Raw genomic sequence first — 72089 nt, 5'->3', positions numbered from 1 at the left:
TTCATCAGCTAAAAGACCAGATCCACTCTGATCATCGAGTGAGAGCTATGCTGGATGTGCCGCGTTCCAGGCAACCCGTAACCCGTGTTTTTCCAACCTTCTACCCGTGAAAGTGCACTGGAACAGCAGTCAAACCCGTGACTTCCCACCCGTGAACTCGTACTAGATAGATGTACTCCGGGTTGCGAACTCTGACGTCACATAGCCTGCGAAACAACAATGGCAGCCTCTACGGATAATATTGCCTATGGATGCAGTGTTTACGCAAGTGGTGCACATTAAAAAAAAGATTTTAGGACAATATAACATTGCAATAAAATTAATAATCTAGCTACAATTGCTTGCGCTCGGCGTGACTTGCCTGGAATGCTATAAAGTCGTGAGTCGTGGTTTGAAATCGTGACTTACGGGCTCAAAAACCTGCCTGGAATGCAGTAAGGTCCTTTCTTTACTGTAGTTGCCTTTATTGATTTCCTAATAATTATCAAATTCATAATCGTGCGGTCTATGTGAACTCATCAAGCTGGTGTGTTTGTGTGATTTGATGCTTGCAGAGGTACATGGAAGTGAGCGCAAACCTCAGAGACTTGAATGAAGACAAAGATGGGTAAGACATTCTCAAGGACATCTGAAATCTATCAGCCGTGTTTGTTTTGGTCTCACGGCTGTGTTGTGTGTCTGTTCATCAGTATGAGGAAGGATGAGCTGAACGCGATCTCAGGACCGAACGAGTTCGCCGAGTTCTACAACCGACTCAAACTGATCAAGGAGTTCCACAGGAAGCACCCGAATGAGGTGATGTGTCCCTCTGTAAGCTCGTCCTGAACGACACGCTGCTGTCTCAGACTGAAATATTCACTCTGCTTGCTCTGTGTGTTGATTCAGATCTGTGTGCCCATGTCAGTGGAGTTTGAGGAGCTCATGAAAGCCAAAGACAACCCCAGCGAGGAGGCACAGAGTAAGTCACATTAGTCTGTTTGATGAGGCGATGTGATGTGAATGGAGCGTGACTCACTAAATGCTGATCACAGATCTGGTGGAGTTCACTGATAAAGAGGGATACGGACGCTACCTGGATCTCCACGACTGCTACCTGAAGTACACGAATCTCAAAGGAGTCGAGGTACCGTCTGACGACTTATTTGATATCCATGCCTTTGAATAATAGAAGAAAAGACTCTTATACTTCTGTCTGTTGCTCTCTTCTAGAAACTGGAGTATGTCACTTATCTGTCAACGTTCGATCAGCTCTTTGACAGCTCTAAAGACAGGAAGAACGCAGAGTATAAGAAATAGGTGAAAGGTGGTCATTTTAAATACAACATGACGTGAGTTTTTGAGCAGTCCTTGAACAAGCTCAAAAAACCAATCGCAATTTGTGTCAGTAAAATCTTTTCTTTTTTTCTTTTTTTCAAATTCTTCAGTCCTAGAACTGTGTGTGTGTAATTGGTAGTTGAAGTTTCTTGTTGTTGTTGTTGTAGAATGCTCTTTGATACGGATGCATGTTGTTTCTGGCCTGTGCTCTCGCAGGTATCTGGAGATGTTGCTGGAGTACCTGCAGGAATACACAGATCGGGTCAAGCCTCTGCTGGATCAGAATGAGCTCTACGGAAAGATCTTGGCAGAGTTTGAGAAGAAGTGGGAGAGTGGGATGTTTCCAGGCTGGCCGGTGGGTTTGTGTTTAAGAGACAACATTAATGAGTTCTACAGATATTATTATCACGTGTTTGAGAGTTTTGTTTCTTCCAAACATGTCAATATATTACCATTCATTGAGGTTAATGTTCATCAGTGCAAGTTAGCATAGAAGTATTAGAAGATGCTTCTTTCATTTATTACATCTTCATTGTCCTGCTGTATTCTGTTAAAGCATGTTGGCACATGAGGAATGAATCGAGGTGTTTTATAAATGTGTGTGTATTACAGAAAGAGATGAGTAGTGCTCTGACTCACGCTGGAGCCCATCTGGATCTGTCTGCCTTCTCGTCCTGGGAGGTTAGTTTGACTTGCTCTTGTCTGTTAAAAGTGTGACTCGCATGTTTTCATTAGTCACACACACACGTTTCTGTTGGCAGATCAGTAATGTTGTGTGTGATCTCTGCAGGAGCTGGCGTGTCTGGGTCTGGACAGATTGAAGTCTGCTCTCATGGCCTTGGGTCTCAAATGCGGAGGGTGAGTGTGAACGCAGTCCTGCTCGTGTTTCACTGTAGTTTCACATTTAACTGGTTCACAAATAAAGCATTCATAGCACTGGCAGTCCCTGATTCTCGAGTCTGTTCGTGATTTCCAAATGTGTTGTTTTTGTGTGTTTTGTTTGCAGCACACTAGAAGAGAGAGCCCAGCGTCTGTTCAGCACTAAAGGCAAATCTCTGGAGTCTCTGGACCCCTCACTGTTTGCCAAAAACCCAAAATCCAAAGGACCAAAGAAGTAAGCCTATTTTAAATTGATAAACAGTATAATACAATCCATTCGGTTTTAAATTAGGTCTGAACCAAGTGACTTGTTTACAAAATATTTGTGTTGAAGTGATGGAGCCCTACTATGTAACTTAGACAAGACCAATAAAATGAAAAAATAAATCTAAGTTTATATTTGAAGAGGTCCTTTTGACTGAGTGGCGTGCATAATCTTCTACATGTTGCACGATATGAACCCTAAACACAATTTGTCAAAAAAAGCTGGTATTGTCAAGGCACTTGCAGTTCATGTTTTACAGAAGAAACCAACAAGCTTCCTTGATGTTTGTGAACAGAAGCAATAAGTCCATTTTAGCGTCAGTGCGCTGTATTCAGGTCAGACGACAAGGCTGCCGTTCAAGGGTTAGTTCACCCAAAAATTTAAATTAGCCTGTGTTTTACTCGCCTCGAGGCATCCAGATGAATCGAGTCATATCCAGTTATATTAAAAATTGTCCTGGCCCCTCCAAGCCTTTCAAGGGGGTGAGAGGGTGTTTTTTGTCAACAGATGAGAAGACATGAAATAAAGCATGCGCGTAACAAGACAAAAAAAAAAAAAAAACGAGAACAAAACGCCGGTTATGAATTAGAAATGCAAAACAAGGATTTGTAAAGAAAAATGTCGGAGGATTTTGATTAAGCCAAGAGGAGACTGGTTTTCCTTTGCTAGAGTTGCTTTGATCCTGTAAACAAACTCGCGAGACTAAAATATTTTAGATGCATATCAACCTACGTCATCCGCCGCAATGACTACACAGTCACAGAGAAAAGTGTTTATTACTTTTGAAATGTGGATATTTTTCTTAAAAAAAATACACGTAGATTCGCTACAGGGGGTCTTTATTCCCCCCCCTGGAGCCGTTTGAGGCAAGTTTTATTACAGATGTGTGCACTTTATTTCATGTCTTCTGGACTGTTGACAACAAACACCCGCTTACCCCATTGAAAGGCTTGGAAGAGCAAGGACAAATTTTAATATCCTATTAGAATCGTCTGAAAGGAGAAAGTCACATACACCTAGGATGCCTCGAGGATGAGTAAAACACAGGCTAATGTTAATTTTTGGGTGAAGTCTTTCACTTTGAAAAGACGCACTAGCTGAGAGAAGTTTAGTCAAAGCTGACTAAAAGTGATCCAGGAGGGATAATTTAGATGAACTTGATGAACCCGTGTTCTTCAGGGCATAAAAGGAAAATAAAAGATTTTTTTTTTCTGGAAACTTACAAAAGCAGCTCGTTACAGTGGTGAGGGAAAAGCTCTGTATTGTGTGTGAACACATCCACAAACAAACTCTTCATTTGTTCTTTTGTCTCGTCTTGTGTCTGCAGATACTCGGAGCGCAACAAGGAATCTGCTTTTCTTGAAGCTCAGATTTATGAATATGTGGAGATTTTGGGGGTAAGCCGTCTGCCTGCTGTAGTTTTACATTTAGTCTCCTCTCATTTTATATACTATAATATTTAGCAAAATATTTCCACTGAATATATACACCACCACAACATTAAAGAGGTTATATGATGCGATTTACAATTTCTCCTTTCTCTTTGGAGTGTTACAAGCTCTTGCTTTCCAAAAGAGGACATGACTAGAAATCAGTTGAGTTGAATTTCAACACTGTTCCAGAACTTTGGACAGTGGATCACGATGCTGCCGCAACATCCTGAGGTCTATCAGCCATCGGCGATGGCATCGGTTATCAGCCCAACCCTATTACACTCCCTCTAACGCAAGACAAACCAATATCTCAAGTTATTCAGTTACTCCTAACAGAACATTGACTGAACTGCTAGAAGATAACTGATGATGGGATGTGGTCGAGCAGAGCAGCTGGACTGAGTCTCGTGCTGCTGGGACACACATCACAGTATGGTGAGGGGCGTAACATTTCCGTCACACGCTTCAGGCATCCGGCCAATCCCAATGCTCTGGATAGCTGGCCAATCAGAGCACACCACGCTTTTCAGACCGATGAGCTTTGTAAAATCAACGCGTTTCAGAAAGGCAGGGCTCAGAGGAGACACAATAATGCATAAACAACATAAACACATTACATTTAACCAAATACATAAAAGGATATTTTTAGCAACATCATATGACCCCTTTAAAACCACTGAGAGATGAAGTGAATAATAACATTGATTATATCTTTTATAATGGCATCTGTAAAGGACTGTGATATATCAGGCAGCAAGTATATAAATAATTTTTAATCCACATTTACATATGTCCTATAAAATATTTACTATGCAAGAGATGTTGAACATTAATGTCAGGTGATAAATCATAAACATTGTTTATTTGTTCCAATAGAAATACAAAATTCAAGCACATTGAATTGTGGGAAACTGTATCTCAGGAACAGTATTTTCAGATGTAGTGCACTTTTTGTTATTTTTAAGTAAATCCTCTTCAGTATGTATTTTAGTGTTTTTCCTCTACTAATTGTCTTTTTTAACGAGTGTTTTTGGCTTGGTGCCGCGTGTGTGAATAGTCTGCAGTGATGCTGAAGCGTGTGTGTTTCGTTGTGTGCTGCAGGAGCAAAGGCAGCTGACGCATGAGAACGTCCAGAGGAAGCAGGAGAGGAGCGAGACGAGGAGGATGAAGAGCAGCCGAGTGAGAGCGAGAGTGAAGATGAAGATAATGAGATCATATACAACCCCAAAAACCTGCCGCTCGGCTGGGACAGAAAGGTGCATTTAGATCTGTTGTAGTTATTTACAGTGTTCTTCAGAGATTGAATCAGAAAACTGTTTTTTAAATTCAAATTAGACATTGAGATAATACCAGACCCTCCAAAAAACATAATAAACCGTAGTGATCATTAAGACTGGGTCTTTGTACATAACATTTCTAGTATTTTAACTCTTCACTATTTCACACCTCACACAGCTCTAGTGTTAAAACACTTCTAGTGTGTCATTAACCTTGTCTTTTGTTTGTCTTTAGCCGATTCCATACTGGCTGTACAAGCTGCACGGCCTGAACATCAATTACAACTGTGAGATCTGTGGGAATTACACGTAAAGAGGACCTTATCTTATCATCTAATCCACCACGGGACTCCGGTAAGAAGTGTGACAGGAGACAGGGCACTGTTCAACTCTTTATCTGAAGTATTTTAGGGTTCACAGCAGATGGCACAACATTACTCCAATTAGGGACTCACATCAACTAGCGGCACACATTCATAATAATAGTCCTTCCACTATGAACATGCAAAGGGAATTTAGAACAGCTAGTGTCTTACAGAGTAGAGTATAGAAAGAAATGTAAATGAACAAGTATGTGTAACTGGTTTGGTGTATTGAAAAGCCTATAACAGTTGTGATGTTCCTGGTTTTCTGTGTTGCAGGAGTGGCGTCACGCTCATGGCATGCGCTGTTTGGGCATTCCTAACACAGCCCACTTCGCCAACATCACCCAGATTGAGGACGCAGTGTCCCGTGAGTACAGTAATTCATCACAGATATACACAAACCACCCAGTTCATGCAGTGTATAGTAGGGCTGTGCGATATGGACAAAACAAAACCTATCACGATTTTTTTATCAATTTTTCGATTTCAAAGATGACATGCTTTACAGTCATAAATGCATTCAGTATAAATTTGAAACATATTTCCAAAAGAAAACCAATGAGAGCTTTATCAAAAAGTTGTAACATGTCTCTAGAACATACATAAGTCAAAATAATCACCAAGTAAAGATGTCACACAAAATGTCTAGAAATATGGCAAAAAATAATAATAAAAAAATAAAATAAAACCCGTGTTCAGGGATTTATTTATTTACTGTAGCGGTGCCTCAGGTGTTATATGTTTTGCCCAATATATTTATTGCCCAAGGTTCACACGTACTCCGTCTGCAGTGCGTATACAGTAAGTTATGTTAACTAGAACTAGTTAATTATAGACCAATCTCGAATCTCCCTTTTCTGTCCAAGATACTAGAAAAGGTGGTATCCTCACAATTATATTCCTTCTTAGAGAAAAATGGTATATGTGAGGATTTCCAGTCAGGATTTAGACCGTATCATAGTACTGAGACTGCTCTCCTTAGAGTTACAAATGATCTGCTCTTATCATCTGATCGTGGGTGTATCTCTCCATTAGTTTTATTGGATCTTAGTGCTGCGTTTGACACAATTGACCACAACATTCTTTTGCATAGACTAGAACACTTTGTTGGCATCAATGGAAGTGCATTAGCATGGTTTAAATCATACTTATATGACTGCCATCAGTTCGTAGCAGTGAATGAAGATGTATCATATCGATCACAAGTGCAGTATGGAGTACCTCAAGGCTCAGTACTAGGGCCGCTACTCTTCACGCTTTATATGTTACCCTTGGGAGATATCATCGGGAAACATGGTGTTAGCTTTCACTGTTATGCTGATGATACTCAGCTCTATATTTCTTCACGGCCCGGTGAAACACACCAATTTGAAAAACTAATGGAATGCATAGTCGATATAAAAAACTGGATGACGAGTAATTTCTTACTGCTAAATTCTGAAAAAACAGAGGTGTTAATTATAGGACCTAAAAACTCTGCTTGTAATAACCTAGAACACTGTCTAAGACTTGATGGTTGCTCTGTCAATTCTTCGTCATCAGTTAGGAACCTAGGTGTGCTATTTGATCTCAATATTTCCTTAGAAAGCCACGTTTCTAGCATTTGTAAAACTGCATTTTTCCATCTCAAAAATATATCAAAATTACGGCCTATGCTCTCAGTCAAATGCAGAAATGCTAATCCATGCATTTATGACCTCAAAGTTAGATTATTGTAATGCTTTATTGGGTGGTTGTTCTGCACGCTTAGTAAACAAACTACAGCTAGTCCAAAATGCAGCAGCAAGAGTTCTTACTAGAACCAGGAAGTATGACCATATTAGCCCGGTCCTGTCATCACTGCACTGGCTCCCTATCAAACATTGTATAGATTTTAAAATATTGCTTATTACTTATAAAGCCCTGAATGGTTTAGCACCTCAGTATTTGAATGAGCTCCTTTTACATTATAATCCTCTACGTCCGCTACGTTCTCAAAACTCAGGCAATTTGATAATACCTAGAATATCAAAATCAACTGCGGGCGGCAGATCCTTTTCCTATTTGGCGCCTAAACTCTGGAATAACCTACCTAACATTGTTCGGGAGGCATACACACTCTTGCAGTTTAAATCTAGATTAAAGACCCATCTCTTCAACCTGGCTTATACATAACATACTAATATGCTTTTAATATCCAAATCCGTTAAAGGATTTTTAGGCTGCATTAATTAGGTAAACCGGAACCGGAAACACTTCCCATAACACCCTATGTACTTGCTACATCATTAGAAGAATGGCATCTACGCTAATATTTGTCTGTTTCTCTCTTATTCCGACGTCACCGTAGCCACCAGGTCCAGACAGAGTGTGTGAACCTGGAGTTAGGCACATGCCCACTCTGTTCTCGCACTCCACTTAGGTGCGCTGCATCCTGATTGGTTCAGATAACATACTGCGGGAGGCTGGGGCCAAGGAAAATCGTTCTATAAACCGATTTAGAAATCGTGCACACTCAAATCGCGATTTTAATTTTAATTTAGATTAATCGCACAGCCCTAGTGTATAGTATGAGTTACTGTTAATAAATGATCACACAGCATTCTTTCAGCTCCAGTCATGCTGTTATTTAACTGCTAACAGAATTAACACTTTTGTTGTAGTTGGACATTACTATCCTTCTGCTCAAATTCATGACAGTATTAGCTATTTGTTGGTACAAATACAGATACTATTTTTTATTTTTTTTGACAATATCTATTTTCAGTAATTGTTTAATAAAAAATGAATAATAGATAACAGGTTTATAAATGTACCCGACAAATTTTAATCATCTATGATATGAGAACACATTTTAATAAATGGGGGAAAAAAGACAAGATTGTTGCATGGAGCACAACATAATATCATTGAGCTTTACACAATTTATTGAAAATATATTTAAATGAACATTGATGTCTCTTAATAAAGACACAAAAAGATCTCTAAAAATGGTCCTAATGGTATCTGTTGTTGAACTTAAATGTGTTTTTCTCTGTTCTCTGTATAGTCTGGTCAAAGCTGAAGTCACAGAAAGCATTAGAGCGCTGGCAGCCAGACACAGAGGTGAGTTCTTCTCAAACACATTCAATAGTCTGACATTACACTGAGTGAAGTCACATTCAGCTCTGCTCCGACTGAAGCATCTGCTTTAACCAACGTTCATCAGCTGTTAAAACTCTTGATTTGATCTGTTTGGAGAGAGATTAGTGATTAGTGAAGATTTCAAGCTGAAACATCTTCAGACTGGATGTTTATGAATTCAGAGGGAAAGAAAATATCTATAAATTTCATCTTGCAGGAGGAATATGAAGACTCCAGCGGAAACGTGGTCAACAAGAAGACTTTTGAGGATCTGAATCGACAGGGGCTTCTGTAGCTCAACAAACAAGAGTCTGAACACACAAAACACTCACAGCGTGAATACTGAAGCAGAAATGAGAAAGAGTTTAGTCCTCTTGTGTTTCCCACAGTTTGGGAGGAATTTGATTTGTCTTTTTGATAATGAGCCGTTTGTACATTTGTATTACTCTTTCATTATTCCTTATTTTTGCATTTACTGTCTTAAATGTGAAACAGAGACTTTCATTAATCAATCAAGTTTAGTACGTTTTGTGAACAATGTTTTCTTGTGGAGCCTGCTGTTTTTAACCAGTCTGGAGACTTTAAACCTGCTGTAGAATAAAATCAAACCGTGAGATGGTTTTACTTCAGCAGCATCTGTCACTAAAATATATTCAGACCCCTTCATTTTATGTTGCAGTCTAATGTTAAAATCCTTTATTTTTCATTCACATCAATCTAAAATTGCAACCATTCAGCCGTCAGCTACAGTATCGCATCAGACAGTGCACTATAAACCCCCTGAGGAACAGTTCCACTCATTCTCTACTATAGGAGAGGAAGAATTGTATAAACTTGTTAAATCATCTAAACCAACAACATGTATGTTAGACCCTATACCATCTAAGCTCCTAAAAGAGGTGCTTCCAGAAGTCATAGATCCTCTTCTGACTATTATTAATTCCTCATTGTCATTAGGATATGTCCCCAAAGCCTTCAAACTGGCTGTTATTAAGCCTCTCATCAAAAAACCACAACTTGACCCCAAAGAACTAGTTAATTATAGACCAATCTCGAATCTCCCTTTTCTGTCCAAGATACTAGAAAAGGTGGTATCCTCACAATTATATTCCTTCTTAGAGAAAAATGGTATATGTGAGGATTTCCAGTCAGGATTTAGACCGTATCATAGTATTGAGACTGCCCTCCTTAGAGTTACAAATTATCTGCTCTTATCATCTGATCGTGGGTGTATCTCTCTATTAGTTTTATTGGATCTTACTTGCTATATCACTAGAAGAATGGCATCTATGCTAATATTTGTCTGTTTGTCTCTTATTCCGAGGTCACCGTAGCCACCAGATCCAGTCTGTGTCCAGATCAGAGGGTCACTGCAGTCACCCGGATCCAGTACGTATCCAGACCAGATGGTGGATCAGCACCTAGAACGGACCTCTACTGCCCTGAAAGACAGCGGAGACCAGGACAACTAGAGCCCCAGATACAGATCCCCTGTAAAGAGGACCACCAGGACAAGACCACAGGAAACAGATGATTCTTCTGCACAATCTGACTTTGCTGCAGCCTGGAATTGAACTACTGGTTTAGTTTGGTCAGAGGAGAACTGGCCCCCCAACTGAGCCTGGTTTCTCCCAAGGTTTTTTTCTCCATTCTGTCACCGATGGAGTTTCTGTTCGTTGCCGCTGTCGCCTCTGACTTGCTTAGTTGGGGTCACTTCATCTACAGCGATATCGTTGACTTGATTGCAAATAAATGAACAGACACTATTTAAACTGAACAGAGATGACATCACTGAATTCAATGATGAACTGCTTTTAACTGTCATTTTGCATTATTGACACACTGTTTTGCTAATGAATGTTGTTCAGTTGCTTTGACGCAATGTATTTTGTTTAAAGCGCTATATAAATAAAGGTGACTTGACTTGACACTTCCCATGCCAAAATATTAGCGAGACAACAATGGGACAAACACAGAGACTGGTATGACCCCCAGCTGCTGCCGGTTCTGATACAGGCCTGTAGGGATTGGAAAGGAGAGTTAAAATTCCTGCCAAGGATCACGTTCCCCCAAGCATGCGTACCTCCTGCCATGGATGAGAGAAGAATAACTCATGAGATACATGTGTTCTCTGATGCTTCGGAACAATCCTATGGAGCTTTCGGTTACCTGAGGACAGTTAATTCTCAGCGTTCAGCCCTATCTCTTCTTCATTGTAGCCTGTTCAAGAATTGCACCAAAATGACTGCACTCAATGCCCAGACTGGAGCTCTGTGCTGCCCTAACAGGAGCCCAACTCAGTCGGTTGTTAGAACGAGAGCTTACCCTGCCAATCAGCCGAACTACCCTCTGGACCGACTCAACCACGGTCTTTTTCTGGTTACACTCTGAGTCATGTCGATTTAAGGTTTTCGTTGGCACTCGAGTGGCAGAAATTAAGGAGCTCACTGATCGACTTTCTTGGAGATATGTTGACTCAGCGAAAAACCCCGCTGATGACCTCACCAGAGGTAAGACCTCACCATGGAGCCATGGGCCACCCTTTCTTCTTCAATGCCCAGTCAAATGGCCGACCTCACCAACAACAGTAATAGACAAGTGTCACACAGAATTTCGCAAGTCTATATTCTGTGGAGTCACTACGACCATACCTGACAAGGAGCCTTATCTACCAGATGTGCATCAGTACACCACTTGGAGGGAACTTTTAGAGGCAACTGTACAGAAGCTTCAAGGGGCGGCAATTAACAGCAGAGCTCTTAGCGCTGATGACTACAGTACAGCCGAGATTCTTATCCTAAGAAGTGCACAACTGCTTCTCCATGGCCTCTAGCTCAAGATGCATTCGATGGTGCAACATGTCCTCACCTGCAATCAAAGGTAGACATACATGTGCAATTAAAGCAGGTAACAGTGAGTAAAGAAATGTTAATGTATGTGAATAGAGTATTATCAATGCAAGCGGGATTTGAGGTGACCATGCTGGCAATGTGAAAGGGTTATAAGCTAATTCACAAGCAAGGACCATGCCACAAACAAGCAAAGAAATTGGGGAAGAGTAGAAAGAGGATGAAGGGGTCGAGGGAATGGGATGATGGTCAGGTGGATCAGGGCATCTTGAATTGATGGCTCAGAGTGGGGGTACCGTCTCTAGTTTATATTTAGGCCAGACAATGAGGACCCCCAAAGTTGGGAAGAGCTGAGTTAAGCGTGAGCTCAGAATGCCTGATCATACAGAGAGGATGCAGAGGCTGATTAGTTCAGGCGTTTGATGGTTAACACAGGTTCTTGTTTTCGTAAGCCTTTAGAAGTACGAATGTGTGAGAATGAGAGAAGCTGGGCAATCATATCCAGTGTATGTTAGTAGGAATAGTTGGTCTTTTTGCAATTAGGTTTAAAATGCGCATGGGGATCTGAGGAAGGAATGAGCATAAGATGTTAAGTTGTAGATGGACAGCGGGTCGGTCGATTGGAAAGAAAGCTTTGAGACAGTGCTTGGAACAAGGCAATTAAGAATGGATTCTTGGGAAACCTGTTTGGTGTTTGGTCTGTGGTATGACCGGCGAGGGATGCATGTTTATTCCGGAGCCAAGTCTAAATTTTGAAATTCTGAAATAAATGGGAAATGAGACGAAGAGTCGGTTACGAGATTGAGGAGTCTTGGTATAGGAGTTACTCAGAGGAGGAACTGTTGTTGAGTAGATTAAGTAGGCCTATGCATGAATTGCATAACTGCCAAATATAATTGTCTCTTGTTTATGGTTTCAACTTGAGTAGATTCGGACTATTCAAACCCCCAAGGATGGCTGTTAAGTCTACTCTTGACTGTTGATTGTAGGAACTGAATTCCGGAGTAAGAATCCTTTGTAGCTTCGGAAAGCGAGACCAACGTCCTAGGGCTGCTTCTGCAAATGAATGAGGCTCACGATGAATTAATGGCACCTTCCCAGAAGCCTCACCAGATTCTTGATGGATAGGCAAGACTTGGAATTTAGTGGTATCGGCTTTGGCCGGCCAAGCTCTGTGGCTTGCTAAGTGAATTATTATTCTGTGATTGTTATGATATGGTTAATGGTTGGAAAGATAGTGCCATGGAGAGATGATAAGTTGATTTAATTCAGCCTCTTCTGCTTGTGGCCTGTCGAGTATGTCAGGTTCAGGTGTGTTGAAAGACGCAGGAAGGGAGGGAGGGAGGGAGGGAGGGAGGGAGGGAGGGGGAGAATGGAAAGAGGTTTGGAAATAGAATTGGAGGTTGAAGGAGACTGGCTGGTCTGTGTGAGCAAATACTATAGAATGTGCTGTTGTAGCTGTATGATCATCCACTTGAGGCCCTGCCATGGTGGTGCTGTTGTAGCTGTATGATTGTCCAACTGAGGCACTGCCATGGTGGTGCTGTTGTTAGCTGAATGATGGTCCACCCGAGGCCCTGTCATGGTGGTGCTGTTGTTAGCTGAATGAGGGCCACCTGAGATGCTGCTGTGGTGGTGGTGTTGTTAGCTGAATGATGGTCCACCTGAGGCCCTGCCATGGTGTTGCTGTTGTTAGCTGAATGAGGGCCACCTGAGATGCTGCTGTGGTGGTGGTGTTGTTAGCTGAATGATGGTACAGCTGAGGCGCTGCTGTGCCTGTTGTAGCTGTATGATCATCCACTTGAGGCACTGCCATGGTGGTGCTGTTGTAGCTGTATGATTGTCCACCTGAGGCACTGCCATGGTGATGCTGTTGTTAGCTGAATGATGGTCCACCTGAGGCACTGCCATGGTGGTGCTGTTGTTAGCTGAATAATGGTCCACCTGAGGCACAGCCATGGTGGTGCTGTTGTTAGCTGAATGATGGTCCACCTGAGGCCCTGCCATGGTGTTGCTGTTGTTTGCTGATGGATCATCCACCTGAGGCGCTGCCATGGTGGTGCTGTTGTTAGCTGAATGATGGCCACCTGAGACGCCGCTGTGGTGGTGGTGTTGTTAGCTGAATGATGGTACAACTGAGGCGCTGCCGTGGTGGTGCTGTTGTTAGCTGAATGATGGTCCACCGGAGGCGCTGCCATGGTGGTGCTGTTGTTAGCTGGATGATGGTCCATCTGAGGCGCTGCCGTGGTGGTGCTGTTGTTAGCTGAATAATGGTCCACCTGAGGCACTGCCATAGTGGTGCTGTTGTTAGCTGAATGATGGTCCACCTGAGGCGCTGCCATGGTGGTGCTGTTGTTAGCTGAGGAATCGTCCACCTGAGGGAGGTTGGAAGAGAGAGAATGAAAAGAAGATTTGAAAAAAGAATTTGAGGTTGAAGGCAGACCGGCTGGTCTACATGAGCAAAGACTAGAGAATACCCAAGATTTGTCACTCCTTTAGTTTGAATGGCGTGAGGGACAGTGAATGGGCATTTGGAATTTAGAAGTAGCTATAGAGAATTATTAGAAAACATGGAGCCGTATTGATGATTGTTTGTTTATTTACTTATTAAGCCATACCAGCATATGTGGCTATATTTCATGGCAAAAATCAGTAAATATGTAAATCAATCTGTACACAAGTCTGTAATATAGTGTTGTCACAGTACCAAAATTTCAGTATTCGGTACCGATACCAGTGAAAATCCACGGTTCTCGGTACCAATTTCGGTACCAAAGCAAAACACAAAAATATGCTAATTAAAAAAAAAACTACTTTTTAGCACGAAAAATAAAACCAATGCCATTCTTTATACTTATTTACAATTGTGTTTAAAGTTTTTCTACAAGTTATATAATTATGAAAAACAGTAAACAAGTTTCACCCAAATTTAATTTGTCTTTTAATTAATGAAATTTAAACAATTTATTTTTGGTAAATAAAGGGGATTTGCTATCAAAATTAAAACATGGAAGACATATTGTGATTTATTTCTTTAAAAAATAAAGTATCAAATAAACAGTAGTATCAGTATCACATACATTTTACTAAATAATAGTAATATTTCTAGCACAATGACTTATTGTAAAAATTTACTGTAAAAATTTACTGTAAAAATTTACTGTAAAAATTTACTGTAAAAATTAACTTTTAGGCCTAATGAATGCATATTTGTCATTTTAACTGAACTTAAGACTGGTGGTGATGCTTAAGATATTTTTGGTCATTGAGGGTTTCTGTAAAAAAAATAGTAATAGATTATATTAATTACTATTAAAAGATAATACTACTACTAATTCTACTATCATACTAATGTATATACAATGCACTATGAATTGATGAGCTGCTGGAATGAATGCTGCATGAATATTAATCAAATATTCGGTCAAACTGATGGGACGGTACTAGATCAGCGCCAGCCAATGAAATTGCCATTTCGGCATTAGCTCCGCCCACTACCAGAGAAACCGGTATGTCTCCTGCTTGTTCGAAAATGATTATGAATAATTCTAAATGAACTCTATTATTTTGACAGGAGAAGACTACAAAGAATAGTTTACATAAAGCGTGTCGATTCAGCATGGTAAGACTCTCTCTCTCTCTCTCTCTCTCTCTCTCTCTCTTTGCATGTGTGAGAAACACCTCTATCAGTAAAGCGAAGGTGAGTCATGCGCCTTCACAAAGAGTTTAAAGAGCATCAAAAACAGGTGCGCTGTGTGTCCATTGTGATGAACTGAAAAGTTTAGATCGCTTGATGGAGAGAGAACTCTGAAGCTCAGATGCTGAAATTAATGCAAGCGTCATGTGCTTCGGTCTATGTAGTAAACAAACCCGCACGTCTCTGCCATTCATTAATTCACACAGAGACGCGAAGAACACGGATTCATATTTCAAACAACTTTTGCGGCTTAACATTTACAGATACTGGTCCATATGGAGATTTGATTTGATTAATGTATGCTAACTTTGACAAATTCCATGACTGTCCATATTAAAATGTAAGTTTCATTTTCATGACTGGATTTTGAGATTCCGTCCTCGTTTTCTGCTTCGCGGAAATCATAGTGCTGAACCGGGTTTGAACGGGACCTCGGTACTACCGGTACTTAAAGAAACCTGGTACCGTCACATTTACATTTTTTTAGTACCGACTTGGTACCGAAGTACCGGGTCTTTTGACAACACTACTGTAATACATACGATTCAAGGGGAACCATTTAGAATGTTCAATTTAACAAGCCTGCGTGTTTTTGGGCTGTGAGCCGTATTTGCTGTAATCAGCTGAAATGAAGGTTATAGGAATATGTTGGGATGAAAGGATGTTTGTGAGTGGAGTTTTATGAGCAAACTGTGAGCATAGAGAAGAGAGATCAGGTTGAGCGAATGCAAGTGGAATTATGTCTTGCCTGCCGCTAAGGGGCGCTGCGGTTTGATGGAAAAGACTGCGATCGGGACGATGAGAGGTGAACCTCGAGTATCGCCAGTGATATTGAATCGAACAGAGCGCCATCCAGACCAGACCAGGCCAGTCCAACTGTCCTTCGAGAGAAGGAGACTAGATGTGCGGTGTGACATGGCCCAGTATACAGTATATGGGTATTTTTTAGAAGTCAGGTGATTGTTTGGGGCGTGCCCCTGCTCCGAACTTTTGTTAATAACAATTAACTCCATTCAGCAGACCCAGGAAATCAAAATAAAACTAGTGATAACAAGGTGCTCTGATTGCTTTTTGTTGTAGAATACGATAGAGGATATATTCACACGTTATAGGATCAAAAATTATGGTGTATAAAATAGATTTTTAAGATAGTCAAAAAATTGTTGAATAGTTTTTAAATAGTCGGAAAAAAAATTATGCGGCAGCAACAAACAGGAAGTCAACATTTCACATATTGTTCAAACCCTGCCAAGGAAAGTTCAAGCTTGCAGAGATTGAAATCACTTAAAATGAATAGAGGTGCCTCTGGTGTAAGTTGTAGTTGTTGGTGGACACAATCCGTGATACAGGCTGCTGCTCTTGCTGCATTGCCGCTACGAGGGACATAAGCAGCACAAACAACCATGCAGACAAACTCCCTCAGGAGATAAAAAGGCCTCATTCTTAAACATAAAATTTCAACATCAGGGCATCACATTGTCTCTTTAATTGTGTACTGTTTGCACCAGGCATTACTCACGTACACAAACAGTCCACCCGCTCTGCTTTTTACCATCTTGCGCATTCCTGTTCATCCGTACAAGCGAGAAACCATTCAACTCCACCGCAGCGTCAGGAATATCCTTTTGCAGCCATGTCTCCATAAGTACCATCAGACTGGTGTGCGGTACTCAAATCATGCTTTAGAGTTAACTCGACGTTTCTCCATTTTGCTCTGAAGAGATCTCAAATTGCACAATATAATCGACGGCAGGGGTGGCCTATTTCCCCACCGCTTAAGATGCTGCTGTATCCTGCCTCGCTGACCTCTTTTCCTCAGTCTCCTCTTGTGTTCAGGTTACAACCTCACAAGATCTGGCAGGTCCAAAGGATAAGGTTGAACATAGTAAAGCTCAAGCAGTGCATCTCTGGTGGAACTAATAGGCATCCATGCTCCCACTCCAACATTGGCTGTTTGGCACCTTATAAGAAATCATGACACAATACCTGCCAGGCAAACAAGTTGGACATTCATCGCCATGATATCCGCACAAAAAAAAAAGTCACAAATAGAATCACAGACACAAATTGACAAACAACTGATGCAGTAGAGAAGCACCACTGGAAGAGACCTTTCTTTTCAAGCCCTGTAGAGTTACATCTTTGTTGGTTGGCAAGGCATATACAGAGGCAGGTCAGAACCATGGGGTGCAAGACTGGACCATGGTGAGAGATTAGATTCAGAGACGGATCTCAACCTCTGCGCAAACAAACAAATGGCTCATGCTATCAGTCATGCAATGGCTGTCCTCTTTGTTACAGAGAGGCATCTGTGACTCACAGAAATCAAGGAAAGGGCAAAGCCTTTTTTTTTGGTCGCCACTATTTCACCTCTTGGCTTATTCAGCAACACACTTAATACTGTCATTGATAGCTTCTACGAGGCTGAGAACAATCATTAGCTTTCAAATAACTGATCCTGGTATAGAGAAAAGTCTTCTCTTCTTTGCATAAATTACTTGAATCAAAGAGCTCCGGATGCCAAAATTAGACTTTATTGGTGAAAACAACAAAGCTTGAGTAGTGTTACTTTGATTTGAAAATGGCTGGCGCATGTTGGCTGCCGCCTCTCCGCTCGGCTCTGTTTTAATGTCTTAATGCTTAATGTTTATTTATTTTAATTCTTCTTAATCAGTATTAATTTTATTATTACAAGTTCATTCATCCTCTCAGTCATCTCATACTGAATTCACAACGGATAACGCATGAATGAATAATCAAAGTGGATATCTGTCCTGGGAATCTCACGTAGGACAAACACCAGAACAAACAACAAGTGCCCGACTCAACCGTGGCCTTCGAGCAGATCAACAACTCTGATCGCGAAGAAATCTTAGAACTTAACGTTACATACTTGCTGAACTTGGACTAGAATTGAGACGCCCGGATTCTGGGATCAAGTTAGCGCTAGCTTGTGCTGGATTATGCCACTGTTATGCTCCGCTGTCGACTCCCGCTCACTCAACAACCACCTCCGTCCTGACAACATCAACATCCTTCAAGAATCTGGACTACCTCGTCGTCCTTCGCATAGAGGCTCTGGTCGTATGTTCAATTACAACTTTTCAACTTCAAACTCCATTCCATCCATCTGGTCTTATTCGTGCATTCCAACTTCCTCACTACGTCATCACAACAAACGACACGCGCTCCTATCGAATCTCCGCCCCTTTCCTATGTCCTCTCAATCCATCACAAAGCGACGTCACCTGAAACTGGCTTTGCTTAACACTCGCTCGCTCAACAATAAAAGACTCATTTTAAACGAATTCATAACTGACAATAACCTGGATTTCCTCTGTATCACTGAAACCTGGCATAAACCCCTGGACTATTTCTCACTCAACGAAACCACACTCACAGGATACACATACATGGACAAACCCCGACCTGAGGGGCGGGGAGGTGGTGTCGCTGCAGTGTACAGAAAGGACATTAAAACATCCATCATCTCCTTCCCTGCTGTTCAGTCCTTTGAACACATCACTTTCAAACTCTCTGGTCCCACTCCTCTGGTCACTGCCATAATCTATCGCCCCCCCAAACCAAATCCTTCCTTTCTCGCTGACTTATCTGATTTTTTGGCTCAGCTATCTGCCATTTCACCTTCTGTTCTGCTTTTGGGAGATTTTAATTTTCACATCAATACTAACTGCAAATCTGCCATTGAATTCCTGGAAATGCTACACTGCTTCAACTTCACCCAACATGTTAACTTTCCTACTCATAGCCGGGGCCACATCCTGGATCTGGTTTTCTCTACTGGTCTCACCATATCTCACCTCTCCAGCCTCAACCTCAACATCTCCGATCATCTGGTAATCACCATGAACATCGATCTCCCCATTATGACCACTAAGAATAAACGGTCAATCTCCTTCAGAAATCTTAAATCCATTTCTACTCCTGTTCTTTTAGCCTCTCTTGTTAGCAAAATATCCTCCATCCCCCCACTGCAGACTGATAACCCCTCCGATCTCACTGACTACTACAATGAAACACTCTCCATCTGTCTCGATCAGCTGGCTCCTATTAAAATCAAAACTGTTTCATTCACTCACTCTGCTCCCTGGTACACCCCGGATCTGCGCAAAATGAAATCGCGAAAGCGTCAGCTTGAAAGGCTTCATAGGAAAACCAATTTATCTGTTCATCTACAAGCATATACAGATTACCTCGAGCAGTATAAAGTAGCTCTCAAGACTGCCCGATCCACTTACTACTCACACCTCATACACTCTGGTTCCACCAACCCCAAGGCTCTTTTCTCAACGGTAAATAAACTTCTCAAACCAAGTGATAATACCACCAACTCTTTCACAACTGAAAAATGCAACTCTTTTCTTTCATTTTTTCAGACCAAAATTGACACCATTTATAACAACCTGTCCTCTTCCTCTGTCAATACTGTCTGTACTCCCATCCTATCACTTGCTCCTGCCCCCTTCACTTCTCTGTCCCTGTCCCAGTTCTCACCTGTGTCGGCAGGGGAGCTGTCCAAAATCATAACTGGAATGAAAACATCTACATGTGTCCTGGACCCCATCCCATCATATCTTATCAAGAACTGTCTACCAGCTATTTCCTCACTCATCACTGGAATCATTAACTCCTCTCTCAGCACTGGCTCAATTCCCCCTTCACTCAAACTGGCTGCTGTCACTCCCATCCTTAAAAAACCTGGGCTCAACCCCGACATCATGTCAAACTTTCGGCCCATCTCCAATCTCCCTTTTCTGTCAAAGATACTGGAACGCACTGTTGCCAAACAACTCAAAACCCACCTCTGCTCAAATGACCTGTTCGAACCTTTTCAATCTGGCTTCCGTTCGCAACACAGCACTGAAACAGCCCTCCTTAACGTCACCAATGACATCCTCCTCTCTGCTGATGCTGGTCATCTCACCATTCTCATCCTCCTGGATCTCACAGCAGCTTTTGACACTATAAGCCACTCCATTCTTCTTTCCCGCCTCGAATCTTCCCTCAACATCACTGGCACCGCCCTTTCCTGGCTCAAATCGTATCTCACCGACAGACAACAGTTAATTCACATTAACAACTGTACCTCCTCCACTGCTCCGCTGTCCCAAGGTGTCCCCCAGGGTTCGGTGCGTGGCCCTCTTCTTTTCATATTATATCTGCTTCCCCTTGGCAACATCATTCGCCACCATGGTCTAAACTTTCACTGTTACGCCGATGATGTTCAGCTTTACATCTCCACTAAATCCATTACCTCCGTTACCCACTCCACTATCTCAAACTGCCTCATTGACATTAAATCCTGGATGCACACTAATTTCCTTCAACTTAACTGTGAAAAAACAGACATGATCATCATCGGTCCCAAATCCATCAACAAGACTAACCTGGTGCCACAACGAATTCAATTCAAAATCCTTCTCCTCACTCATAAAGCCCTCTATAACCAGGCCCCTTCCTACCTCACTGACCTGCTCCACCGCCACAACCCATCTCGTTGCCTCCGCTCTTCCAATGCAAACTTCTTGACTCTACCTCCCAGGACCAAGCACCGAACCTGGGGGGATAGAGCCTTCTCTGTCGCTGCCCCCACCCTCTGGAACTCTCTAACCCAAAAAATCTGTGACTGCACTAACCTGCCAAAATTCAAAATCTTGACAAAAACTCATCTTTTTAAAATTGCTTTTAATGTTTAATTTAATAGTGTGTTTTATTTTCTATTTTGCTACATCTGCTTTACAATTTTTCTATATTGCTACATCTGTTTTACAATTTTCTGTAAAGTGTCTTTGAGTACTTAGAAAAGCGCTTACAAATTAAATGTATTATTATTATTATTATTATTACTTGAATCAAAGAGCTCCGGATGCCAAAATTAGACTTTATTGGTGAAAACAACAAAGCTGAGATACCAGCTGAATATCTGACCATCCTTTCAAGTTTCTCTGTTTTTATACAGTATCTTTAAAACTTTGAATCTTAAAACACATTCAAAGATGATATATGCTGAAGATACTGAATAAACTTTGGTTAAAGACAAAAGTGCTAAGTTATTTCTATTAAGTGACACTTTTATTCACCGGAGATGTGAATAAAACAGTGTGACAGTTTACATGAAACTGCATTAAACAGAACATTTTCCATTACACAAAGACAATATTTCCTCATATATTAACAAACAATAAATTAAATCATTTGTTGCATATAGAAAATGTTCTGAATAATATTTTTTGTTAATATGTTCCAACAGAGTAATACATAAGGATTAGCTACTTTTTATATATTGAAAAAATATGTGACAATGTTTACTTATATACTGAAATATATGCAATTTTATATTCAATAATATCGTTCATAAAATACGGTAGAACGGTTCAACATTTTCATGGTTTGGTTTGTTTCACGGTTTTAGAGTCACGGTTTCGGTATGGTTGCTATGGTTGTGCTATGTTTATGGAGAAACTATATATCTATCTAACTACAAGCAACAACACAAATAAATACTATACAGTAAATATACAAATAAAATAAACAGTGATTTTCAGTTTTTTTATTTATTTAGGGAGGTCTAGAATTAGTTTTTAGGTACAGAAATTGAATAAAGTAATCAAATGTAAAACAGCATCACATATTTGATTGTATAAATTAAAGATTGTTCTTTAACTTTACAAAAGCTTTTTAATCAACAGCAGTGAGTGATTTCTTTGATGCATGTATTTGTATTTATTCATAGTACATAAAGCACACAATTACGTTAGAAATGTCAAATCCCTTTTTTTTTTACCCACCATGTTGCCATGACTTTAACAAGGCCTCCAATTATCGAAAATTACAAAACTTCTAATATTTGTTTTAGTAAAACTTTTAGTTATTTTTTCTTATAAATCATTATACATGTTTTCATATACAAAATGTGTATCTATGCAAACAGTAAGATATGTTCCTGGATCAACATTATTGTCCAAAAATATAGACTTAACCAGGGGCGTAGCCATCTTTTCAGAAGTGAGGGGGACAGAAATTAAACACACACACACACACATATATATACATTATATATATATATATATATATATATATATATATATATATATTATATATATATATATATATATATATATGTATGTATTTATGTATAATATTACAATATAATATAAATATTACAAGTCAACAGTTTTTGAACAGTAAGATTTTTAAAGAAGTCTCTGCTCCCCAAGCCTGCATTTATTTGATCCAAAGTACAGCAAAATAAGTAATATTGTGAAATATTTTTACTATTTAAAATAACTGTTTTCTATTTGAATTTATTCTAAAATGTAATTTATTCCTGTGATCAAAGGTGACTTTTCAGCATCATTACTCCAGTCTTCAGTGTCACATCCTTCAGAAATCATTCTAATATGATGATTTGATGATTATCAATATTTAAAACAGACGAGTACATTTTTTTCTCAGTATTCTTCGATTGAATAGAAAGATCCAAAAATCTGCATTTATGTGAAATAAAAAGCTTTTGCAAAATTATACACGATATCATTCAAAAGCTTAGAGTCAGTATAATTTTTTGATTTGTTGGTAAAGAAATTATAGAAATTAATTTAGCAAGGATTCTTTAAATTGACCAAAAGTGATCATAAAAACATCATTTTACAAAAGTTTATGTTTCGGATAAATGCTGCTCTTCTGATCCTTCTATTCATCAAAGAAACCTGAAAAAAAAAAAGATATATATATATATGATGGGACTTGGTGTCCGGTGCTCGGGTGGCGGGCTGGTCGCTCAGCAGCTTTCTGGCGGGACAAGAGACACAACATTAGTTTCTGTCGTCTGGAGATCCTCTCTCCCTGTGTCATCTGCAAGCGCAGCTTTTATAGTCCTCTCCTCATCCGCTTCAGCTGGGACCGATCAGCCCGCGGTGATTGCGTGCAGGTGAATCTCCCTCGTTGCCAGTGCGACGCTGATAGGTGCCCGGCACACGGCTCACAATATATATATATATATACTCAGCTGTTTTCAACATAATAATAAGTGTTTCTTTTTTGTTTAGTTTTTTTGGTTTGAGCATCAAATCAGAATTTCAGAATTATTTCTGAAAGATTGTGTGACTGGAGTAATGATGCTAAAAATTCAGCTTTAAAATCTCAATAAATTACACTTTGAAATCTATTCAAATAGAAAACAGTTATTTTAAATAAGCTAGTGAAAATATTTCAAAATTTTACTGTTTTGCTGTAATTTGGATCTAATAAATTCAGGCTTGGTGAACAGAACTTCTTTAATAAACATTAACAAGCTTCAGTTCAAAAACTGTTGACTGGTAGTGGATACTATAGGCAACTTTAATTTTTCTCACATTTGTAGCTTTTAATAGGCTTAGAAATCTACTACAAACACTTTTTATCACATAATAAGGCAGAATAGTTTATATACTGTAATAAATACTATGTCAATTAGCACTGCATTGTTATATACTTAATTTATCACCTGCTGGAGATGACTTAAAAAAACATATATTGTCGCAATCGTATGTTTAATATCTTCGTGTTTCCAAAAGTTTCAGTTATGGCGCGTTTCCACCGAGTGGTACGGTACGGTACGGTACGGGTCGGGTCTGTTAACCATGATTTGGCTAGCGTTTCCACCGCCAACAGTACCCTTACTTGATAGGCGTGGTGTATGACGGAAAGTATCTTGACGTCATTCGATCGCGCGGGAAGAGGAAATGGCGCCTCGTGTGTTGTGTCTTTCCCCTTGCGGCACGCGCAAATGACGATTCTCTGTCAACCAATCAACGTTCTGCAGTGAGTCTAGCTCCACCCTTTAGTACCGTTCCACTGTGCTAGGTACCCCAACGGAAGGGTACCCAAAAAGTGGTACGGTACGGTTCGGCTTTTTGGTACCATTCTCAACTTTTGGCAGTGGAAACGCAAATAAAAGGGTACCGACCCGACCCGTACCGTACCGTACCACTCGGTGGAAACGCGCCATTATTCTGTGTAAACAACCGTTTTCTTACAGCTATACATACAGTCGGCATCTAGTCATAGCTGGGGGCGTGGCGAGGGCGGAGTCGGAGTCGGCGTGGGGGAAAACACTTCGAACATCGTGTGTATCTGAATGACAAAAATGTACATATTGAGCGCTCATTCCCAGAGATGCGTAGAACAATTTTAAACCAACCGTCTGTATCTATAGCTGGACGCTGTTGCCCATATTAGGAGTTTCCTGTTATGACTTTCTGCGCGAGAGAAATACACACTGCAGGAGAGTTTAGCTCTCCGTGAGTCCGTGATGTTCATCTCGCCTTCTGGGTCCGAATAAAACATCAAATCATGCGCTGACTTTCCAGTCTCTTTGAGTTTAAATCTATATTTATTCACACCAGCTCTTGAAAACCTCTATGCGAACACACTTGCCCGAAAAAGTGCGGGGGGCGAATTTCAATGATGATAAAAGTGGGGGGGACACGTCCCCCGCGTCATCTACACCCCTGGACCCAGTCCCTACCCCTAAACATAACCCTACCAATAATTACTTCTAAAATCAGTTGGAAATGACAGCTGACTAACGTAAGGCTGCGCCGAGCACAATCGGCCGATCGTTGTGCACATCTCCTCAGTAAAGCCGGTTCTCTTAATCAGCGGTAAATTCCATCAGGTGCGTGATTTCACATAGAGCAGCTACTACACAGAGCCATTGTTAACTGAGAAGATGCGCAAATCCACATTCATTTTCAGTGTTTATTTGCGCATCTTCTCAGTTAACAACGGCTCTGTGTAGTAACAGCTGCTCTATGTGAAATCACGCACCTGATGGAATTTAATGTTGATTAGAGAACTGGCTTTACTGACGAGATGTGCACAAGGATCGGCCGATTGTGATCGGAGCAGCCCTATTAATAAGGGTATTTCTAAAACAGGTATTTCCTGAAAAGTTAAATCTCAATTCTGATTGGTTGATTTGAATTTTGATCCAGGAACATGTTGTACTTGGTGAAATCACGCTCGCCATTCAGTTTTATGTAAAATCAAGTATTAACTCTTTGATTATTTAATTAATTGTTGAGAAATTAATTGAGTGTTTCATTAAAGCTATTACATGTAAACATTTTATTCATTGCTATATGTGTTTTTTTAAGTTTCCCATATATTGGAATGTATTAATATATTGAATTATATTTTCCAGTATATTTCCATCTGTCTGTGTAAATAAACTAAACCATCTAGGTGTTAAAACATTCCAAAAATATATTTTTTTTTAATTAAAATCACTGGACTAAAAAAAGCTTAAAAAGCTTTTTCGGTGTTTATCCAAACACCATTATCAGTTGTAAAAACAGGAAGTAACTCTGGCAAATATATCCACAAAAGTCACATGACCAATAGACCTCTAGAGTGAGCAATCATATTATTATGAGATTAGATGTGTAACACATGCCAGAGTAGATGGTGTTACTGCTCCCCCTGTGTCACATTAAGTGGCCGATCACTACATGTAGGAAGTGGAACAAAAAGTTTTGGCCACGTATAGTGGGGCGAATCCAAGCCACTGGTTCAGATTTGTGGACGATACATGGGTGAAGATTAAGAGAAGGGAGATTGATTAAGTGTCCTGATGGCACTGCACATGGCAGCAGAGGTGCTTTGTTCTCCAGTTGTTTTAGTGTTTTTGTCATTTTTTCCTGGTTTTTGTTTTTCATACTCAAGGATGAAGTGCTGAACATTCGGCACAACACGCCACAAAGTCTCCTATCAGTTTTCATTTATTCTGATGTTTTGCTGAACGTTGTAGTTGGTGGAGCAGTAGTGCTGATCAAATGCTTCAGCAAGCGCAGACGGGGGAAGACAGCTGGTGCACTCATCAAGCTCAGGAAGCCTGGATTTTGAACGCTTCCTAGCATTGCCTAGCATCCATCTGGCAAATCACTGCTCTCTACCCAACAAAATGGACAAACTTCTTCTGCTCTCGTGGACAAATGAGGATTTCTCACTTCTGTTGCTCTGTCTTTCACGGAAACCTGGCTGAATGAAGCCATTCCAGACAGTGTGCTACATCTGCCTGGCTTTCAGCTGTTTAGAGCAGATCGCGACAAAGAATCAATAGGGAAATTGTGTGGTGGTGGGACATGCTTTTACATCAATGAAAGGTGGTGTATAGATGTGTAACTGTTTTAAAAAAGATGTGCTGTCCTGATCTACAGTCGTTGCCAAAATTTTTGAGAATTACATAAATATTAGTTTTCAAAAAGTTTGCTGCTAAACTGCTTTTAGATCTTTGTTTCAGTAGTTTCTGTCATGTACTGAAATATAATTACAAGCACTTCATACGTTTCAAAGGCTTTTATCGACAATTACATGACATTTATGCAAAGAGTCAGTATTTGCAGTGTTGGCCCTTCTTTTTCAGGACCTCTGCAATTTGACTGGGCATGCTCTCAATCAACTTCTGGGCCAAATCCTGACTGATAGCAACCCATTCATTCATAATAACTTCTTGGATTTGTCAGAATTAGTGGGTTTTTGTTTGTCCACCCACCTCTTGAGGATTGACCACAAGTTCTCAATGGGATTAAGATCTGGGGAGTTTCCAGGCCATGGACCCAAAATTTCAACATTCTGGTCCCCGAGCCACTTAGTTATCACTTTTGCCTTATGGCACGGTGCTCCCTCGTGATGGAAAATGCATTGTTCTTCACCAAACTGTTGTTGGATTGTTGAAAGAAGTTGCTGTTGGAGGGTGTTTTGGTACCATTCTTTATTCATGGCTGTGTTTTTGGGCAGAATTGTGAGTGAGGCCACTCCCTTGGATGAGAAGCAACCCCACACATGAATGGTGTCAGGATGCTTTACTGTTGGCATGACACAGGACTGATGGTAGCGCTCACCTTTTCTTCTCCGGACAAGCCTTTTTCCAGATGCCCCAAACAATCGGAAAGGGGCTTCATCTGAGCATATGACTTTGCCCCAGTCCTCAGCAGTCCATTCACTATACTTTCTGCAGAAGATCAATCTGTCCCTGATGCTTTTTTTTGGAGAGAAGTGGCTTCTTTGCTGCCCTTCTAGACACCAGGTCATCTTCCAAAAGTCTTGGCCTCACTGTCAAAGTCACCTTTATTTATATAGCGCTTTAAACAAAATACATTGCGTCAAAGCAACTGAACAACATTCATTAGGAAAACAGTATGTCAATAATGCAAAATTATAGTTAAAGGCAGTTCATCATTGGATTCAGTTATGTCATTTCTGTTCAGTTAAATAGTGTCTGTGCATTTATTTGCAATCAAGTCAACGATATCGCTGTAGATGAAGTTACTGCGCTCACACCTGCCTGCTGCCATTCCTGAGCAACTGGTGGTACTCTGATCCCGCAGCTGAATCCTCTTTAGGAGATGATCCTGGCACTTGCTGGACTTTCTTGGACGCCCTGAAGCCTTCTTTACAAGAATTGAACCTCTTTCCTTGAAATTCTTGATGATCCTATAAATTCTTGATTTAGGGTGCTATCTTAGTAGCCACAATATCCTTTGCCTGTGAAGCCATTTTTATGCAATGCAATGATGGCTGCACGCGTTTCTTTGCAGGTCACCATGGTTAACAATGGAAGAACAATGATTTCAAGCATCACCCTCCTTTTAACATGTCAAGTCTGCCATTCTAACCCAGTCAGCCTGACATAATGATCTCCAGCCTTGTACTCGTCAACATTCTCACCTGAGTTAACAAGACGATTACTGAAATGATCTCAGCAGGTCCTTTAATGACAGCAATGAAATGCAGTGGAAAGGTTTTTTTGGGATTAAGTTAATTTTCATGGCAAAGAAGGACTATGCAATTCATCTGATCACTCTTCATAACATTCTGGAGTATATTCAAATTGCTATTATAAAAACTTAAGCAGCAACTTTTCCAATTTCCAATATTTATGTAATTCTCAGAACTTTTGGCCATGACTGTAGAAGCACAAGCTGTTCTATTCGTTGCAGGAGTTTCACTCAATCATTCTTGTGAGTGTTTACATTCCTCCGCAAGCGCATGTGAGCTCAGCTTTACAGAAACATGCTGATCAGATCACAAAGACAAAACATCTGGACTCAGTTTTAAGCATTCTCTGGGAATTTAATAAAGCAAATCTTTCCCATTAACTGCCAAAATACAGACAGTATGTTACATCTCCCACCAGAGACAGCAATATACTCGATCACTGTTACATAGCAATAAAATATGCATATCACTCTGTTCCACAAGCAGTTTTGGGGCTCTATGATCACTGCCTGGTTCATCTTATACAAACCTACAGGCAAAAACTTGAATCTGCTAAACCTGTAGTAAAGACTGTAAATAAATGGACAAATGAAACAGAGTGGACTTTAAAATCCTGTTTCAACCTCAACTGATTGGAGTGTTTTTGAAGTGGCTTACCACCGATCTGGACAAACTAATCCTATATCAGTTTCTGTGAGGATATATTAATTCCTAACAGGACTTATTTAACATTCTACAATGATAAGCCATGGTTTACGGCAAAACTCAGACATCTTTGTCAGTCTATTTTATGCCTATAAAATATGGGGACAAAGTCATGTACAATCAGGCCCTGAACACACTGAATAAGGATATTAAACAACCGTTAAAACCACTGTAACAGTCCCTGTCTGTCACATGATTTACTTGTCCTTATTGTCAGTGCTATGTTCATCCCATCCACAAGGGGCCACCAGTAGCACCTATACCTTATATATAAAAGAGGAAGTAGCAGAGTAAGAGGGGCTTCAGTTTGAGTAACCACATGGCTGTTCTCTTAAATAATCCTGGCTTGAGAAACATTTGTTTTCTGCTCAGTTGTGAGTTTGTAGTTATTTCATCTTTTGTGTATGCTTTAAGAATTTGTCAAAATGTGAATGAGTTGTTTTCTGTTTACAGATAAGACTATCCATTGCCAAGACTGTTCACTTTATTAACTCTATTATTCGTCAACATCTTTATGGGACATTTCACATTCATCCACTCACACCATTACGGTACTTTTGGGTGATTTATTTAATGTTTAGTTTGTTTGTCTGGTGCTTGATGAATTGTTTATAAAAAATTCAATATATGCGGTGAAAAGATTTTTCTTTCTTGTCTTTTGTTGATTCATCCCTTATGAAAATTAACCATGGTTTTACTACAAATAAAACCAAAAAACCATGGTTACTATAGTTAAACCATGGTAACCACAAATTAACCATGGTTTTGCTAAATTAACCATAGTTTAACCATGGTATTTGTAGTAAATCTGTGGTTATACAAATGATAGTCAACACGCCAAAAAACCATGGGTTACTACAGTTTTACTATAATAAAACGTACTCGGTTACTAACGTAACCTCGGTTCCCTGAGATGAGGGAACGAGTACGGCGTAAGCTAGCTTACGCTATGGGAAAAGGTCCCCTTTTCTCGAGAATATGAAGCCAAAAATTATCCTTAATTTTTAAATAATGTAAAACGCAGTGCTGCAGCACAGCAGACCCAAGCGAAGCGGCTCGCGCACTTATTGGGAGAATCCCAGTCCCAACAGCCAACCTTAGTGAGCTTTATATAGGGAACGAAAAAAGGGGGACGTGATAAGGCTTAGCACGTCTATATAGAAAGTACCCTGGCCTGCAGGGCAGGGACTTGCAGATTATAGAATCTAATAAATGTGGACGGAGAGGCCCAGCCTGCCGCCGCACAGATATCATCCAGTGGTATCCCGCAGGACCACGCCCATGACGAGGCCATACCTCGGGTGGAATGGGCTCTGATGCCGAACGGGCAGTGAAGGCCCTTAGATTTGTAAGCCAGAGGTCGACCTCTGCCCTGCCGAAGATGCTCCACATCAACTGAACCGTCTGTGGGTGAAGAGACCACTCCCCAGGGGGAACATTCGCCCTGGAAAGCATGTCCGGGCCCCGGTTCAGGATGCCAGGTACATGCGCTGCCTTTAGCGAGCGCAGATTGCAATGTGCCCATGTCAGAAGACGCTCGGTCAGGGTGTGCAAGGTTTCTGACCTGACACCACCCTAGCGATTTATGTAGGCCACCACTGACATGCTGTCTGTTCTGACCAGAACGTGATGGCCCTTTAAAAATGGGAGGAAAGCTTTCAGGGATAGTTCGACCGCTATCATCTCCAGACAGTTTATGTGTAACAGTCGCTCCGGGCTCGACCAGAGGCCGGAGGCAGACCTGCCCTCGTACAGGGCGCCCCAACCGAGGTTGGATGCATCTGTCGAGACTACTTTCCATTTCGAGACAGCGCCCGTACTTACGCCTAACTGATACCAGTTGGCTATTTTCCAAGGGGCCAGAGCTGCGATGCAGCCGTGGGTGACCCTGATGCGCGCGCGGCCGGAAATCCAGGCGCGCGCTGGAACACGGTCTCTCAGCCAGCGCTGTAGTGGGCGCATGCGCAGCAGGCCCAGTTTGAGAACCGCAGAGGCTGATGCCATCAGACCTAGCATTTCCTGAAATCGTTTGAGCGGGTAAAGAGACCCGGCTTTGAACGACACGGCTAAATGCTGAATAGTGAGAGCGCGCTGTGACGTCAGACGCGCTGTACATGTCACAGAGTCTATGTCTATCCCCAAAAAGGAAACCCTCTGGCTGGGAGACAGAGCGCTCTTGACAGTGTTGATCGTGAGACCCAGGCATTCTAAATGGCTGAGGATCCAGGATCTGTGTGTCGTCAGTAGTTCCTCGGAATGGGCTAAAACTAGCCAGTCGTCGAGGTAGTTCAATACTCGCACTCCCCGCATTCTCAGGGGTGCGAGAGCGGCATCCATGCACCGCGTAAACGTAAGGGGCGCTACGGAGAGGCCGAATGGAAGAACCATGTACTGATAAGTCTGCCCCTCGAAGGCGAATCTCAAGAATGGCCTGTTATGGGGTGCTATTTGAATGTGAAAGTAAGCGTCTTTCAGATCCACTGAGAAAAACCAATCCCTCGGGCGAATTTGCGCGAGTATTTGTTTGGTAGTTAACATTTTGAACGATCGCGTCATAAGCGCTTTGTTCAAACGTCTGAGATCTAGGATGGGTCTGAGACCGCCATCCTTTTTTGGTACGAGGAAGTAGCGGCTGTAAAAGCCTGACTCGCGCTGCGCAGGGGGGACAGTTTCTATCGCCCCTTTTGCAAGAAGGTTTATCAGTTCGGCGCGAAGGACGTGTGTCATTTCGCTTTTCACTTTCGTTTCGACCACGGCGCGAAAGCGAGGCGGTCTGCGAGCGAACTGGAGCGAGTAACCTCGTTTTATTATATTCAAAACCCAATCTGATATGCCGGGGATGGCCTGCCATGCAGCGGCTCGTGCGGCTATGGGTTGAATGTGCTTCGGGCACTGGCCGCCTGTTATGAGGGGACCAGTAGCTCGAGTATGCTGTGCTTGTGACACTGTGGTGACAGCGCTTATTTGTAGGGTTGCGCACTGAGAAGTGGGCACGCGCGCTACATTTAGAGCACCTCCGGCGCGAGCGGGAAGGTGGGCATGAAAGGAGACCCGAGTGAGTCTTTGTGACACTTGGGGGAGTGTGTATACATGTAGGGGTGCGTACTGTGTAGTGGGAACACTGCCTACATAGAAAAAGCTCTTTTTGTGCTTTATTGAGGTCGCCGTGAAAACGGCGTTTGTGTGCAGGCGTGCGTGCATTGTAACAGGCTCGTTTACTGCAGTATAGACATCTCCAACCGCCTTTAGTGAGGGGATTGGAGGAAGCATGTGAGGTTTCTTGTGTGGTGGTCCGGCCGCAGCGGGACTTAACCACGGTCTTTTCAGCCCGAAGGTCAGGAGGGCTTCGGGGGCTCGGGGTTCAGCACAATCCTGGGCCGAGGTCCCCGTCTCTCTGGCGGTTTGCGGCTCGTAGAGCGAGAGCGGTGCTGGGTTTTGGTCGCTGGGCGAGACTGTAAGTCTGGCTGCGATGGCTTCGAGGTCTGAGGGGGCGGCGCGTTTCTACGGCGTCCCGCAGCAGAGCTAGAGCGTTTCGGCAGGAAGTGTCTCATTGAGCCTCAGTGAAGCGTTCAGCGAAACCCTTAACCGACTGGCCAAAGAGGCCGGAAGGCGAGATAGGAGAGTCGAGAAAGGCGGATTTGTCGGCGTCTTTCATCTCCGTGAGCGTGAGCCAGAGGTGTCGCTCTAAAACAGCGAGGCTTGCCATGCTTCGGCCGATCGCTTGTGCTGTGGTCTTTGTCGCACGCAGGGCTAGATCAGTAGCGCTGCGGAGATCTTTAAAGTCATAGGTATCTGGGGCAGACTCGTCCAGGTTACGGAGAAGTCTGGCCTGAAAAACCTGCAGCACAGCCATGGTGTGTAGAGCCAATGCGGCTTGACCAGCGGAGGTGTAAGCTCGGCCAGCGAGAGCTGAGGTGGTGCGGCACGGCTTGGATGGATGCACAGGCTTCGACTGCCATCCAGCGGCTGAGGGCGGGCAGAGGTGTGCAGCAATAGCCTCCTCGAGAGGGGGGAGGCTCTCGTAACCGTGGTCTCGGGCGCCGTCGACAGAGGAGAGCGCTGACGAGACAGAAGTCTTCAAGCGTGCGGAGAATGGGGCTTTCCACGACTTCGTGAGTTCATTGTGAACTTCCGGGAAGAAGGGGGCGTTTCTTTGCGGAGGGGCCGAAGGGCGCCCCTGCAGGAACCATTCATCCAGCCTGCTTTTAGCGGGCTCGTCTGGAGGAGACCAGTCGAGCTGAAGGTCGCTGACAGCCCTTGTAAGCACGCGAGTAAGCTCCGCGTCGATATCGGCGCGTTGTCCGGTGCAGCTGGGTGCTGTAGAGGGGGGGGGGTCCGCAATGGAGCCCGACCATTCCTCACTACTGGACGCGGCGAGAGAAAGGCTGTCGTGTCTGTCCTCTTCCGCCTCAGGCGCTCCGAAGGAGAAGGGGGCGCTGGTGAGCAGGGACTGGCGCTGCTCGTCCACGAAGAGGACAGGCGAAGGAGCGAGAGCGGGCGAGGCACGCGGGGAGTGTTCCGGCGTGAGCTCGCGTGTAACAGTATGCTCAGGCATTCTCTGATCGCGGCGTTTCTTACGCGGCACTTGAGAGAGAAGAGGCGGAGCGGGTGGAGCATCGTGGCTGGTTTGAGCTAATCGAGCCCGCAGGGTCGATATAGCCATGTCGTCGCACTCGGGGCAGCCGCCCTTGAAGAGTGCGCTCTCAGCATGCTCGCGGCCCAGGCAGGAGACACAGATGATGTGGCGGTCCTCGCTGGGCAGAGGGCCTCGGCAGGAAGCGCAGGCCCGAGGCATTTGAAACAACGCCTCGAATTCTGGAGGAAAAAAAGTGTGATGCAGCGGCAAACACACTAGCTTTGAAAAGGATATAGTCACGCCGGATGGCGCAGCAGGAAGCGAGTGCTGAAGGCGGCGTCGAGATGAAGCACGAGCCGGCGTCCTCAGATCTGCGTTGCAGTGCTATCCCGCTGAGAGGCTTTTCGACGACGTGTAGAGGCTTCTCCGGAGAAGACAGCGAAGTGCAGGTGAGATCGCTGAAGGAGATGAAATCTGATCCCTATGGTGAAGCGGTGGCTTATATAGTTCCAGCCACGCCTATTTTGGCGCGCTCTGACGTCCAATGGGCGCGAAGCGCCCCCATTGGTTCGTTACTCTCCGCCGCCTCACCATAGGTTGCTGCAGTTGCCGCAGCACAGCCAATAAGCGCGCGAGCCGCTTCGCTTGGGTCTGCTGTGCTGCAGCACTGCGTTTTACATTATTTAAAAATTAAGGATAATTTTTGGCTTCATATTCTCGAGAAAAGGGGACCTTTTCCCATAGCGTAAGCTAGCTTACGCAGTACGAGAGTACTCTCGAAAGGGAACCATGGTTATTTTTCGTAAGGGATGTTTACCCTTAACACAGTATCCAGTAGGATAGAATGCTAGTTTAAAATAGTTGGGACTGTTATACCTCCTGCAATAACCCCCACCCCATGCTCTTCAAATAAGTGAGGATAATGTGCGCCAGGTCTTCAGGAAGAACAAAAGAAGAAAGGCACCAGGCCCAGATGGAGTTACACCAGTCTGTCTGAAAACCTGTGCTGACCAGCTAGCCCCCATTTCTTCACAGATCTTAAGCAGAGTTATGTGAAGTTGTGTGAAGCCACAGTGACAGTGGAAACGTGACTGGCCCTGACACGCACTAGCATGCCCGCTTTTGGCCCGACAGTGGAAACGTGGCTAATGACTACAGACCTGTGACTCTAATGTCTGTTCTCATGAAGTCATTTGAAAAACTGGTTCTGTCTTATCTGAAGGACATCACAGGACCCTTACTGGACCCCCTGGAGTTTGTTTACTGAGCAAACAGATCTGTGGATGATGCAGTCGACGTGGGACAGTTAAATGTTCCCCACTTTATGCAATAACAATGTGCAATAATCTTATATTTATTTGTTACTACCTCCATCCTAGTACATCACTGCATCTAACTCTATTCCATTTTATCATCTATAGCAAAACTGTTCATACAATTTATTTATCTTTCAAATTATTTTTTTTAAATATTTGTCTATTTATATCTAGATATTTGTATTTGTTTGTTTATTTATTTGTTTTTGTCTGTGTGTGATGTTGTTGAACCGGAAGCTTGTGTCAGTAAAACAAATGTCTTGTATGCACAAGCATACTCGGCAATAAAGCTCATTCTGATTGATTTATTCTCTGAGCACATTAATTCAGTGGATATAAAGGAGAAAGTATAACCTGCCACAGGAGCTGCTGAAACAGTTCTACTCAGCCGTCATTGAGTCTGTCCTGTGCACTTCAATAACTGTCTGGTTTGGTTCAGCTACAAAATCAGACATCAGAAGACAACAGAGAATGGTTTGGACTGTTAAAATGATTATTTGTGCTCCCCTGCCGACCCTTCAAGAACTGTATGCATACAGAGTGAGGAAACGGGCTCAGAAAATGTTATTTTATTATTACTTGATCTAGTGTACAGAACAAAAACTGAGTGTGATTCACACCTTGTAACATCGAGCGGAGAGTTTCTAGAGGCCAGAGAACAAGAGAATAATCACATTAAACAAGCAAAATTGGACATTTATTTAAACTCGTACACAATTAAAAAGGGAGATGAAACAGAACAAAGGAGACATTTTTTCCAAGCAAACATGTTGTTATCCCGTATGTGGCTGGAGTATCTGAGAGGTTCAGAAGCGTTTTCTCCAAGCATAAGATTCCTCTGTATTTCAAACCACTGACTACTTTGAGACAACATTTGTTCTTTCCCAAGGACTGTATTACCAAACATCAAAGAAGTAATGCTGTATATGCTGTTAAGTGTAGTGAGGAGTGTGAGGATTTATACATAGTAGAAACACAACATCCACTTTATCGACGCATGGTGCAGCACAGATGTATAAATTCTTCTGAGCAGGATCTGGCAGTCTTCTGCAGTCTACAATTTTCATGACTAAGAAGAGAGAATACTAGATAGAAAAGAGAGGTGGTTTGAAAGAGGTGTAAAGGAAGTGATCATGTAAAGGTGGAGCCCCTTTGAATAGGGAGGGGGTTTGAGACATCATCTATCCCATGCCTATGCAGCCTGTTTTTATGAGTATATCTTTATTACTGCCATACATAGTCATTACGACTGACTTACGATTAGGTCATTTTGAGCTCACAAAACAGATGCTCTTTATGAGGAGGGAACTTTGTGTTATTTATTTTGACAATACCATTGTTTTCTTTGAAGTACCTTTAAAAGATATATTTTAATTTACATGGAGACATTTAGCAGATGTTAAAACAAGCCTAATGATGTACAATTAAATATAGTCTTACCATTAGACACATGTCATCACAGTACCATGCTTCTGTCACAATGAGCAAGAAAAAAGGTGATATCCCTGCTATGATTACTTGAAACAGTTTGTTTCACATGGAAACTTATTATCATGATTGTATGTTGTGTGCTGCAGGAGCAAAGGCAGCTGACGCATGAGAACGTCCAGAGGAAGCAGGAGAGGAGCGAGACGAGGAGGATGAAGAGCAGCCGAGCGAGAGCGAGAGTGAAGATGAAGATAATGAGATCATATACAACCCCAAAAACCTGCCGCTCGGCTGGGACGGAAAGGTGCATTTAGATCTGTTGTAGTTATTTACAGTGTTCTTCAGAGATTGAATCAGAAAACTGTTTTTTAAATTCAAATTAGACATTGAGATAATACCAGACCCTCCAAAAAACATAATAAACCGTAGTGATCATTAAGACTGGGTCTTTGTACATAACATTTCTAGTATTTTAACTCTTCACTATTTCACACCTCACACAGCTCTAGTGTTAAAACACTTCTAGTGTGTCATTAACCTTGTCTTTTGTTTGTCTTTAGCCGATTCCATACTGGCTGTACAAGAAGCACGGCCTGAACATCAATTAAAACTGTGAGATCTGTGGGAATTACACGTACAGAGGACCCAAAGCCTTCCAGAGACACTTTGCAGTAAGTTTGCAAGAAAAATGATCCTCTTCAGTTTTACTGACATTTAATGCAGTTTCCAGATGTTTTCTGGCACCTTTACTCGGGTCTAATCGTGCACTAATGAGAGATCTACTCTTATCATGAAAGAAAAATACCTGCTAGTGAACGGGACTAATAGATCGGTAGGGGTGTTGATGCTAATCCACCACGGGACTCCGGTAAGAAGTGTGACAGGAGACAGGGCACTGTTCAACTCTTTATCTGAAGTATTTTAGGGTTCACAGCAGATGGCACAACATTACTCCAATTAGCAGAGGTGGAAAGAGTACAAAAATATTCTACTCAAGTAAAAGTACCATTACATTAATGAAATTTTACTTAAGTACAAGTAAAAGTACCAGTCTAAAAATCAACTCAAGTAAAAGTAAAAAGTAGCTCATTTAAAATTTACTCAGAGTAAAAATTACTTAGTTACATTTTAACAGTGGGAGGGAGTCAAAAATGGGTCAGGCCAAGGGTGTCAAACTCAGTTCCTGGGGGGCCACAGTCCTGCACAGTTTAGATTTAACCCTAATTAAACACACCTAAACCAGCTAATCTAATAATTTAGGTTTATTTGAAAACTACATGATATGTGTGCTGGAGCAGGGTTAGAACTAAACTCTGCAGGGCTACGGCCCTCCAGGAACTGAGTTTGACACCCCTGGGATAGGTCTATTAATCTCAAACTAGTTGTTTTTAATTAAAGGAATCAGTTATTTAGAATAATAAAACATTTGGGCTGTTACCAGGCTAATCAGTATCAACAAACTCATCTTTTAATGCAGAGGAAATGCAGAAGATTCATTGGAAGTGGCATTTAGATGTATTACACTGTTTAGTGCAGGACAAGAATGCATTTAACCTGCAGTTACAAATGCATGAATAATGTTTTGATATACAAGACATAAAATGTTGAATACTCATTTGAAATGATAAGAAATTAATTATTTAGAAAAAATCAAAAGATACTTTAAATGTGAAATTAAAATGGCCAGTATGTGTCAGCAAGTCACTGTTAATAAGTGAGTCATTGCGACTGAACTAATCATTTAAACGGTTGATTCATTCAGGAACGAAACACTGTCACGTTGCTCAGAGACGCAAAACTGTGCTTTGGTGGCTGTGTTTGGAATTATTTTCTGTTGTAGAAATAGAGGTAAAAAGGCAATATGGTGTCTAAAACGCAAGTCTCTTAATTAACTTGTTTACTGATATATACTGTTTACTGTTATATATATGTATGTATATATTCATGATGATTTTTGGAGGAAAAGACGGCCTTCTTTGTGTGATTTTGATTTAATATATGAAATTATATAAATATGCGAATTTTCTGCCCCTATATCTTCAATTTTGTGATCATTCTAAATGCATTTTAGGAGACTGAATCACACAGTGAAAGAACGCACTATAAATACGCGCACACATCATTAAAACAAAAAACATGATATTATCGCAGACGATATATATAGCACACTCCTCACCACTGTCTTTTTTGCTAATTTGTGCAAAACCTCTTGCTAAAATGTCAAAGCTTCATTTTAACCACCAATGCAACGATGCAATTATTTAGCTTACCTCTACATTCTTGCGAAGGGTTGATGTCTTGTCGAGATTTTATAAGCTGCTAGTTTGTTCTTCCTAGACAAGTACAGCTTACACTTCATTCCCTTCGAGTTCAACTTCAGAATATGACGGGGTTTCGTTTTCAGCGGTGTCTGCACCACGAACGCCTGTTTTGACCGTCTGCATCTTTCTTGTGATTTTAGCGCCAGTTTGCCCTCCTGCCCATTATTTACTGACGTAGTTTCCAGGGAGCGATTTTTTTTTTTTTTACTCAGTAATTAATGTGTTTTAAAATGTAGCGAAGTACAATACTTTAAAGAAAATATACTTAAGTAAAAGTAAAATTACAGATTTAAAAAATTTCTTTAAAAAGTATTAGTACACAAAAAAGCTACTCAATTACAGTAACGCGAGTAAATGTAATTCGTTACTTTCCACCTCTGCCAATTAGGGACTCACATCAACTAGCGGCACACATTCATAATAATAGTCCTTCCACTATGAACATGCAAAGGGAATTTAGAACAGCTAGTGTCTTACAGAGTAGAGTATAGAAAGAAATGTAAATGAACAAGTATGTGTGACTGGTTTGGTGTATTGAAAAGCCTATAACAGTTGTGATGTTCCTGGTTTTCTGTGTTGCAGGAGTGGCGTCACGCTCATGGCATGCGCTGTTTGGGCATTCCTAACACAGCCCACTTCGCCAACATCACCCAGATTGAGGACGCAGTGTCCCGTGAGTACAGTAATTCATCACAGATATACACAAACCACCCAGTTCATGCAGTGTATAGTAGGGCTGTGCGATATGGACAAAACAAAACCTATCACGATTTTTTATCAATTTTTCGATTTCAAAGATGACATGCTTTACAGTCATAAATGCATTCAGTATAAATTTGAAACATATTTCCAAAAGAAAACCAATGAGAGCTTTATCAAAAAGTTGTAACATGTCTCTAGAACATACATAAGTCAAAATAATCACCAAGTAAAGATGTCACACAAAATGTCTAGAAATATGGCAAAAAATAATAATAAAAAAATAAAATAAAACCTGTGTTCAGGGATTTATTTATTTACTGTAGCGGTGCCTCAGGTGTGATATGTTTTGCCCAATATATTTATTGCCCAAGGTTCACACGTACTCCGTCTGCAGTGCGTATACAGTAAGTTATGTTAACTAGAACTAGTTAATTATAGTTAATAATAAGTAAAATGCACATGAAGTGACACAGAGCAGTTCTAGAAATTGTGTTTATGTGCTCGTGTACTCCTATATTGAGTAAATGAAACCATGTCTTTGCCATTAATTTACAGAAGGGGCGGACTGGGAAAAAAATCAGACTGGAAAATTCAAACTCATACAAACAAATTCATGGACAAAATTATTTTTTATCTATTTTAAATCTTTAATTTGGGGACATGCAAAATAATTAAAAGTTCTCTCCTGAACTGCACCTTCACTTCCATTTTTCTCGTCAGTCTCTTTATTTTGCCCTGTTATCCATCTCTCTTATGACTTTAATACTCAAGATTGAACAAAACTATACTTTACAATACAATACTCTACAATACTACAATATCTTTATAGAAAAATCCTAATACTTTACACGAGTCATATTTTTCCCTTACAAAAATTAACCATGCTTTTATTAGCCTATATAAAAGTAAAATAACATTGTTTTTTTTTTTTGCAAATGGATTTGTATTTATTTTTAAATAAATACATTTGTAAAATAATTTTACATTTTTGGTTATCACAGTTAAACAATAGTAACCATTTTCTCTGGATTTATAGTTAAATATTAAAATGTTAATTTTCATAAGGGTTGTTTTGTTGTCTGTCGTAGCTCCCCCTAAACCTATAAAATAAATCTGAATTTTTTTCAGCTAAATTACTACTCTAACATTACAACAGATAATAATGATGTCCTTTATATAGTATTTTGAGTGATGACTGGTGAGCAACGTGCTGCTGCTTGATTAAATAAATAAAAAAACAAAGACAAAAAAGCATCTTTACAGATGAAACTGACCTGAAACCCTGAACAGTAGTTCTGCTTCTCTGCTCCAGCAGTCCACTCTATTCTATTTTATTCTATTCTATTCTATTCTATTCTCTCTCTCTCTCTCTCTCTCTCTCTCTCTCTCTCTCGCTCGCTCTCTCTCTCTCTCTCTCTCTCTCTCTCTCTCTCTCTCTCGCTCGCTCTCTCTCTCATTCTCTCTCGCTCGCTCTCTCTCTCTCTCTCTCTCTCTCTCTCTCTCTCTCTCTCTCTCTCTCGCTCTCTCTCTCGCTCTCTCTCTCTCTCTCTCACTTGCATTTACATCTGCAAATGATCGCTTTAGTACATTCGGCAGGCAATTATACAATAATTATATTAAATAGTGCCAGGACACCGGGAATTGTCCCGGTTCTCCCGGTGTCCAGTCCGCGCCTGATTTCCACAGACACGCAGAATGTGCAAGTCATATATTGCATTTTTGGGGCTTAATATTCACAGACACTAGTCCATGTCATCCATGCCGTCCATGCCGTCCCCAACACTGCTTACACATAACATACTAATATGCTTTTAATATCCAAATCCGTTAAAGGATTTTTAGGCTGCATTAATTAGGTAAACCGGAACCGGAAACACTTTCCAAAACACCCTATGTACTTGCTACATCATTAGAAGAATGGCATCTACGCTAATATTTGTCTGTTTCTCTCTTATTCCGAGGTCACCGTAGCCACCAGATCCAGACAGAGTGTGTGAACCTGGAGTTAGGCACATGCCCACTCTGTTCTCGCGCTCCATTTAGGTGCGCTGCATCCTGATTGGTTCAGATAACATACTGCGGGAGGCCGGGGCCAAGGAAAATCGTTCTATAAAGCGATTTAGAAATCGTGCACACTCAAATCGCGATTTTTATTTTAATTTCGATTAATCGCACAGCCCTAGTGTATAGTATGAGTTACTGTTAATAAATGATCACACAGCATTCTTTCAGCTCCAGTCATGCTGTTATTTAACTGCTAACAGAATTAACACTTTTGTTGTAGTTGGACATTACTATCCTTCTGCTCAAATTCATGACAGTTTTAGCTATTTGTTGGTACAAATACAGATACAATTTGTTATTTATTTTTTTGCCAATATTTATTTTCAGTAATCGTTTAATTAAAAATAAATAATAAATAACGGGTGTGACGAGTGGGGCGGGGCAGAGGGACATGGGAGCGAGGCCGGTGGAGTGATTGGAGATGAGCTACACCTGTTCGACCCACCGGTCTCGAGGCCCACGGAGGAGATGGAAGGATATAAAACTGGAGCGACGACAGTGAAGGACGAGAGAGGACCAGGCCGGGGCTTTTAGTTGTGTTTTGGTTTTTATTTGAGCGCACCAGTCGTCCGTGAGGGGCTGGTGCGCGGTTTTGTGTTTATTTTTGTAATTAAAGTTTCATTTTGATTGTTCGCCGGTTCCCGCCTCCTTCTTCCCGACGATTAGGAAGGTTATATTCATTACAGTGGTGCCGAAGCCCGGGAGAAGGAGGGACGCGCTGCTGAAGATCCCTCGCCGCTGTGGTGAATCCGCGGTGCCATCGAGCAAGCGAGGAATGTGCCGCCATGGACGCTCGAGGCGGTGGGCTGGAGCGAGTTGCTGGGGACGGGCGAGCTCGCTACCGGCCGCCCACGATGTGGAGAGACGGCTGCCGTCCGTGAGGGAGCGGAGCAGTCGGCGCCGTTCGCCAGGTGGCCGGAGCCTGCTGCCATCCGCCGGAACGGGGAGGAGCAGGGAACGGGGGACTCCTGCCGGCTGCCCAAAACCGGAGGAGCCGTCGCCGTCCACCGGGCGGCGGAGGAGTGTCGTGCCGTCCGCCGAGGGCTGTCCAGTGCCACCGCCAGGCACCGCTCGCCCAGCTGGTGGAGGGCCGAGCAGCGGTGCGTCTGGGAACCGGATTTTTTTTTTTCTCTCTCCCCTCTCTCGTCTCTGTCGCTCCTCCTTCCATCTCCTTTTCTCTCGCCTCGTCTGTCCTACCCCCAGGTTCCCGCAGGTCCCCGTGAGCGGTCCCCCCGGAGGGAGGGGGGGGGGAGTAGAGCGCAGTCTCGGGAGTACCCCCCGGCCTGCGAGGGGCGATGGGGGTATGTGACGACTGGGGCGGGGCCGAGGGACATGGGAGCGAGGCCGGTGGAGTGATTGGAGATGAGCTACACCTGTTCGACCCACCGGTCTCGAGGCCCATGGAGGAGATGGGGGAGGGGGGGGGAGTAGAGCGCAGTCTCGGGAGTACCCCCCGGCCTGCGAGGGGCGATGGGGGTGTGTGACTAGTGGGGCGGGGCCGAGGGACATGGGAGCGAGGCCGGTGGAGTGATTGGAGATGAGCTACACCTGTTCGACCCACCGGTCTCGAGGCCCATGGAGGAGATGGAAGGATATAAAACTGGAGCGACGACAGTGAAGGACGAGAGAGGACCAGGCCTGGGCTTTTAGTTGTGTTTTGGTTTTTATTTGAGGACGACTGGTGCGCGGTTTTGTGTTTATTTTTGTAATTAAAGTTTCATTTTGATTGTTCGCCGGTTCCCGCCTCCTTCTTCCCGACGATTAGGAAGGTTATATTCATTACAACGGGTTTATAAATGTCCCCGACAAATTTTAATCATCTATGATATGAGGAGAAAACATTTTAATAAATGGGGGAACACATCACATGGGAGCACAACATAATATCATTGAGCTTTACACAATTTATTGAAAATATATTTAAATTAACATTGATGTCTCTTAATAAAGACACAACAAGATCTCTAAAAATGGTCCTAATGGTATCTGTTGTTGAACTTAAATGTGTTTTTCTCTGTTCTCTGTATAGTCTGGTCAAAGCTGAAGTCACAGAAAGCATTAGAGCGCTGGCAGCCGGACACAGAGGTGAGTTCTTCTCAAACACATTCAATAGTCTGACATTACACTGAGTGAAGTCACATTCAGCTCTGCTCCGACTGAAGCATCTGCTTTAACCAACGTTCATCAGCTGTTAAAACTCTTGATTTGATCCGTTTGGAGAGAGATTAGTGATTAGTGAAGATTTCAAGCTGAAACATCTTCAGACTGGACGTTTATGAGTTCAGAGAGAAAGAAAATATCTATATATTTCATCTTGCAGGAGGAATATGAAGACTCCAGCGGAAACGTGGTCAACAAGAAGACTTTTGAGGATCTGAATCGACAGGGGCTTCTGTAGCTCAACAAACAAGAGTCTGAACACACAAAACACTCACAGCGTGAATACTGAAGCAGAAATGAGAAAGAGTTTAGTCCTCTTGTGTTTCCCACAGTTTGGGAGGAATTTGATTTGTCTTTTTGAGAATGAGCCGTTTGTACATTTGTATTACTCTTTCATTATTCCTTATTTTTGTATTTACTGTCTTAAATGTGAAACAGAGACTTTCATTAATCAATCAAGTTTAGTACGATGTGTGAACAATGTTTTCTTGAGCAGCCTGCTGTTTGTAACCAGTCTGGAGACTTTAAACCTGCTGTAGAATAAAATCAAACCGTGAGATGGTTTTACTTCAGCAGCATCTGTCACTAAAATATATTCAGACCCCTTCATTTTATGTTGCAGTCTAATGCTAAAATCCTTTATTTTTCATTCACATCAATCTACACTCCATACATCATAATGACAGAAAATCAGATGTGATGACTGCAAATGTGTTGAAAGAAAGAACAAACAGAAAAACAGTGTCACATTGACTGAATTTAGTTCAGAAGCACCTCATTTCTCTGAATCGTCGAGATTAAAAATACAATTATTAAAATGCAGATTTCTGTATTTCAATGTTGAGTCCATCTTATTAAAGCTCCTCTTATGTGTAATAAGAGCACAGCTGTATCAGATTATGAAAATACAAAGCCATTCCAGAGACAAAGAATTTGACTTAGTTTATAATCAATATTAGATTAATCTGATGAAAAAGTATTCGCTCAGTTATAGTATTGTATAATTTATGTTACTGTCAGTTAATAGTAAAGTGTTTTGCTAAAAAATATATAAATGTAGATAATTATTTTCAAACCTTATTCTGTCTGAAACGAGCTGTTTTAAGGGGCGAGACTGTTTCTGTGTGTTATTAACAATACTGCTTGTAATTAAACCACTGCTCACATTTTGTGAATCTAACAATATTATATATATATATACAGAATCAGTCTGTATTTATGTTGTCAGATCAGAGAGTTTGACTGAACCCACAACACTAAACCCAGGATACAGCGGCTGAGTGAATGTGGTCTGGACTGTGTGGATGAGGTTCATTGAGTCAGAGACGCTGTAGAAGGACAGAGTTCCTGCTCTGTGATCCACATACACTCCTATTCTCCTGCAGCTGGAGGAAACAGGGGGTTTAGTCTGTTTGTTATCGTGCCAGAATGAGAAACTAGAGGGAGAGCAGCGCAGTCTCCAGGACTGATCATTACGTCCAAACACACACTCGTAACCAGATCCCTTCCTGCTGATGCTCTTATATGACACTGATATATTCACACCAGTCCCACTCCACTCAAGCTCCCAGTAACAGCGTCCACTCACACTCTCTCTACACAACACCTGACGATAACCATCAAATCTGTCTGGATGATCAGGATACGGCTGAGCTGTGCCAGTGTAAGTCACCAATCTGTTCCCTTCAGACAGAGAGAGATGTTTCTGTGCAGTGTTTGGATCCAGAGTGAACTGATGACGATCTGATGAAGAAACAAAACACTGTAATCAAGAGTTGTAAAAGATAAGCTTCTATCTTATTTATATCTTATCTATTCTTATGTATTTATTTTAAAGAGTGTTTTGATCTATCAGAGTTGTGTTATGATGTTCATGAATTCACTTCAAAAACTGTTCTTCTCACATTGAAAGTTTGCATCTGGAGTGTTTCATGTCCAGATTTCGCTTCTCTCAACTTACTTTCACGTTTATCCCAAATTTCTTTAGCATTGAAGCCAAATCCTTTTTTTTTGTAGCTGAACTGTAAAAACTATTTGCACAGATTTAAAAAAAAAAGTGCTTTTATCAAAAATGGATTCATTTTGTTCAGTAATGCGTTCTTTCTTTTACATAAACACAAATGCAAACACATTCACATGTTGGGCTGCAATTCACACTAACGGACAAAGATATCAAGCTGTATTTTTAGAAATGTACAGGATTGGTTGTTGTAATGCTGCTGGTGATGGATGAACTGTTGGGCATCATATGTTTTATTCGTATGCTGGTTTGTTAAATGAGTGTTAATTATTATTAATAAATAATCTGATTACAGCTTTAGATTAAAATAAAAGGAGTAATTCACAGTAAACATCAGTATGAATGTATCTTCTGTCAAACTAAACTAAAAGTGAGTGTGATTGTGTTTGTTAGTGACTTACATTGTAGGAAGTCCTCTCTGCTCCTGGGAACAATGTTACTGACTGAGAAAATAACAGATATAAACACTTAGACATTTCTCACATTTTCTTTATGATATTAGATGATGTTTGTCTCGTTACAGAGAGCAGATGAATCTCTAATATTTTACCAGATATCTTTTTCATCTCCTCTTTGCAGAAATCCTCCAGTTTGAGTCTCAGCTGACAGACAGATTCTCTCACTCCATCAAAAGAAAAGAGGAAACTGACAGAGATGTTTTCTGTAGATTCAGGAGGAGCTGAGAGAGACTGAAGACACTGCAGGAATAACAACACACATGACTCAAAGACCTCACTATCTCACACTGTCCTCAGTAACCTGCTCTACAGTTGGGTTACCTGCAGGAAATGGATGTGATCGTCTGTGTGTGAAAGCTGCTCCAGCTCAGTGTTTCTCTTCTTCAGATCTTCAATCTCTTGCTCCAGTCGCTCCATTTGTCCTTCAGCTCGACTCACTGCAGTCTTTTCCTGATCTCTGATCCGCTGTGTCACCTCAGAGCGGCTTCTCTCAATGGAGCGGATGAGCTCAGTAAAGATCCTCTCACTGTCCTCCACTGCTGTCTGTGCAGAGCGCTGTGAGACACACATCACAATCAGCTCTTACTGCTTCTTCACAGCGGCTTCAGTGGGACTGAAAGAGGAGTCAAACTGAGTCTCAAACTTCTCTTCTTCTCCAAACTCACCTGATGAGACTCCACAGCGTCTCTCAGCTGCTCAAGATCTTTCTGTCGCTGCTGGATTCTCTGCTGGATTTCACAGTGTCTCCTTCAAGTGTTTCTGGAGGAGACATTCAAAACAGCAAACCTCACATATCACACAAAGCTATCACAAAAGCATGTAAAATTGTGCCTGTTTGATTAAAAATATCTTCTCTACAGTGTTTCTCAGAGTTTTAAGATAATTAATTGAATTTAGTTTCCATGAAGTCCTCACATATGAAGGAGGGCATATGTTTATTATCATCATTATTCTGCGATCAAGAATTAATGTGAGGGAATGGACAAAAACAATAACTCTAATGGATGCACAGTTATAGCAGAAATCTTGAGCGATGTGTCAAAGGTGAGTAAAGTTGAGCTCATGCTCTAATGCACAGAGTCATGTAGTAACTCCCAATGGGAGAGTAGATCACATGATGCACTCATGATACAGCTGGAGACTACAGTGAGGAGAAACACTTGAAGGGTCAGCATTAAATGTGTGATTTCAGTTCATACCTCTTTCTCTGTCCTCTCTGCTGCAGTTGACACAGTCTCGTGGTTTTTATGTTCATCCATTGCACACAGCATGCAAACACATTGCTGGTCAGTACGACAGAAAACCTCCAGAAGCTTCTCATGTTTCTGGCAGATCATCTGCTGCAGTCGTCCGGTGGCATCAGTCACTTTGTGTCTCTTTCCTGAACGAAACTCTTCATGACGCTCAAAGTGAGTTTGACAGTAAGACTCCAGACACACCAGACAGGACTTGACAGCTTTGTGTTTTCTTCCAGTACAGATGTCACACTCCACGTCTCCAGGTCCAGCAGGAACAGCAGCTTTTAGTTTGGTCTTCTTCAGTTTCTCCACCACTTCAGCCAGCATGGTGTTTTTAGCTAAAGCAGGTCTTGGACTGAAGGTCTGTCTGCACTTGAGGACAGCTGTAGACTCTCTTCTGATCCTCTTGATCCCAGCAGTCTGTAATGCAGCTCATACAGTAACTGTGTCCACAGGGAATGGCCACAGGATCCTTCAGGAGATCCAGACACACTGGACAGCTGAACTGCTCCACTGAAAAAACACTGGCTTCAGCCATTTCACTACAGCAATACGGACACACAAACAACAGCTCAACAGCAGAACAGTTTCAGTTTCTTTTAACTGAGTTTCCTGGTTCTGTGTTTGAGAGACGTGTGCAAAACAAGTGTGTCTGTAAATCTGAAAACTCACATACTGAAATGTCCACTAGGTGTCAGTCTCATACAGAAACTCAGAGTTAGTGAGAACACAAAGTGGGATAAACACCTTAAAATAAAACTACAGTAATACACAAATGTAACTTGCACATGAACATTATACACACGCAGGGTTTGAAACTTTTTGACATGAGGTGTTGAGATCCTGGAAGAAACTTTATTTGGCTCATGCCCATAACCCAGCTATGTTATTACAGGGTCTGGAGCTAAGAATGCTCTTTCATGCCCACAATCTTCAAAGCTGTTTGAGCTTAGTCTTTAACTGCACTGTAAAAAGTTACCATACCACATATGAATTCCCTATCGAATCACATTCTCCAGCACAGCTTGACAGAATAACTACCTGATATTACTGTTAACACCATAGAGTCTCAGCCTTCTCAAGAAATACAGGCTCTGTTATATCTTGGAACATGTGAATACCAAGGTATTTGTAATAGTACATCTTGAAAATAGCAGTGTTGGTCAGTAACGGGTTATTAGTAACGCATTACTGTAACTAATAATGTAACGCATTACTTTTTCAATAAATTAACTCTGTTACCGTTACCATATGATGCATTGTCCGTTACTTTTTTAAAAATTAATTAATTTTGACTGTAGTGCAGCCTAAATTGTTTGCAGCAGCGACGCATTGTAGGATTGGTGGATGCCAACCACTGTAAACACGAAGACGCACTGTGGGCGTGTTTCCGTTTATTCAAGTATGTGCGGCAGTCATGGCGAGTCAAGGCGAGAGCAACACGAGTTTCTCAAAGGGGAAATATGCTCATTATTTCACTTTAGTTGAGCATAAAAACAAAAACCTTTTAGTCAAATGTAAGCGGTGTCTTTCTGGTTCTTGTCTTATATATATATATATATATATATATATATATATATATATACACACACAGTACAGACCGAAAGTTTGGACATATCTTCTCATTCAAAGAGTTTTCTTTATTTTCATGACTATGAAAATTGTAGATTCACACTGAAGGCATCAAAACTATGAATTAACACATGTGGAATTATATGTGGAATTATATACATAACAAAAAAAAGTGTGAAACAACTGAAAATATGTCATATTGTAGGTTCTTCAAAGTAGCCACCTTTAGCTTTGATTACTGCTTTGCACACTCTTGGCATTCTCTTGGTGAGCTTCAAGAGGTAGTCACCTAAAATGGTCTTCCAACAGTCTTGAAGGAGTTCCCTGAGAGATGCTTAGCACTTGTTGGCCTTTTGCCTTCTGTCTGCGGTCCAGCTCACCCCTAAACCATCTCGATTGGGTTCAGGTCCGGTGACTGTGGAGGCCAGGTCATCTGGCGCAGCACCCCATCACTCTCCTTCTTGGTCAAATAGCCCTTACACAGCCTGGAGGTGTGTTTGGGGTCATTGTCCTGTTGAAAAATAAATGATGGTCCAACTAAAAGCAAACCGGATGGAATAACAAGCCGCTGCAAGATGCTGTGGTAGCCATGCTGGTTCAGTATGCCTTCAATTTTGAATAAATCCCCAACAGTGTCACCAGCAAAGCACCATCACACCTCCTCCTCCATGCTTCACGTTGGGAACCAGGCATGTAGAGTCCATCCGCTCACCTTTTCTGCGTCGCACAAAGACACGGTGGTTGGAACCAAAGATCTCAAATTTGGACTCATCAGACCAAAGCACAGATTTCCACTGGTCTAATGTCCATTCCTTGTGTTCTTTAGCCCAAACAAGTCTCTTCTGCTTGTTGCCTTTCTTTTGCAGTGGTTTCCTAGCAGATATTCTACCATGAAGGCCTGATTCACACAGTCTCCTCTTAACAGTTGTTCTAGAGATGTGTCTGCTGCTAGAACTCCGTGTGCCATTGACTTGGTCTCTAATCTGATTTCTGAGGCTTATCCTCCGCAGCAGAGGTGACTCTTGGTCTTCCTTTCCTGGGGCGGTCCGCATGTGAGCCAGTTTCTTTGTAGCGTTTGATGGTTTTTGTGACTGCACTTGGGGACACTTTCAAAGTTTTCCCTATTTTTCGGACTGACTGACCTTCATTTCTTAAAGTAATGATGGCCACTCGTTTTCCTGTACTTAGCTGCTTTTTTCTTGCCATAATACAAATTCTAACAGTCTATTCAGTAGGACTATCAGCTGTGTATCCACCTGACTTCTGCACAACACAACTGATGGTCCCAACCCCATTTATAAGGCAAGAAATTACACTTATTAAACCTGACAGGGCACACCTGTGAAGTGAAAACCATTGAAGCTCATCAAGAGAATGCCAAGAGTGTGCAAAGCAGTAATCAAAGCAAAAGGTGGCTACTTTGAAGAACCTAGTATATGTCAATGTCAATGTCACCTTTATTTATATAGCGCTTTAAACAAAATACATTGCGTCAAAGCAACTGAACAACATTCATTAGGAAAACAGTGTCAATAATGCAAAAATGATAGTTAAAGGCAGTTCATCATTGGATTCAGTTATGTCATCTCTGTTCAGTTAAATAGTGTCTGTGCATTTATTTGCAATCAAGTCAACGATATCGCTGTAGATGAAGTGTCCCCAACTAAGCAAGCCAGAGGCCACAGCGGCAAGGAACCGAAACTCCATCGGTGACAGAATGGAGAAAAAAACCTTGGGAGAAACCAGGCACAGATGGGGGGCCACTTCTCCTCTGACCAGGCGAAACCAGTTGTTCAATTTCAGACTGCAGCAAAGTCAGATTGTGCAGAAGAATCATCTGTTTCCTGTGGTCTTGACCTGGTGCTCCTCTGAGACAAGGTCTTTACAGGGGATCTGTGTCTGGGGCTCTAGTTGTCCTGGTCTCCGCTGTCTTTCAGGGATGTAGAGGTCCTTTCTAGGTGCTGATCCACCATCTGGTCTGGATACGTACTGGATCCGGGTGACTGCAGTGACCCTCTGATCTGGACACAGACTGGATCTGGTGGCCACGGTGACCTCGGAACAAGAGAGAAACAGACAAATATTAGCGTAGATGCCATTCTTCTAATGATGTAGCAAGTACATAGGTTGTTATGGGAAGTGTTTCCGGTTCCAGTTTACCTAATTAATGCAGCCTAAAAATCCTTTAACGGATTTGGATAATAAAAGCATATTAGTATGTTATGTGTATGCCAGGTTAAAGAGATGGGTCTTTAATCTAGATTTAAACTGCAAGAGTGTGTCTGCCTCCCGAACAATGTTAGGTAGGTTATTCCAGAGTTTGGGCGCCAAATAGGAAAAGGATCTGCCGCCTGCAGTTGATTTTGATATTCTAGGTATTATCAAATTGCCTGAGTTTTGAGAACGTAGCGGACGTAGAGGATTATAATGTAAAAGGAGCTCATTCAAATACTGAGGTGCTAAACCATTCAGGGCTTTATAAGTAATAAGCAATATTTTAAAATCTATGCGATGCTTGATAGGGAGCCAGTGCAGTGTTGACAGGACCGGGCTAATATGGTCATACTTCCTGGTTCTAGTAAGAACTCTTGCTGCTGCATTTTGGACTAGCTGTAGTTTGTTTACTAAGCGTGCAGAACAACCACCCAATAAAGCATTACAATAATCTAACCTTGAGGTCATAAATGCATGGATTAACATTTCTGCATTTGACATTGAGAGCATAGGCCGTAATTTAGATATATTTTTGAGATGGAAAAATGCAGTTTTACAAATGCTAGAAACGTGGCTTTCTAAGGAAAGATTGCGATCAAGTAGCACACCTAGGTTCCTAACTGATGATGAAGAATTGACAGAGCAACCATCAAGTCTTAGACAGTGTTCTAGGTTATTACAAGCAGAGTTTTTAGGTCCTATAATTAACACCTCTGTTTTTTCAGAATTTAGCAGTAAGAAATTACTCGTCATCCAGTTTTTTATATCGACTATGCAATCCATTAGTTTTTCAAATTGGTGTGTTTCACCGGGCTGCGAAGAAATATAGAGCTGAGTATCATCAGCATAACAGTGAAAGCTAACACCATGTTTCCTGATGATATCTCCCAAGGGTAACATATAAAGCGTGAAGAGTAGCGGCCCTAGTACTGAGCCTTGAGGTACTCCATACTGCACTTGTGATCGATAGGATACATCTTCATTCACTGCTACGAACTGATGGCGGTCATATAAGTACGATTTAAACCATGCTAATGCACTTCCACTGATGCCAACAAAGTATTCAAGTCTATGCAAAAGAATGTTGTGGTCAATTGTGTCAAACGCAGCACTAAGATCCAATAAAACTAATAGAGAGATACACCCACGATCAGATGATAAGAGCAGATCATTTGTAACTCTAAGAAGAGCAGTCTCAGTACTATGATACGGTCTAAATCCTGACTGGAAATCCTCACATATACCATTTTTCTCTAAGAAGGAATATAATTGTGTGGATACCACCTTTTCTAGTATCTTGGACAGAAAAGGGAGATTCGAGATTGGTCTATAATTAACTAGTTCTTTGGGGTCAAGTTGTGGTTTTTTGATGAGAGGCTTAATAACAGCCAGTTTGAAGGTTTTGGGGACATGTCCTAATGACAATGAGGAATTAATAATAGTCAGAAGAGGATCTATGACTTCTGGAAGCACCTCTTTCAGGAGCTTAGATGGTATAGGGTCTAACATACATGTTGTTGGTTTAGATGATTTAACAAGTTTATACAATTCTTCCTCTCCTATGGTAGAGAATGAGTGGAACTGTTCCTCAGGGGGTCTATAGTGCACTGTCTGATGTGATACTGTAGCTGACGGCTGAATGGTTGCAATTTTATCTCTAATAGTATCGATTTTAGAAGTAAAGTAGTTCATAAAGTCATTACTGCTGTGGTGTTGGGAAATGTCAACACTTGTTGAGGCTTTATTTTTCGTTAATTTAGCCACTGTATTGAATAAATACCTGGGGTTATGTTTGTTGTATGTATATGACATATTTTCAGTTGTTTCACACTTTTTTGTTATGTATATAATTCCACATGTGTTAATTCATAGTTTTGATGCCTTCAGTGTGACTCTACAATTTTCATAGTCATGAAAATAAAGAAAACTCTTTGAATGAGAAGGTGTGTCCAAACTTTTGGTCTATACTGTATGTATATATGTATATGTATATGTATGTATGTATGTTTCTCGAAATTGATTCTGAATAATTCAGATTGCTTTCATTTATTTATTTCAAAATGTTCTGTGTTATGTTGTCCATTGTTGATAGTTTTCATACTTAAGCTGTGAAAGGAACATTTTTAAGGGCTCAACACAACAGCTTTTATGATGCAGAAGCCACTTTAGTTTTTGATTCTGAATATATTATTCAGGTGTTTTGTTATTTATTTCGGAAATCCTTGTGATATACAATATTCAGTTTGTGCTGGTCTGACGTAATCGAAATAGTGTTTAAAAATTACTTTCTGTTTTACTTTGTGTTTGCATAGACCATAACGCATAAAAGCGCATTAATGTGAACATTAAAGAAAGTTCTTTAAAAAAGTAACTAAAAAGTTACTTTTAACAGTAATGCATTAATTTTTGGTGTAAGTAATCAACAAAGTAATTGAGTTACTTTTTGAATTAAGTAACTAGTAACTGTAACTAGTTACTATTTCTTAGTAACTAGCAATACACTGGATAATAGGAACATTATGGGAAAAAACTGGACTGTAATCTCCAATTGACTTGGGATTCAAAGATCATCTCCTCGGTTTTCTTCACATTGACAACAAGATGGTGTACAACACATCTCTCCACAAACTGTTTAATTTCATCATGATAAGACCTTGATATATCTTGGTCTTTGTATGACAAACTAAGTATGGCTGTCATCACTGAATTTTACAACATAGTTGGTGGTTTCCCTCACACAACCATTTGTGTACAATGTGAAGAGGACTGGGAAGTTAAACATCCTCGTGGGGCTCCTGTTCTAATGAATTTGGAATCCAATAATGTACTATTTACCTTAACCTGTTGTGTTCTATTTGTTAAAAAGTTCTACCGCACGTTTTTAAAAGAAGTTTTTAAAAGACAGACTACAGAGTCTACAATACGATTGCATTGATCTGAAAAATCCTGCGTTTCAAACCGAAGGCAAAAATCGGATAGCTCATTTGCTATAGCAACCTCATCCATTTCACATTTACGTGGTTTACTTGGTTCCATACTTGTAACATTTTTTTTTAGAGTGTTCCACATATTTTTAGAGTTTAGGGTGGTAAAATTATACTCAGTCAAATCTTTCTTGCCTTAACTGACAACTGAGCATTTTTGTATGATTATCAATTCAACATAATCTTTGTTTTTAAATGCAGTTTTTTTTTTCCAGATTAATGCAATCCTTCAGCTCCTTAGTTACATACAGCTTATTGTTCGGATATATGAAAACGATCTTTTTATTAAGTACATTATCCACACAGAAGTTTATGTAGTCTGTAATAGTCTCTGTAGTCTCATCAATGTGCATGTTATTAAAAACATAACAAGTCTGTGCATATTAAACAACCTTTTAGTCTTTCTATAGCGCATCTGACCACACTATTATATTTTTTTCCTATTGGTTTGCTACGTTTGATCATGGTTTTATATGTAGGAATGAGGTAAATGGTATTGTGTTCAGCACTGGCCAAAGTTGATTTAGATCTGACCTCATAAATTAATCCTAGTTAAATCCTGTGGCAAAACAGAGAAACAAATAGAGACATAATTAGCGTAGCTGCTGTTCCAACAAAGTAAAATTAATTAGTTTAACCAAAGCTAAAGAATAATAATGCACATTTCATCAGATACAACTGCAGTAAAAAAAATTATGAGATGCATTATTCGAATGCTTGGCAAAAAAGATGTGTTTTTAATCTAGAGTTCACCCTTACATCTAATTTGATAGTAAATAGTAAGCATATTTTGGCATGCTGTCATGGGGGAAGGGTCTGGGCCCGGAACATAACCCGAACCCAAGAACTCCCCCTATCCCTAATTCACAAGTTCACGCTTACATATAATTGTCACGGTTGGTAAACCGTGATCTCGGGGTGTTTGCACTATGTGGTGAAATCTGTGTGTTTCTCTTCTGCACTGATTAGCTTGTGGGCGTCTCCGTTAATTGTCATCAGCAAGAGCTCATCCACTATATATTGGCTTGTCTCACGTCTTGTGTTTGTGAGATCGTTGTTTAATGTCGGTTACCCTGTTTGTTGGCTTTAGTGTTGTCTGCGTTGGATGTCTGTGTTTTTCCCCAGAACCTCATCCACTCTCCGCACATCCACTCAGCCACGGACACTTACCTTCGGCTCTATTCCCCGCAGTTCCTGTGCCATCCCCTCCTGCTGCCTACTCACTGTCATCATCCGGACTACTCACCTCCCCTCGCCATCATCCGGATTCCTCACCACATCACCACCACCACGGAGTATCGTCTTCTCAGCCTCATTGTTCCTTTGTGTCTTATTGTTCATCTCACTTCATTAAAACTGTTAACTCGCATCTGTTTCCTGACTTTCCTTCACCCCACCGTCACAATAATTAGCTGAGGTATGGTATGTGTATTTGGCATGCTGTCCGGGGAAGGGTTCCAAGCTCTGGAATGCCCCGAACCTAGAGTACCACCCTTCTCCGTCTATTTATAAAGTGAACTCGAAGTGAGGAACATTGTATAGATTTTAAAATATTGCTTATTAGTTATAAAGCCCTGAATGATCTACGCTGATATTATTCTATTTCTCTCTTATTCAGAGGTCACAGTAGCCACCAGATCCAGTCTGTATCCAGATCAGAGGGTCACTGCAGTCACCCGGATCCAGTACGTATCCAGACCAGATGGTGGATCAGCACCTAGAAAGGACCTCTACAGCCCTGTAAGACAGTGAAGACCAGGACAGCTAGCCCCAGATCCAGATCCCCTGTAAAGACCTTGTCTCAGACGACCGCCAGGAAAAGACCACAGGAAACAGATGATTCTTCTGCACAATCTGACTTTGCTGCAGTCTGGAATTGAACTGCTGGTTTCGTCTGGTCAGAGGAGAACTGCCCCCCCCCCCCAACAGAGCCTGGTTTCTACTAAGGTTTTTTTCTCCATTCTGTCACCGATGGAGTTTTGGTTCCTTGCTGCTGTCGCCTCTGGCTTGCTTAGTTGGGGTCACTTTATTTACAGCGATATTATTGACTTGATTGCAAATGAATGCACAGACACTATTTAAACTGCACAGAGATCAAATCATTGAATTCAATGATGAACTGCCTTTAACTGTAATTTTGCATTATTGACACACTGTTTTCCTAATGAATGTTGTTCAGTTGCTTTGACGCAATGTATTTTGTTTCAAGCGCTATATAAATAAAGGTGACTTGACTTGACTTGAGGAGATGGGGTGGAGGAGGGATGCTGATAAACCGTCAATGGATAGAGATAAGTCAGTGATATTTATACTATAAAATTGAATACTTGATTGTGGTCGACCTATGTTGATTAAGCTAAGTATCTGACGCGCTCCTCCCGAATCTTGTTACTAAAACATCATTTCACGAGTTCACACTTACATATAATTAGCTGAGGTATGGTATGCTTATGTGGTGTGCTGTCCGGGAAAGGGCTCCGAGCTCAGGAATGCCCCGAACCTAGAGTACCCCCCAAAAAGCAAATGGACGAGAGGACAGCCACCAGATTAAAAACGCCCCCCAAAATAGCATTGAGTACTGGTGGGGGCTGATTTTATTTTTCTGAGAAGTCATCTCGTTGGCAGGCCGGAAGAGCCTACTTACTCCAGTGGGAGTGACTTAAGTGTTGGAAGGGTAGGCCCTAGCGGCTGCAGGTACTGGACTATGTGGTTAGAGTTGCCCGGTCGGTAGGGCTCGAGCCGATGCTCAACAGGAACTCACAGCGTTGGAACAGTGAGCCCTACCGGCCGATGAGGAGGAGCAGTGTGGTTGTACAGCCCGACCGTGAGGGCCCGAGTTGCCTCGACTGGAATAGGTCACGGTGTCGGCATACGGGCCCTACTGGCTGATAAGCCCCTGCTATTCAGAGGGCAAAGGGCATATGGCTGACTGAGAGGGCCCATGAAGCCTCCGACTGGAGATTAAGACTCAGGACGACGGAGGTCTGGGTCCTCTCGGTTTGACAGATAAAAAGGTTTTTGGGCTGACCTACAAGGAGACTCTTGCGACATCCGATGGGAGGTCGATACTCACGGCATCAGATGGATGAGACTCGCTTGCGGGCAGCAAGTATGGTACCCGACCGGCAAAACTCTCACCAACGTCTGACGGGAGCACACGCATCAGACGGGTAAGCCTCGCCGGATGGGGAGAGGAAAAGAAAACCCGTGCTGGGAGGCCCCCCTGCATCCAATGGGGTATCAACTCAGAACATCGAACGGGTAAACCTGGACAGGCGGGGGGAAAAGTTGTAAGGATAGCAGAGAGAGTTTAGACAGTATTTGATGGGAGGTCGAGACTCGTGGTGTCGGATGGTTATGCCTCGCCTACCTTCGAATGGAAGTTATGTGGCCGGGAGACACTCGCTGACATCCGACGGGAGCTCACATGATCGAACAGGTTAGTCTCGCCGACCATAGATTGGAAAAGTAAGGTTGTCTGGCCTGGAGGCTATCGCCAACGTCCGACGGGAGCACACACGATCGAACGGGTAAGCCTCTCTGACCGTAGAAAAGGAACAGGTAAGTTTGTCTAGTCTGGAGACTCTTGCCGACGTCCGACAGGAGCTTGTACTCACGGCATCGAACGGGTAAGTCTCTCCGGATGTAATACGGAAAGGTAAAGTTGTGTGGCCAAGAAGCTTTCACCAGCATCCAACAGGAACTTCATGCTCGCTGTATCTGCTGGGTCAGCGTCACAGGCTGTAGGATGGAAGAGGTAAGTTTGGGTGGCCGTGACGCTCTCACTGACATCCGATGGGAGCTTGTACTCACGGAATCGAACGGGTAAGCCTCGATGACCGTAGAATGGAAAATGAGGTTCTTACCGGGCTCCCGTGGGAGCTGGATATTCGCAAAATGGATAGGTCAGCTTGGCGATTGTAAAAAGGAAAGGAAAGGTTGTCTGGCCAGGAGGCTCTCGCTGGCATCCAATGGGAGCACACGCATCAAATGGGTAAGCTTTGCTGGCCGAAGGATTGGAAAAGGTAAGTTTGTCTAGCCGGGAGGTTCTCGCCGACATTCGATGGGAGCATCCTACTCACGGCATCGAATGGGTAAACCTCTACAGGCGTAGAAGGAAAGGTAAAGTTGTGCTTTTTTTGCATCAGAAACAGGTGCCATGTTTCGTAGTTTGGCAATATTTCTAAGATGGAAGAATGCAATTTTTGTAACATGGGAAATATGATTTTCAAAAGACTAGTTGCTGTCTAATATAACACCCAGAATTTTGACTGTAGACGAAGTAATAGTACATCCGTCTTGTTGCAAATTGTACTCTACAAAATTGTGTGTACTGTTTTTTTGTCCAATAATTAATATCTCTGTCTTAGCCAAATTTAATAGGAAAATTATTGGTCATCCAATCTTTTACATTATTAACACAATCTGTTAGCTTAGATAATTTAGAAGTTTCATATGGTCTCGTTGAGATATATAGCTGAGTATCATCAGCATAACAGTGGAAACTAATCCCATATTTTCTAATAATATTAACAAGGGGCAACATGTAAATTGAAAATAGAAGGGGACCTAGGACGGATCATTGTGGCACTCCATATTTTACTGGTGATAAATGAGATGACTCCCCATTTAAATAAACAAAATGGTAGCGATCGGACAGCTAGGATATCTTTTTCTTTTTCTGTTGAGTTAGGTAAGTTTTCTTCGTCTATTGCTCCTACTATCTGTGGAGTGCCCCAAGGATCCATTTTAGGGCCACTTCTTTTTAATTTATTTATGCGACCTTTGGGAGACATTATTAGGAGACATAATGTTTCATTTCATCTATATGCTAATTATACCCAGTTGTACAGTACATACCATTGAAAGCTGGCGGGACCATTGAACCCTTATTGGCCTGTCTTGGGGACATCAAAAAATGGCTGTCCAATAGCTTTCTTCGATTAAATGAAAATAAAACAGAGGTAATTGACTTTGGCCCCCCTAAGTTGAGAAGTGGTCTCATAAATGAGCTTGGCAAGCATTTCCCCTCAGTCTCCTCCCAGGTCAGGAACCTTGGTGTCATTCTGGACTCTGAACTTTGCTTAACTAAGCAAATTAATACAGTTGTCAAGAAAAGTTTTTATCAGTTAAGGATCATCTCGAGACTGAAATCATTTTTAACTTTTAATGACCTGGAGAAAGTCATTCATGCTTTTATTACCTCCCGCCTTGACTACTGTAATTCATTATGTCTGGGTCTTCCTCAGTCATACATTGCACGCTTACAGATGGTGCAAAATGCTGCTGCAAGGCTGTTGACTGGGACAAAGGCTTCCTGGGACAGGGACACTGGCTTCCTGTCTATTTTAGAATTCAATTTAAAATGTTGTTATTTGTTTTTAAAGCTCTTAATGGTCAAGCTCCATCTTAGCTCTCAGATCAGCTTATTCCGGTTTCATCCTCCAGATCTCTAAGATCTTCTGATAGAGCTCTTTTAGTTGTCCCCTCGCTTACGTTTAAAAACGAAGGGTAATAGGGCTTTTTCTATTGCTGCCCCCCGTCTTTGGAACCAACTTCCACTGGACATTCGCCTTTCACCTTCTATAACAAAATTTAAAATGAAGTTGAAAGCATATCTTTATTCCCAGGCTTTTTAAATTTTTACATTTGGATTGTATCTATGTTCCATTGTTTTACTGTGTCATCTGTTTTGTTAATTTTATGTTTATCTTTGACTTTGTTCAGCGCTTTGTGAGTCGTGTGCAGATTCTGTGCTATAGTGGGGCCTGAAACCTGACTGAAAATCTTCATACAGATAATTATTTTGCAGGAAGGAGCTCAATTGAGCAGACACAACTTTTCCTAAAATTTTAGACATAAATGGAAGATTTGAAATAGGCCCATAATTTGCCAGTTCACTGGGATCTAGTTTTGGTTTCTTAATAAGAGGCTTAAATACCGCAAGCTTAAATGGTTTTGGGACGTGACCTAAAGATAAGGACGAGTTAATAATATTGAGAATCGGTTCTTTGGCTACAGGTAACAACTCTTTCAGTAATTTAGTGGGTACAGGATGTAATAAACATGTTGTTGGTTTATATACAGTGATACATTTATTTAGCTCTTCCTGTCCTATAGTTGTAAAGCACTGCAGTTTATCTTTGGGTGCGATGGATCAAACTGAAGTGTTAGACGCTGTAGAATCTACATTAACTATTGTATTTCTAATGTTATCTATTTTATCAGTGAAGAAATTCATAAAGTCATTACTATTAAACGTTGATGGAATATTTGAATCAGGTGGCATCTGGTTATTTGTTAATTTAGCCACTGTGCTAAATAAAAACCTTGGATTGTTTTGGTTATTTTCTATAAGTTTGTGGATATGCTCTGCCCTGGCAGTTTTTAGAGCCTGTCTATAGCTGGATATACTGTTTTTCCATGCAATTCTAAAAGCTTCCAAGTTAGTTTTTTCCATTTGCGTTCAAGGCTCCGAGTTTCTTGCACGAGAGAGTGAGTATTACTGTTATACCATGGCACAGTACGTTTTTCTCTAACCATTTTCAATTTGATGGGGGCAACAGCTTCTAATGTATTAGAGAAAATAGTGCCAATGTTGCCAGTCATTTCATCTAGTTCATGTGAATTTTTGGGTACAAATAACAGTTGAGATAAATCAGGCAGGTTATTTATGAATCTGTCTTTGGTGGCTGGAACAATAGTTCTGCCCAGAAGGTAACGCTGAGACATATAGTTAATATCAGTGATATGCAGCATGCACGATACAAGGAAATGGTCTGTAACATCATCACTTTGAGGTACGATATCTATATCAGTAAGATCAATTCCATGCCATATAAGCAAGTTCCAATGTCATATATATTAAATCTAGTGTATGATTACAACGATGAGTGGGCCTGGTGACATTTTGCTTGACTCCAAAAGAATTTATGAGCTCATTAAACCCAAGTCCTAATGCATCATTTGTAATATCAACGTGAATATTAAAATCTCCCATGAATAAGCGCTTTATCAACTGTAACCATAAGGTCTGAGAGAAAATCAGCAAATTCTTTTAAGAATTCTGTATATGGCCCTGGTAGTCTATACACAGTAGCCAGAGCAAGAGATACATTAGATTTATTTTGCATATCTGACAGTGTAACATTAAGCTGCATTGCTGCAACACCTCCGCCACGACCAGTCTGACGGGGCTCATGCTTATGACAGTAATTCAGTGGAGTAGACTCATTTAGACCAATATAATCATTTGGTTTTAGCCAGGTTTCAGTCAAGCATAGTATATGACAACTATTATCTGTTATCATTTCATTGACAATAACTGCTTTGGGTGTGAGTGATCTAATATTTATGAGCCCGAAGTTTAAAAATTGTTTTTGTTCATTTACTTTACATTTTTCTGGTTTAATCACGATAAGATTTTTTCTAGAACCTACATTAAATTTATATTTTGACCTCACTATTCGGGGAACAGACACAGTCTTAATATATTGTACAGCGCAAGTACTTTTATCATTTAAGCGGGTGGAACAAAAGTCATCAAAATAGTTATTTGACAATTGGCTTACTAGTCACATGGAGCTAAGTGCCCTGGAGATGTTGTCAGAGAGCAGCTCCGCTTCGACTCTGCTGGGGTGCAGGTCATCAGCGCGAAAAAGCCTTGGACGCTCCCAGAAAAGATTCAAATTTTTTACAAGTAGCAGTTTCTGTCCTTTACACTATGACAACAACCATTCATTTAAAGCAACAAGTTTACTGAACCTTTCATGTCCTCGGCGATATGTGGGCAGTGGTCCTGACACGATGATCATCACCACCGGCATCGTGCTGCGAACGTGCACAGTCGTGCTGTTTCGGATGATGAAGTCTCCGATGATCACAGCATTGCGTTCTGTCTCGAAACGGAGCGAAACGGTTTCGGGTTTAAATCTCGAAGACTAGAGGGGGACAAGATGTCGCCCGGGGCCTGGCTCGTATCCTCCGCTGTGGATGCACCCAGGGTCCGTGGTGTCCCGGCGCCAGAGTGAAGGACATCTGGGAAGATTGCATCCTGGGTGAACTGGGCCTGTGCAGAGAAACACACAGTGTAGAAGTAGTGGGAATGTTAGCAGCATGCTGTATACTTAGCCTGGACTTGTGTGAGCATCAGCACGGGAGGTTTCCAGCATGGCTCTTGTAAGAAAGACAGGGCAGATAATTGAACAATCACATATGCGCAACTCCGGCGCCGACCTATGTGCTTAAACACAACCAGAGTGCATGCAATAATCAGTGAGTAGCGCTCAGTTATGGGTAGAACTGCACAAGAAAGAAAGCGAATGCAGTAACTGGGGTGTGCAGATGAGCGGATTCGTGCCATTCATGGATATAATATAGTTATATTGTGTGCGTAAATTTTCTATTCTCATTTCCTTTTTAATCTTTTAGATTATCGTGTTTGGGTGCTATATTGTGATTATGGCAAGTGTCTAGATGAAGCACTGCTAGATTCATTTAATATCTCCTCGTTAAGTATTACACACACAGTGTATATTATGTTTGGCTGTTGAATTAAGATATTTTCTGCTATATTGTTTATTGTATAGCTAGATACTTGAGTTTCCAAATCTTTGGCTTTTAAATTTCACTAGTAATATTCATCATAATCTGTGGTGCACTTTTTATTTAGTCACGTTTCTGTACATGTGACTGTGTTTCATGGCAATCATTATTTCTTTGACGATGCTTGTAATTACTTACATTACAGTTTAGTTACTGTTTAGTTATTGGATGAATGTATATGGATACTAAATTTATATGATGTTACTGTGATAGAGTTCGTATGGCAGAGAAGGAAGGAGACCAGGGTCGGCGTACTGAGGCTCGTGGGAACTTTATTACGCTAAATCAAAATGAACGAAACACACAGTCGCGCCACATGCGCATGAATCACAACATTGATCCTTTCAGGCTCTCGCTTTCCGTCGGTCGTTTCTCCCACGAGTCCTCAGGTCTCTCCCTTTCCTCTGGTTCCCAGCCGGCTTAAATACTGCTTCCCCACGCCAATCACTGCAATGAGAAGCAGGTGTCACTTGTTTCTCACTTAACTCACTTACCACCGCTGATCTCCTCACTCTCTCTCCCGTCGCAGACCTCGCTGAACCACACCTCCCCTGCCACAGTTACTTATATTTGTTATTTGTTTAATTTCAGAACCACACATACAAAAATGCATATATCATAAAGCCAACTGCAAGATTGTTTGCCCATGCCTGCTCAACTGTTCATTAAATAACCTAAATTCAGCAATTGGTCTGGTTCCTGTGTCCTGACTGACACCCGAGAGTGATCACCACACAAAATAAGACTCGGCAATAGAACTCAATATACAGTCTCAATAACATTAGTCCTTCGAGCCGGATGTGTGTCATTTCTCTCTAGAAGATGGATGATAGAGCCTCAACCAGACCTAAATGCCAAACCCACCCCCCACATCATTATGATGAGTACGAAATGGGTTTTGTGCTGCCACAAAGAAAAAAGTAGCTGCCAACATGACATCCCCTACTTTCAGCCATCGTCAGTCACTAAGGGATGCTGACTGTACAGAGGAACAGCACATTTCAGCGAGATGTGCAGCCCAAGACCAGTTTCTGAATTCCAGTGCAGTGATCTCACAGCCATATCTGCAAATGAGGGCCCACAAGAGAACTGTAATCGATCCTCAACATCAGATTCCTCTAAATTCTGAGCCGATATACCGAGGTCTGAATGCTGTCGATTCCCTATTTCAGTCGCAGAGACCCCAGTGAGTTTGCTTGGATGAAAATTGCTTTAGAGAATCTACTACCCCCTGATGGGATGGAGCTCTTTAAATATCAAATCCTGGTGGATCACTTGAAGTTGGAAGAGGCAAGGTTGATAGCAGATTCATATCTGAATTCCCCCAGACCTTACACTGATACCATGGCAGCTCTTAATCTAAAGTTTGGCCAGCCTCATTAGATGGCTCTGAATAAAATAGCCAGTGTTATGGACTCGCCTGATATTCAGCGCAGTGATCAAGCTGCCTTCGAGAAGTTCGCACTACGGGTCCAAGCTCTCGTGGGCATGCTTAAATCCCTAGGTTCCCCAGGAGAGATAGAGCTACAGTGCTGATCTCATGTAGCACGCTTGCTGAGCAAGTTGCCGACAGAGATGAGAGCTGAGTTCAGGGGCAGCAAGTTCCATTATCCAGGAACAACCTATACTCTCACTGATCTACCTGATTGGTTGCATTATGAGTCATTCAGGAGAAACAATGGCCTAGACAGGAGCCTTGGCAGAAGAGGTTGACCACTTTTGTGCTACATGGATCTTGAGAGGCAATGGAGAGAGAAGTTTTACTGGCATATCTGAATCCATCCAATAAGAACAGAACTGCACCCTACTGTCCATTCTGTAACAATACAGAGCACTTCTTAAGTCAATGCACCGAGCTTGTAAAACTGACCACAGACCAATTATCAGAATGGATCCGTACCAATCAATGGTGCTGGCGATGTGCTAGAACTCACCAAGCAGCCCAGTGCAATCCGCGGAAACCTCGTAGCATTTGTCAAGGTAAACACCTACCAGTGCTGCATGAAGTTAATTCCAGGTCACCTAAGACTGTGGTCAAGTCAACTAAAGAGGAGAGCTGTCTATTGAATACATCTTCTGAAGTGCTGTATGTAGACAAACCAGTAGATGGAAGTCGTGTGCTATTAAAGGTTATTAGAGTACTACTCCACCATAGTAAGCGCACTCTTAGCACCTATGCTATCCTGGACAATGGCTCAGAGAGGACTATGCTCTTACAAGCAGCCACACGCCACCTGGGCATCCAAGGAGAGCCAGAAGACCTGGCCTTACGGAATATACGTCAAGATATTCAAGTTCTTCATGGGTCCAAGGTGTCATTTCGGGTTTCCCAAGCCGATAAGCCTCAGCACAGCTTTCTCATCCCTGATGCCTTCACTGCAGACCACCTTGGTCTTGCACTTCACTCTTACCCCATGAACAAATTACAGAAAAGTTGCAAGCACCTTGTGGGCCTCCCAATACAGGCATTCGAACAGGCACAGCCCTTGCTGCTAATTGGAGTGGATCACCCTCACTTTCCTGTTAAGCCAGTAAGGTTAGGACCCCCAGGAGGACCGGCAGCCCTGAAGACACGATTAGGGTGGACATTAAAGGGTCCCACCCGACTTGTCAAGCAGTCCATTCAGCCACAGCAGTGTTTATTTACCTCAACAAATCCCCTAATGGCAGTGCTTTTCAAGAACGTAGAGAAACTGTAGCAAGTGGACGTACTTCCTATTAATAACGAGAAAGAGGTTACAAGGTCACGACAAGATCAAGAGGCCATTAAGATGCTTGATTCAAAGACCAATAGTGTGAAAATGGACGGAGTCTTACGTTATGCCACCCCGCTGCTTAGGCACAAAGATATGCCTCTTTTCAAAGCCACAAAGGAAATGGTAATGCCCAACCTCCGGAACACCGAACGATGCCTTGCTAAAGACCCAGAACGAGCTAAGGCATACAATGCTGAAATTTTTAAACTGACTAAGACTGGAGTAGTGAGGAAGCTGAACTACCATGAGATAACACAATCAGTTGAATCATGGTATATTCCAAACCACATGCGCTTTAAACAAAATACATTGCATCAAAGAAACTGAACAACATTCATTAGGAAAACAGTGTGTCAATAATGCAAAATGACAGTTAAAGGCAGTTCATCATTGAATTCAGTGATGTCATCTCTGTTCAGTTTAAATAGTGTCTGTGCATTTATTTGCAATCAAGTCAATGATATTGCTGCAGATGAAGTGACCCCAACTAAGCAAGCCAGAGGCGACGGCGGCAAGGAACCGAAACTCCATCGGTGACAGAATGGAGAAAAAAACCTCGGGAGAAACCAGGCTCAGTTGGGGGGCCAGTTCTCATCTGGCCAGACGAAACCAGCAGTTCAATTCCAGGCTGCAGCAAAGTCAGATTGTGCAGAAGAATCATCTGTTTCCTGTGGTCTTGTCCTGGTGGTCGTCTGAGACAAGGTCTGTACAGGGGATCTGTATCTGGTGCTCTAGTTGTCCTGGTCTCCGCTGCCTTTCTAGGTGCTGATCCACCATCTGGTCTGGATACGTATTGGATCCGGGTGACTGCAGTGACCCTCTGATCTGGATACAGACTGGATCTGGTTGCTACGTTGACCTCGGAATAAGAGAGAAACAGACTAATATTAGCGTAGATGCCATTCTTCTAATGATGTAGCAAGTACATCGGGTGTTATGGGAAGTGTTCCCGGTTCCGGTCTACCTAATTAATGAGCCCCAGATACAGATCCCCTGTAAAGACCTTGTCTCAGATGACCATCAGGACAAGACCGTCTGGTCAGAGGAGAACTGGCTCCCCAACTGAGCCTGGTTTCTCCCAAGGTTTTTTCTCCATTCTGTCACTGATGGAGTTTATGTTCCTTGCCGCTGTCGCTTCTGGCTTGTTTAGTTGGGGTCACTTCATCTACAGCGATATCGTTGACTTGATTATTGACACACACTGTTTTGCTAATGAATGTTGTTCAATTGCTTTGACGCAATGTATTGTGCAGTGCTTTAAGTGGCCCAAAAGAGGTGCCGGTACTCAATTATAGCCTATATATATATATATATATATATATATATATATATATATATATATATATATATATATATAATTTTTTTGATGATCTCATCCCCTGAGGTAACAACATACTATATTGAAGTTGTTTTAAATACAGCAGTCAACAGACGACTGTGGAAGTAAAATAATGACTTATGTCTTTGAAACAAAAAAGCATGCTGAATAGCACTAACTGAAAAATAATGCATTGCATTAACAGTACTTGCATTTTAATGCCTTGAATTTCCAGGGCTTGCATTGTTAGGTCCTGAAAATTTATATAGTTGTTCATTTAAGCTGTGTATATTTCAATTAAAAATATTTCACACACCTTTTCATAATTAAAAAATCAATAATTCATATTGACGTTCCAGAATTCACTTCCAAAATATTAAATCGGTTAAAAAATAAGATGTATAATATTCGACAGGCAAATTTCGGTCCATTTTATTTCACTTTCCAAATTCGCTTCCACAAATTCAGTGGTTAAAATTCGGCAGATAATTCGCCCTTTCACATCCGGGAGCTGCAGGAATAGCAGTAGAGCACAGAGGCATGATCTCCATCTGTTGTCTTGTAGGGCTGTCAACGAATATTCTAAATTCGAATATGTATTCGAATAGTTTTAAAAAAATGAATTTCGAAGGTGAAAATTAATATTCGAATAAAAAAAAAATCTGGAAAAAAAGGCCCGCGGTAGTAGACGCGTGGTTGTCTGCTTTGCGAGTGGGCGCGCTAGCACGCCTGAGGGTTCAGGGACAGGTCACAGCCTCACAGGAGTCGCACTGTCTGGCACAGCATCACTGCTGAAAGTTGACGCGTCTTCATGGAAGATGCCAGCAAGTGCAGAGCCCAACTCGACCACAGCAGAGAAATTGAGGTAAAATTGTTGACCCGCGAGATAAAGTTGTATGCAAGCTATTTAAGATACAGTTAGCATACCATTCGACCACTAGCAACATGAGGTCACATCTCAAAAATGTGCACCCAAATGAGGAACCGAAACTCCATCGGTGACAGAATGGAGAAAAAAACCTCGGGAGAAACCAGGCTCAGTTGGGGGGCCAGTTCTCCTCTGGCCAGACGAAACCAGCAGTTCAATTCCAGGCTGCAGCAAAGTCAGATTGTGCAGAAGAATCATCTGTTTCCTGTGGTCTTGTCCTGGTGGTCGTCTGAGACAAGGTCTGTACAGGGGATCTGTATCTGGGGCTCTAGTCCTGGTCTCCGCTGCCTTTCTAGGTGCTGATCCACCATCTGGTCTGGATACGTACTGGATCCGGGTGACTGCAGTGACCCTCTGATCTGGATACAGACTGGATCTGGTTGCTACGTTGACCTCGGAATAAGAGAGAAACAGACTAATATTAGCGTAGATGCCATTCTTCTAATGATGTAGCAAGTACATCGGGTGTTATGGGAAGTGTTCCCGGTTCCGGTCTACCTAATTAATGAGCTCCAGATACAGATCCCCTGTAAAGACCTTGTCTCAGATGACCATCAGGACAAGACCGTCTGGTCAGAGGAGAACTGGCTCCCCAACTGAGCCTGGTTTCTCCCAGGGTTTTTTCTCCATTCTGTCACTGATAGAGTTTCGGTTCCTTGCCACTGTCGCCTCTGGCTTGTTTAGTTGGGGTCACTTCATTTACAGCGATATCGTTGACTTGATTATTGACACACACTGTTTTGCTAATGAATGTTGTTCAATTGCTTTGACGCAATGTATTGTGCAGTGCTTTAAGTGGCCCAAAAGAGGTGCCGGTACTCAATTATAGCCTATATATATATATATATATATATATATATATATATATATATATAATTTTTTTTTTTTTTTTTGATGATCTCATCCCCTGAGGTAACAACATACTATATTGAAGTTGTTTTAAATACAGCAGTCAACAGACGACTGTGGAAGTAAAATAATGACTTATGTCTTTGAAACAAAAAAGCATGCTGAATAGCACTAACTGAAAAATAATGCATTGCATTAACAGTACTTGCATTTTAATGCCTTGAATTTCCAGGGCTTGCATTGTTAGGTCCTGAAAATTTATATAGTTGTTCATTTAAGCTGTGTATATTTCAATTAAAAATATTTCACACACCTTTTCATAATTAAAAAATCAATAATTCATATTGACGTTCCAGAATTCACTTCCAAAATATTAAATCGGTTAAAAAATAAGATGTATAATATTCGACAGGCAAATTTCGGTCCATTTTATTTCACTTTCCAAATTCGCTTCCACAAATTCAGTGGTTAAAATTCGGCAGATAATTCGCCCTTTCACATCCGGGAGCTGCAGGAATAGCAGTAGAGCACAGAGGCATGATCTCCATCTGTTGTCTTGTAGGGCTGTCAACGAATATTCTAAATTCGAATATGTATTCGAATAGTTTTAAAAAAACGAATTTCGAAGGTGAAAATTAATATTCGAATAAAAAAAAAATCTAGAAAAAAAGGCCCGCGGTAGTAGACGCGTGGTTGTCTGCTTTGCGAGTGGGCGCGCTAGCGCGCCTGAGGGTTCAGGGACAGGTCACAGCCTCACAGGAGTCGCACTGTCTGGCACAGCATCACTGCTGAAAGTTGACGCGTCTTCATGGAAGATGCCAGCAAGTGCAGAGCCCAACTCGACCACAGCAGAGAAAATGAGGTAAAATTGTTGACCCGCGAGATAAAGTTGTATGCAAGCTATTTAAGATACAGTTAGCATACCATTTGACCACTAGCAACATGAGGTCACATCTCAAAAATGTGCACCCAAATGAGCATGGCATAATGTGTGGAACTCCAGCTAAACAGTCACGTCTTGACACTTAACGTTACTTTGCATCGCTCGCCGCAAGCTCTTTGTCTGCAACACGACAAGAGGCCATAACGGATAAAATAATTTCATTCATTTGTAAGGACATGAGACTAATCAGTATCGTGGATGGGGCAGGCTTCTGGGAGTTCTGTCAAGCAATGGATCCGAGGTTTGATTATTTATCGTTTCATGTCAAGGAAAAGTTCCATGTTTACCACAGCACAGCACGCTCGGAGCATTCAATGTCAGTTCTATATGCTGTAAAACTTCAATTAATATTAATAATATTTGTTTCAATCACTGAATGAAGCCTGCTATATTTGGGAAAACAGTCGCGACCTTAAATTGCTTGCACAAAAATTTGTTTGTTCATTTAAACCATTATGCGCAGAGAACGTGAAGGTGAGAGAGCGTGAGGTCTGCAGTCTTGGCCATTAGTTGATTTCCTTGTTTTTGTGTAGGTAATACGTTGTCATATATGTTTAAACTTAAATAGACTATCTATACAATTAGTTATGTCTCTTTGTATTATTTTTGCCTGTTATTGACGTAATGCGCGTCATTGACAACATGATGCGCAACCAGATGTTCGAATAACCAACATCTGCGCAACCAGATGTTCGAATAGTTCGAAAATTCGTGTATTTTTTAGAGGGAATATTCGAACGTCAATTTTGAGCAATTTTGTGCTGTAATACTGGGGATCCCCTCACGTCACACTCCAGGATTCCCCAATGACGAGTAACGCTTCTCAATCAATTAATACTGTGATATAAGACCGCAGATCTCAGAATACATTTTATTGATGATTATGCAAACTGTAATAACAAAAACTCCATAATCATCGGGAAGAAGGAGGCGGGAACCGGCGGACAATCAAAATGAAACTTTAATAATCACAAAATAAACAAAACAGCGTTATCAGCCCCTCACGGACGACTGATGCGCACAAAATAAAACCAAAAGATAAAATAAAGCCCAGGCCTGGTCCTCTCTCGTCCTTCACTGTCGTCGCTCCCATTTTATATCCTTCCATCTCCTCTGTGGGACTCGAGACCGGTGGTTGGTCGCAGGTGTCGTGGATTTCCCAATCACTCCACCGGCCTCGCTCGTGTTCCCACATCCCTCGGCCCCGCCCCACTCGTCACACAAACTATATACAGGCAAGCAAATGGGGTCAAAAAGAATCCAATGCGCTGCATTTACTTTATAATTGATTTCCATTACCACTGATCTATAAAGTCGACAGTCCCACAAAGATATCAATACCATGATTAGTTTTAACAACATGCAACCAATTTATATTAGCATAAAAAAATTAGTTAAAAACAATCTAGGTATATTAATTCTGAAAATTTAAAGGGTAACTAAACCCCTGGGGCCCGTTCTTCGTACGTTGCTTATTACATCCGAGATCAAATGACACATCCAAGATGATATCATCGTGCTTTATTAGAATTTTTTTCATGATTCCCAATTATTTATATTCGCAATTTATAATAGTTGTGCAGTCTTTACATTTTTATTTCAATGTAGAAATTATCTATTCATTTCATTTTATATTTGGACAGATTTGTTACGTGACAGCATTAATGAAAGTTTCTTAAGGGTCAATATCATGTTATCTGCATCTCCTGCACTCCATCAAGCCACTCTTATAATAGCAGTCATCACTCAAAATAATGCACGACTCTATTATCTGTATAGCATGTGTGTAAGACTCTAATACAATTATGAAGTAATCATTTTATGACAAATAAATATTTCAGTGAGTAAAACTGGCTGTGTCTATAGTATGCTGTTATGGACTACACAGCATTTTTATATTATTTTTAAATAATTTTTTAATGATTATTATTTAAAATTATTGTCCCTGGATCAGTACGATACACTTGTAATAAAGTAGCGGTGGTAGCAGACATATTTTGAGTATCAGTTCTGGTTGAAAAGAAGCGATCTAATCCTGTTTACATGAAATAAGCCTGCTCCCGAGCAGGTTTAAGCTTGCGGACCTGTTGCTATGACAGCAGCTCCGGGATGAGCTTTGAAGAACCAAATGATCCAAGATCACGCCAAATCGTCCCCTGGGGCCTGTTCTTCGTACGTCGCTAACTCAGTTAGCTGGATTTGAATGTTGACGATTTGGCGTGATCTTGGATCATTTGGTTCTTCGAAGCTCATCCCGGAGCTGCTGTCATTTCAAGCCCATTTCCACCTCCATTGCGTTGGAGAAGCAATCCCGCGTAAAATGAAAAAATTAAAATCCCGCGTAAAAGCCCTTTCTTTCGGAACATGCTGCACAACTCCTTGTTCAAGCTCTTGTTCTGTCCAGGCTGGACTATTGCAATGCTCTCTTGGCAGGTCTTCCAGCCAATTCTATCAAACCTTTACAATTAATTCAGAACGAAGCAGCAAGATTAATTTTTAATGAGCCAAAGAGGGTACATGTCACACCTCTGTTTATCAATTTGCACTGGCTTCCAATAGCTGCTCGCATAAAATTCAAGGCATTGATGTTTGCCTACAAAACTACCACTGGCTCTGCACCCATTTACCTAAATTTGTTACTTCAAACTTATGTGCCCTCTAGAAGCTTGCGTTCTGCAAGTGAACATCGCTTGATTGTGCCATCCCAAAGAAGCACAAAGTCACTTTTACGGACTTTAAATGTTCCCTGGAATGACCTCCCCAACTCAATCCGGGCAGCTGAGTCCTTAGCCATCTTCAAGAATCGGCTTAAAACACATCTCTTCCATCTTTATTTGACCCTCTAACTTTAACACTCACTAATCTAATTCTATTCTTTAAAAAAATCTAACTACCTTTCTAATCTTTTTATATTCTATTTTCTTTTCATTAATTATGCACTTGTATGTGTGTGTGTGTATGTGTAAAGA

The 72089-nt window shown here is 41.5% G+C and overlaps 1 protein-coding gene, 2 long non-coding RNA genes and 1 pseudogene across 3 annotated transcripts in view; 3 read left to right on the top strand and 1 right to left on the bottom strand.

The window, feature by feature from the left end:
• Positions 1-5489, top strand: part of LOC132145698 (splicing factor 3A subunit 3-like) — a 6314-nt gene extending 825 nt beyond the window's left edge. The window contains exons 2-14 of the mRNA XM_059556908.1: positions 9-56; positions 555-607; positions 690-795; positions 886-958; positions 1032-1123; positions 1210-1292; positions 1531-1669; positions 1927-1995; positions 2105-2172; positions 2321-2428; positions 3786-3855; positions 4993-5147; positions 5404-5489. Coding sequence (XP_059412891.1) covers positions 9-56; positions 555-607; positions 690-795; positions 886-958; positions 1032-1123; positions 1210-1292; positions 1531-1669; positions 1927-1995; positions 2105-2172; positions 2321-2428; positions 3786-3855; positions 4993-5147; positions 5404-5440 — 1101 coding nt within the window. The 3' untranslated portion in view covers positions 5441-5489. The remainder of the gene's footprint in view (positions 1-8; positions 57-554; positions 608-689; positions 796-885; positions 959-1031; positions 1124-1209; positions 1293-1530; positions 1670-1926; positions 1996-2104; positions 2173-2320; positions 2429-3785; positions 3856-4992; positions 5148-5403) is intronic.
• A 126-nt stretch (positions 5490-5615) lies between these two features.
• On the top strand, positions 5616-9259 carry LOC132144805 (uncharacterized). The gene is made up of 3 exons (XR_009434411.1): positions 5616-5900; positions 8562-8617; positions 8853-9259. It is a non-coding gene; the product is annotated as an uncharacterized LOC132144805 (long non-coding RNA).
• Positions 9260-36156: 26897 nt separating this feature from the next.
• Positions 36157-44068, top strand: LOC132145699 (uncharacterized). The gene is made up of 5 exons (XR_009434499.1): positions 36157-36293; positions 36550-36660; positions 38893-38983; positions 43106-43161; positions 43397-44068. It is a non-coding gene; the product is annotated as an uncharacterized LOC132145699 (long non-coding RNA).
• A 195-nt stretch (positions 44069-44263) lies between these two features.
• On the bottom strand, positions 44264-47693 carry LOC132145694 (tripartite motif-containing protein 16-like; annotated as a pseudogene).
• Positions 47694-72089: the final 24396 nt, after the last annotated feature.

This window comes from Carassius carassius, chromosome 8, assembly GCF_963082965.1.
Source record: "Carassius carassius chromosome 8, fCarCar2.1, whole genome shotgun sequence".
Lineage (NCBI taxonomy): Eukaryota > Metazoa > Chordata > Actinopteri > Cypriniformes > Cyprinidae > Carassius > Carassius carassius.
This window is presented reverse-complemented; position numbering and strand designations above follow the sequence as displayed.